The sequence below is a fragment of the Lampris incognitus genome, chromosome 5, assembly GCF_029633865.1.
Source record: "Lampris incognitus isolate fLamInc1 chromosome 5, fLamInc1.hap2, whole genome shotgun sequence".
Lineage (NCBI taxonomy): Eukaryota > Metazoa > Chordata > Actinopteri > Lampriformes > Lampridae > Lampris > Lampris incognitus.
This window is the reverse complement of record NC_079215.1, coordinates 18,526,286-18,598,374: the sequence shown is the minus strand read 5'-3', so window position 1 is coordinate 18,598,374 and position 72,089 is coordinate 18,526,286. Positions and strand designations below refer to the sequence as shown.

Below are 72,089 nucleotides of genomic sequence, written 5' to 3'. Positions count from 1 at the left end.
CCAAAACAGGCCTAGCTCTATAGAAGCACATGCAAAACTACTCCGACTTAGATCAGTATAATGAACTGTTGGCTAGCAAGGCAGCTGTCAATTTAATGAGGCTCAAACAGTCCTACTATGACCAGGGAGAAAAGCCAGGGAAACTTTTAGCATGGCACGTGAGACAACAACAAACAGGTCTATTAACTGCATTGGAACTTCACATGGTAGAACTATAGCGGCCCCAACAGAGATTAATGAGGCCTTCGGGGTCTTCTATGGGAAATTGTATAGCTCTGAGTGCTCTTCCAGCCTGGATATGCAGTCAGTTCCTAAACAACCTTAATATTCCTATATTTTTTGAAGAGGAAAGTACAGCATTAGATGGAGAATTAGCAAAACTGGAAATTGCAGAAGCGACTGGCTGTATGCAGGCTGGCAAAATGGTGGGTCCAGATGGCATCCCAATATATATTCATACAAAATTTCAGTCTAAATTACTTTCACCCCTTTTGGAGATGTTTCAGGAGTCCTTCAGGAACGGTCCTCTCCCCACATCCATGAGGGGTGCCCTTATCACATTACTTCCAAAACCAAGAAAACTAGACACAAAATGTGAAAATATGTGCCCAATTAGCCTCTTAAATTCTGATACAAAAATAATTTGCAAAGTTCTTGCAAGAAGATTAGAGGGCCTGCTTCCTCAGGTGGTGGGATAGGACTAGAGTCAATTTATTCAAGGTAAACAGGGCTTTCACAACATCAGATGAATGCTCAATATTTTACACAGCCAGAGAGGGGTGACAGACCCAGCCTTACTCTCACTTGATGCAGAAAAGAGTTTGACCGTGTTGAATACCCTCATCCGTTTGAGGTGCTTATCGGCTTTGGGGATCCATTTTGTAAAAGGGTCAGATTGCTTTGTACTGGGCTCACTGCAGAAGTTTTGACCAATATCATGGTCTCTAAACCTTTTAACATCTCTCGAGGTTGCCTGCAAGAAAGTCCTTTATCATCATTGCTATTTATTCTTGCAATAGAACCATTTGCTATAGCAGTGAGGATTCATAGTGACATTTATGGAATTCGAAAAGATTATTTAGAATATAGAATAGCACTCTTTGTCAGTGATGTAATCTTGCTCCTAAAAAGTCTAAACAGTTCTATCCCTGCACTCCTAGATCTTATTAAAACCTTTGGGAAAATAACTGGATACAAAGATAATCATTCAAAATCATCTATAATGTTACTTAATGGTTTAGGAAAAATAGCCATGTTTACGCTTCTATTTTCAACCCAACCGATAATTTCACACATCCGGGAATAAAAATTGTCCCTGAGGCGAGTAAGATCACTCAGATAAATTATGACCCAATTCTGGAAGCTACTACCTCCTCAGTAGAACGTTGGACATCTTTACCTATCTCAATGATTGGCAGGATAAATATTCTAAAAATGAACATACTCCCTAAATTTCTCTATTTGTTTCAGAATATCCCCCTGCCCCCTCCGTCTTTACTAGATTTAAGAAATTGTTTACCAACTTTATTTGGCCAAATAAACGCCCTACATTACGTCTATCTTTATTATATCTACCATATGACTGAGGAGGCCTTAAATGCCCAAACATCCAATGGTATTATTGGGCAGCTCAACTGCGGTCCATCATGTTTTATTTTTCATCTGAAAACCCTCCTGCTTGGATAGATGTAGAATCATGTTCTGTTATGCCAAGCTTACCGCTGCACTTGTATTTGTATTCAGATCTCAATACCTGAGAAAAAATACAGACAACCCTGTTGTATTGAATATGATTAACGTTTGGTTTGACACTTGTGAATATTTAATATAAACTCCTCCTGGTCACGGTTCAGTCCTATTTGGGGTAATATTAACTTTAAACTAGGGAAATGTGACTCAGGATTTCGGTTATGGGCTGAAAAAGGGTTAAGGAAAATGCAATATATGTACAGTGAAGATAAAGTACTTGTGTCCTTTACAGAAATATCAGCTAAATATGACATTCCAAAGAATCACTTTTTCAAATGCCATCAAATTAGGAACTTTATATCCTCATCTCAAAACCATTCATTAGATATACATACCATTTCCTCATTACAGGCAGCAGTTATAGGATATTGCTATGATAAAGGTTTAATTTAATCTTTGTATAGGTTGTTTGAATCTGGGTCTGATGAATCCTCAGAATCAAAACTGAGATCATGGAAGGATGATGAAATATCTTTAGAAGACTGGAGTAAGACATGTAGGAAGGCTCAGAGGCAGATATGTAACAGTAGCTTGAAACTTATACAGTATAAAAGGCTGATGCGTACACACATAACTCTTGTTAAACCACACAAGTTTAATGGTAACATTCCTGATAACTGTATCAAGTGTAATGAGGCAAGAGGGACACTATACCACTGTACATGGGAATGTGTGAAACTAAAATCACTTGGTTAGATATTATTAAAATTATTGATCAAATTTTATCAAATAAATTACCATTGGATCCTACGCTTTGTAATCTGGGTATATATATCCTATCAACCATCACTTACAAACCAAAACGTTTAAATTCATAAAGATGTGTGTTCTTAATTAGAAAAATGTTAATGGGCCAAGAATCGGAATGTGGATTAAAGAAAGTAGAGTAGTAGTAGTAGTAATATTAGTCGCCAGCCACTTCTTTTCACCTGACAGTGAGGAGTTTTGCCAGGGTGATGTAGTGCGTGGGAGGACCACACTATTCCCCCTAGTTCCCCCTCCCCTCCCCTCCCCTCCCCTCCCCTACCCTACCCTACCCTACAGGCGCTCCGACCGGCCAGGGAGGCGCTAGTGCAGCAACCAGGACACATACCCACATCCGGCTTCCCACTCACAGATGCAGCTAATTGTGTTTGTAGGGACGCCTGACCAAGCCAGAGGTAACACGGGGATTCGAACTGGCGATCCCCGTGTTGGTAGGCGACGGAATAGACCGCTACACTACCCGGACACCTGTGTTTTATATAATTGTAATTCATTGTATAATCTGATGTGATTTGTACACTATTAAAAAATTATGTAACACTTTATTACATTAAAGTTATGTATGCAAAATTTATAGTTTCATCCATTCTATCCAGTAACTATCCAGGGGTCTGTTTCACAAAGCAGGTTTAACATACTCTGGGTTGACTAAATCTGAGTTGACAAACTCAAGAGTTTTCAGTTTCAGAACAGCTAATCTGAGTTAGTTCAATCAAGTCTGAGTATGTTCACTTTGAGTTAAGCGCGTGCGTGACAAAAGCCATCAATGGAGCTCTGATACTACGATTTACCATAGCAACCGGCGAGGGAAAAAACAAAAAGGTCGTCCTACTTCACCCAACTGGAAATATCAGTGAATGCATATGCAGAATACGAGTATATATGCAGGAAAAGAAAAAGAAAAAAAAGAAATACAAGAGCAGCATGAGAACATGAGCCGGCGTGGCAGAAAATTGCTGACCCAGTCAATGAAATGAATGAAAAAAAGTTTTATCGAGTGTTTCACTTATTCAACATTTATATAATATATGTGTGTGGGTGTGCGTGCGTGCGTGCGCGCGTGTTGAATATTAATGCAAGTGCAACACAACAGGCACAAAACGTACTTAATAGTAGTAACAGAAGATGAAATACAGGTAGTCCTCGGGTTACGAACGCCCGACATACGAACTCGCGCACTTACAAACAGCCCTCTGTAAAGCCTTTTTTTTTAAATCGGGTTACACACAATGGTTCGTACTAACAAAGGACAGACTATGCGTGACGCTCAAAACACTGCGCGTTTTAGGCGGTTCGTCGGCCCGAGGGAGAACAACGCCACGCCGTCGTCGCCATTTTAAGTCGGGTCGCGTAAACATTGTGTACGTTGTTTTCACTTAAATGTTTCGTGTTTACCCTCGTAATCGTGTCTTCAAAGCGTAAATCTGATGCAAGGGATGGTGATACACAGAATAAAAAGAAAACGATCACAACTGAAACGACAGTGGAAATGATAAAGCGTCCAGAGAGAGGTGAAACGCTCTTATTGGTTTTTCACTTACCCGGTGAGGCGGGGAGGCGAACACGGGCGGGGGAAGTGGCAGGTTTGGAGTCTGAAATTTTTCTTTAATGTTTTTTTATACCTATACACACACCCTCTCTCTCAATTATTACTGGACGTTGGAAGAAAACAGAGCCGGACAACTTCCCTCTTTGACCACCACCCCGCGTGTCGTTTATTTCGTTATATACACCACGCGCCCAACCACATGACGCTACGTCACCATGGCCGCACCCTGCGCCCTTAAAGCGAGCATGTCAGCTTCATACAACCAACTATGGTGAAATATGTCCATAATTCCACTACAACTGCTTTATTATATTTATGATGATTTGGGTAAACTAGATACTACATACTAAGACAAACATTTGACAAATTGATGCTAGATGTGAACTGTACGTAATTGTTCCGACTTGCATACAAAATTGACATAAGAACAGACTCAAAAAGGGAACTTGTTCGTAACTCGGGGACGAGCTGTATAAACATATAGTTTAGGTAAGGTATAATTTCATTACAAGCAATCGTGATGTTGTTTAACCTACCTTACCCAATAAAACAGCATTAAATGGCTACATTCAACATGTGATATCTTTAAGTAGTTAGTGAAACTTTCTAAGCAAAAAAAAAAAAAAAACAACTAAGTAATTTTCATCACTGAATGATGATGAAGACAGATTGTCAGCTGCCACAGAGAGGGCCTATTGAAGTTTACGCCTTAAAAAAATAACATCTAACAGTTCATTATAGTGTTGCACCATAATAAAACTTACACTTTCTTCTTTCCCAACAGAGCAATGCTGGAAATTATTGAAACGATATGAAGGCTAAGAATATTGTTCAAATAAATGATCGATTGTGCAGAGAAACTAACGCTCAAACAGATAATCACCTGGGAATGATAAAACACTCAAGCGGAGTCTGATCACCCTCTCCCGATGGAGATTTTTGTGGAGTATTTGTGGTTCAATATAAACTGGCTCTTCAAGAAAAGTACATGCCAGGTCTGACACTCCCTTCACTTTGACACTTCTTTTTTTTTAACATGGTGATGCTGGTTGTGTGGCTTGGGTCCTGGGCTGTTCCGGTGGCGTATGGACACTGCTTGGCATCCTGCGCATCATATTCTTCATACATTTTATAATTCCATTATTCTGTTATCCTCTTTCAATGTTGTATCCTATAAATTGTGTAAACGCAACATCCACTGCATGTTGTCCATATTGGGAGAGAGCCCTCCTCCGTTGCTCTCCCTGGGGTTTCTTCCTATTTTTTCTCCTTGTTGAAGAGTTTTTTAGGGAGTTGTTCCTTATCTGATGTGAGGGTCTAAGGACAGGATGTTATGTTGCTGTAAAGCCCCTTAAGGCAAATTTGTAATATGTGATATTGGGCTATACAAATAAAATGGACGACTTGACTTGACTTCAGTCTACAAAAAAAGTAGAAATTTAAATGTTGAAAAATGCTGTCTGTTTTCTTTTTCAGTGAAGATTAACAGTTTTAAATTAACAGTATTGATTAAGAAGCTCAAATGCTGCTTGACTGCGTTAAAAATGACATCCCTCCTTGGTAGATGTCCTTTAGGGCTTCTAGGATTCATCCAGCAGGCCTTCCAGTTATTCCCTTAAAACGGCTTGACGATTTAGCTACTGAGTTTTGTAAGGAACCACCTTCTTCATGCAATTCGAGATGACGAGGTGCTTTGTGTCCAAGGGAAGGTCACAAACAGTTCACCCCATTTGTCTTGAAGATATGGCTGCTGTTAATCAACAGTTGTTGACAGTTGCTGTCTAGATCACACTTGGTGAAATGCTCACAAAGTGGTGCTTCTTGGCTCACATTTAAGTATAGCTGTGTCCTATAAATATGTCAAACATATAATAAACATTGGAAATAAAATAGAGTGAATTCCTTAAAGTTTCAACATGGGAGCGTCTGGGTAGGCCAGCAGTCTATTCCATTGCCTACCAACTTGAGGATCGCCAGTTCGAGTTCCCGTGTTACCTCTGGCTTGATTGGGTGTCCCTACAGACACAATTGGCCGTGTCTGCGAGTGGGAAGCCGGATATGGGTATGTGTCCTGGCTACGTCCTGGTCACTGCACTAACGCCTCCTCTGGTCGGTCGGGGCACCTATTCTGGGGGGAGGGGGAACTGTGGGGAATAGTGTGATCCTCCCATGCACTATGTTCCCCTGGCGAAACTCCTCACTGTCAGGTGAAAAGAAGCGGCTGGCGACTCCACGTGAGGCATGTGGTAGTCGGCAGCCCTCCCTGGATCATCAGAGGGGGTGGAGCAGCGACCGGGATAGCTGGGAAAATAGGGTAATTGGCCAGGTACAATTGGGGAGAAAAGGGGGGGTGTCAATGTAGTCTAAATTTCCATCCATTATCTAAATCGCTTATCCTGCTCTCTGGGTCGTGGCGATGCTGGAGCTAACCCCAGCAGTAATTGGGCGGCAGCGGGGAGACATCTTGGATAGGCCGCCAGACCATCACAGGGCCTTTTCCAATAAAACGAGACATTAATATTAATAATTCGTTCTGAAACAAAATTAAAATGAGACTTCATTCAATCATCTTCAGCTGCTTCTCCGGGGTAGGGTTGCGGTGGCAGCAAGCTACGTAGGGCACTCCAGATGTCCCTCTCCCCAGCAACACCCTCCAGCTCCTCCTGGGGGATCCCAAGACATTCCCAGGCCGGATTGGACATGTAGTCCCTCCAGCGAGTTCTGGGTCTACCCTGGGGTCTTCTCCCAGTTGGCCGTGCCCGGTAAACCTCCAACGAACGGCGCCCAGGAGGCATCGTAATCAGATGCCTGAACCACCTCAACTGGCTCCTTCCAATGTGAAGGAGCAGCGGCTCTACTCCAAGCTCCCTCTGGATGTCCGAGCTCCTCACCCTATCTCTAAGGCTGAGCACAGACACCCTACGGAGGAAACTCATTTCAGCCGCTTGTATCCACGATCTCACCTTTTCAGTCACTACCCAAGGCTCATGACCATAGGTGAGGGTAGGAACAAAGATTGACTGGTAAATTGAGAGCTTTGCCTTCTGGCTCAGCTCCTTCTTCACCACAACGGTCCAGTACAACGTCCGCATTACTGCTGGTGCTGCACCAATCCGTCTGTCAATCTCCCGCTCCATCATACCCTCACACGCAAACAAGACCTCGAGATACTTGAACTCCTTTACTTGAGGCAACAACTCATCCCAACCTGGAGGGAGCAATCCACTATTTTCTGGTAGAGCACCATGGCCTCAGACTTGGAGGTGCTGACTCTCATCCAAGCAATTTCACACTCAGCTGCAAACCGCCCCGGTGCGTGTTGGAGGTCGCGTTCTGATGAAGCCAATAAAACCACATCATCTGCAAAGAGCGGAGATACAATTCTGAGGTTCCTAAAATGGACACACTCCTCACCTTGGCTGCGCCTTTTGATCCTGTCCATGAATATCATAAACAGAATCGGAGACAAGGGATAACCTTGGTGGAGTCCAACACCCACCGAAAATGTGTTTGAGTTTGTGCCGAGACTGCGGACACAGCTCTCAGTTCAGTTATACAAGGACCTGAGACTTTCACAGATGAAAAAAGAGAAAGGAAAGAGAGAGAAAAGAGGTGCCAGTACCTTGCACAAATTATCAGGTGAGTTTATCAGTGGTGCAAATTAACTTAACATGTTAATCAACATATTAACAAATTAACATGTTAGTTTAAATTTAATAATCGGGGTCAGCTGTTTGAAGTAACGGGGAGTGCGGAAGAGAGGTGAAGAATAAGAGTGCAGGCAGGGTGGAGTGGGTGGAGAGGAGTATCAGGAGTGATTTGCGACAGAAGGGTACCAGCACGAATAAAAGGGAAGGTTTACAAGATGGTAGTGAGATCAGCTATGTTGTATGGTTTGAAGGTGGTGGTACCAACGAAAAGACAGGAGGCGGCGCTGGAGGTGGCAGAGTTGAAGATACTAAGATTTTCATTGGGAGTGACGAATAAATTAGAAAAGTGATTTTCAGACTTTCTGCCCAAGGCACACCAAAGGTCAAGCCACAATCTCAAGGCACACCTGTATTCATATCCGTGCAAAATACACTCGAAAACCTATTATCACTGTTATTACTCTGTAAAAGTTTATTTTTATTTCCTAACGCCAAATAAAATGTGACATACAACTACATTACACATGAAATGTTTATTAACAAAATAATTCAATAATTCATTTTCAACTTTGTAAAATTTCATCAAAAAGCGCAGCAACACAACCATTTAAACCAGACAGGTTACAGAATTAAAACTGAAAAGAGGGAGAGACAGAAAAGTGTGTGTGTGTGTGTGTGTGTGTGTGTGTGTGTGTGTGTGTGTGTGTGTGTGTGTGTGTGTGTGAGTGAGAGAAAGAGAGAGAGAGAGAGAGAGAGAGAGAGAGAGAGAGAGAGAGAGAGAGAGAGAGAGAGAGAGAGAGAGAGAGAGAGAGAGAGAGAGAGTGAAAGAAGGAGAGCGCTGGCCTAAAACAGCAGCATCCCTGGTTGAGCAAGATGTAATCACTCTTTACAAACCAAGCTGAGAACAAAAACTAATTTACATATAATCCGTGAATTCATAACAGAGTATGCATTGAGTTGAAAACAAAACTTTAGTCTTAAAATTGTAAAGAAAAAAGAGACGCATGCAAAAACTGAAGCGTCAACGCACATGACATCGAGTTGAAAAGAACATTTTTAGTTGGAAATTGTAATGTAACTTAAATTTGCAGCACTAAAACATTTGCTATCATAAATATTTGCCTACTTGCCTACTTCCAAACTAGTGAGACACGTGCCTGTCGGTGCTCGCTGATCTTTTTAATCCTTGGTGGTACTGAAGAGTGGGCCACTAGCAAGTCCTGTTCAACAGAGAGCTGTGACCTCCTGTTGTTCTTCAGCTGCAGAGATTTTCCAAAACACCATCAGAGAGGCACTATCTGGCATCCCAGGTGTTTTGAATGTCAGTGACGACACGCTGGTGTACGGTGCCAGCCAACAGGAGCACGATGAGAACCTGGAGAAGGTCCTCACATGCCTCAGAGACTGCAACCTGACACTAAATGCTGACACGTGTGAATTCAACAAAACCAAGCTGGAGTTCTTTAGCTATGTGTTCTCAGACCAAGGCATTTCAGTGGACCCCAAGAAAGCTGCAGCAGTCAAGGAGACCACGGCCCCACAGAATCCTGGAGAGGTCCGCAGTTTCCTAGGCCTTGTCACATAATGTGGTTGCTTCATTCCAGATCTAGCTACCCTGACACAGCCCCTCAGAGAGCTCACAAAGAAGGAGCAACTGTGGGACTGGTCCCCCGCACACCAGGCCGCATTCGAGACACTCAAAAGTACCCTGAGCAGCGACACAGTCATGGCCTACTTTGACCAATCAAAACACACAGAGGTTGTCGTGGACACAAGCCCTGTAGGCCTTGGGGCTGTTCTAACCCAAACTGACTCTGATGGTAGACTACACACACTCGCCTACGCCAGCAAAACATTGTCACCTGTCGAACAGAGATACTCACAGACTGAGAGTGAGGCCCTAGCTGTGATTTGGGGTTGCCTTCACTTCCAACTCTATCTACTTGGATGCACTTTCACAGTCGTTACAGACCACAAGCCGCTTGTGCCCATGTTCAACAAGCCATCGTCCTCCCCTCCTCCCAGAATCGAACACTGGTTGCTGAAACTGCAAAACTTCAGCTTCTCTGTGGTCTACAGGGCAGGTGCCGGTAACCCAGCGGACTATTTCTCCAGGCACCCTGTTTCCACACCTGAGTTCAAGGACACACAGGCCACTGAGCTGACTGAAGCCCATGTGCGCTTCATCGTCAACCACAACATGCCCCGTGCCATGATACTACAGGAGATTCATGCTGTCACACAATCTGACCCATGCCTCCAAAGGGTTACAACTGCTGTCAGAACTGAACAGTGGCACACTCTTCTGGAACAGACAGCGGACATGTCTCCACCCCAGCAATCAGTTCTGCGGTGTTTTCACGCAAAGAAATCAGAGCTAATGGTGTCTGCATCTGATCTCCTACTGAGAAGGAATAAACTTGTAATACCTTCCTCACTGCACAACCGGGTGATAGACATCGCCCATGAAGGCCACCAGGGGGTGGTGAAAACAAAGAAACTACTCCGGGAGAAAGTGTGGTTCCCAGGAATCGACCAAAAGGCAGAGGACTGCATCAAAACCTATCTTGCCCGCCAGGCAGTAACAAACATTACAGTCTCACGCACCACTTCAGATGACTCCTCTGCCAGCTGCACCTTGGATTGAAGTGAATATTAACTTCTGCTCCATGCCAAATGGAGAGTACCTACTTGTAGTGATGGATGATTACTCAAGGTTCCCTGAGGTGGAGACAGTATCCACCACATCTGCCAAAGCTGTAATACCAAATCTAGACAAACTCTTCCCAGCATATGGCATTCCAGAAGTCATCAAGAGTGACAATGGTCCACCGTTCAACTCTGAAGAGTTCTCCAGGTTTGCTACATACCTGGGATTCCACCACAGAAAGATAACTCCATACTGGCCCCAAACAAATGGTGAAACGGAAAGATTCATGAAGACCCTAAAAAAAACACTCAGGACTGCAACACTGGAGCACAAAAACACTCAATCTGAACTGAATCGCTTCCTGAGAGCTTATGGATGTGGTAAGGGAGGACATGCAGGTGGTTGGCGTGAGAGAGGAAGATGCAGAGGACAGGATGAGATGGAGACGGATGATCCGCTGTGGCGACCCCTAACGGGAGCAGCCAAAAGGAGAAGAAATAGAAATTTCGGCCATCTCTTCCCCAGGTAAACAATGCACACACACACACACACACACACACACACACACACACACACACACACACACACACACACACACACACACACACACCTGGCCGTCCATGTGATGTAAAGGAAAACGTGACTCATCAGACCGGGCCACCTTCTTCCATTGTTCCATGGTCCAGTTCATCATGGGCACTCTGACCGGTCTGTGGCTATGCAGCCTCATATGAATCAAGCTGCGATACATTGTGTGGTCTGATAGCGGTCTATCATAGCCAGCATCAACTTTTTCAGCAATTTGAGCTACAATAGTTCTTCTGTGGGATCGGACCAGACGGGCTAGCCTTCGCTTCCCACGCGCATCAGTGAGCCTTGGGCACCCATAGGCATAGCCCTGTTGTCGGTTCACTGGTTGTCCTTCCTTGGACCACTTTTGGTAGGTACTGACCACTGCATACCGGAAACAACCCATAAGACTTGCCGTTTTGGAGATGTTCTGACCCAGTCGTCTAGCCATCACAATTTGGCCCTTGTCAAATTGCTCAGATCCCTACGCTTGCCCATTTTTCTTGCTTCCAAAACATCAACTTCAAGAACTGTTTGTTCACTTGCTGCCTAATACATCCCACCCCTTGACAAGTGCCATTGTAATAAGATAATCAATGTTATTGACTTGTCGGTGGTTTTAATGTTTTGGCTGATCAGTGTATATATGAATTTTCTGTCAAACTAAATGCGGATGTGTGTCACAGAGCCAACTCTCACTGCCAACACCGTCAAATGCTGAAATGCTAAGCTAGTTAATGCTAGCATTTATTTTTTTCTTCACATTTTTTCATTGTGGTTTTGAAATGTGGTCGCACGCACCTTGACAAATACAGATGTCCATATTGAATCCGGATGTCTCAAGCAGAATAGTCAGTGTTGGCGTCGTTGCAATTGTAAAGTTTTGAAATAAAAACTCAAATATCATGAAGCTGCGTTTTGGAATCTTTAGTGAAACTTTTGCATAACGACAACGGTACATCCGCTAGTGTATCCGCTATCCATGGCTACTTCCGGGCTTAACGTGAACCAAGAACGTCTCGACACTTTAACCTATAGAGCGATACTTGAACTTAGAGCGCCCCCTTGTGACCAGAATAAAGATTAAAACTAACACCAGAAACATTACTAAAACGTGTTACACAGCATGGACATTACAACTTTCAGTGCAATAACTTTACGCCTCAATTAATTTTCCATTACTCTGGCAAGGCAATGAATCCATAATCCCTTACTGGGTGGAAAAATGCATCACATTTCGGTGGTCTGTTGCTATCTGCTGTGGAAAATTCCGACTGGCGAAACATATTAGTCAATAGGAAACCTCATTTCATATTAATGCATTATGTGTGTGAACTTCAATAGTTAAAAAAAAAGAAATAAGTCTTCTGACCATGTTTGCCCTGAACTGGTTTGTGATCTGATCGATGCTCACTTGGCAAATGTTTGGTTAGACTTGAGAAATGTTTTCTGAGACTTTTGTGATAAAGACCAACCACAGTGGCCATAGTAAATCCCGAACCATGACGTAATTAATGACAACGGTTGACCCCGTTGACATTAACGTGAAGTGCGGTATTCTTGAATACTGTTTATTGTGAATGCCGTACCTTTTAAAATACAAAACACGTACATTATGTTGGCGCTTATGTTATAACGTTAAATAATATCCCAAACGTGTCACCAGAACTTTAACTGGCAGCTATTCTATGTTCTTGGTGTATAGTTCAAAAGCAGGTAAAGTCGAGGTATCCTCTCAAGTAAACGACACGGAACAGTAAAGACACACAAAAGGGAAACAAACACCATTAGTTTCTCTCAGCTCTTGGGAGAACCAGCACCAAGAGAAGACCCTGCTTCTGCGAGGAGCTGCCTTACTGAGTTTATTTACAATTCACAAAATACAGGTTTCTCTTTCAAGCAGTGTTCAAGCATTTCACATTTTCTTCACCCTCATCATAAAGCTCAACTGGGGGAAAAAAAACCCCAAAAAAACGACTTGTTTCCACTCACTCTACTGCTTTCAGTCTTTGGTTTTCCCATCCTGAAAACTTGGCAACTCAAGAACAACTCTCACAATCGTTTCAAGTCTGTCACCCAGCGATTCCATCTGCACCCCATATTAAGAGGTTATTCTTTGCTGGGGGAGGGTTTGCACTTTCTTAAAAACGCGTTTATTTATTTTTTTACAGTGTAACCATAACGGAGCTTTTTTTTTAATATATACTATTCAATATAGGAGTTTATTTCAAACAGCACTGGCTTTGAGCTGATGAGTTTATCCATATATTACTATCAGCATCATTATTATTACTACTATTACGTACACTGTTTTCTTGTTTTATGGCTTTAGAACACAAGATTGCATCTGAGAAACCTTTGTTGTGCGTTCAATGTATAGCGGCTATTGAATAGGCCATAAGTAATAGTTGTGGTCATGTTACTAAGCAAGTGCTTGGAAGCTGTGAATACTGAGAATAACAAACAAAAAAAAGGTTGTGCTGAAGCATCTTGTCATGCCCTTTAAGAAAATCAGTGTTAGTAGAGTTTCAAAAAAGTGAATAAATATCTATCAGGGGAAAGAAAGGGTACTTTTCTTTCATTATTTCTTAAAATTCAATTCTTAACTTAATCATTACAACTTACTGATTTGTATGAAGTGTTTTTTTTGTTTGTTTGTTTGTTTTTTAAAAAAAAAAAAATGTAGGTTTTCCATTAAGGTAGATGTGTCATTTTGAAATGAACCCTTAAAATACACTGGTGTGCGTACAGGTGACAGTGGGTGTGCAGGTCACACTCATCTGTCCAGACACAAACACAGAGTCCTGGTCTGAGGAGAAGTAGATCACTCACTGTAACATCCTGTCAGCCAATCAACGCTTCCTATCACACTTTAACACCTTTTCAAATCTAACACACAGGGCAACTGGCGCGGCGGGGTTTTTCAAAGCTGGCCAGCAAGAAAATTATGAAAAGGTGATTGACTGAAAGGTCCGGGGGATAAGGAACAAGCTAACAGACAGTTGTTGAGTTATTAATAAGGCAGTATATAATAAGTCTATGATTTTCCTGTATTGGGCAGTGTACACGGGTCTACAGTTTAGCGGTTTAGTCTGGACAGTGACCGCTGTGTGCAACGCAGTTCAATTTCTTAATTCCTGAGACACACACACACGCACTTTCTGAATACTTATTTATTTTGGAGGGGGGGTGGGTTGTTTCTGTTTTTTTATTTGAGTCGAACCGACTAAGGTATCCCAACCGACTGAATAACTGACATGCCATGGGCCCAGCCTCAAGAAAGCTTAAGCAGCGGTGGCTCCATTTAAAGCAGGTTAAATAAATCATGATGGCAGATTTTACAGCACAAGAAACCCATTTTGAAGCAGGTTGTGTTCCCTGCTATTCAACCCCAAAATACCTGTTCAATCAAAGGTGTGTGTGGTGGTGGGGTTAAGTAAAACTTACACAAATCTGTATAGTAACTTTGGTGTACAAATTTATGTCAGTTTTACTTTTGTTGTCCATTTCATTACTCTAGTTCAAGAACATTTTACAAATATAAAAAGTAGTATAATTATTTTTCTTTAAGTGAAATGAGTTAATGCTGGAGACCTAACTGTAGATTTTTGCCCATCTGTAAAACATTTTTGAAGAAAGCCAATTTTGTAAAAAAAAAAAAAAAAAAGCAAGTAGAAATGAATGGTGGAATGTCTGAAATCGCCGAGCATGCTGAAGATCGAAGATGTCATGATACACTCCCATATAACTCTCATACAACCTCATAGATTTAGGGAATTTACAGTTCAAATGAAGCACACAAATGTTCAGAAATGTGACCTTTCCTTCTACTTTTCTTGATTCTTATTGGATTTTAACATTTTTAAATATGTTTTATCCTGTGTATCACTTGGATACCATCAGATAAAGTCACGTTATATTTGAATTGCAAAGGAGTTTTCTACACAAAATAGTAATGAAAAATAACTTGTGTGCACAAATAAATTACACAATCGTTACAGGCTAAGTGTTGATCGTTATAACACTTTTCTTTTCCTCAGTTTGTTATACAAGAGTCTGAATTTTTTTCCCATAGGCAACCAACTTTCTTTAGGCAGGTTTCTATAGACTTGCATCGCTAGCACAACTCTGAAAGCATGACATTACTGTGCCCCGATGACAGGACAGTGTCACACCAGTAAACTTTCCTCACGCCGTCTTGCAGTGCTGTTGTAGTTTACCTTTGCAACACAACTGGCACCATTTTCCTTTACCATGTTTTTGTGTTGCCAATTTTTAGCCCATCACCCACTTGAGAGATTATCTCTGAATGCCAATGTTGGGGCTTTGGCTTTGCGTTGTTTTGTGCTGAACTTCCTTTGAGACAGGGCCCATATCAGTGTCACTAGAATGACCAAATAGCCACCAGGAAATCATTAAATAACTTTTACAGATACCCACATTAAATTACTCATGTCACTAAACGTTTTTTCTTCTTTTCTATGGGTAAACTGCAGTGCACTGGCACAAGTAGTCACAATATGTTCGATAATGCTAGATTCTGCGATCTACAAGCCATTTCTTACAAAGAAATGTACTCATTAGCTGGTTTGTACATTTTGTCCAATATTAGCGACATGGATTAAGCTAAGTGTGGCACCTCTTTGTGGTTGCCACGTGAAATGCTGATGAAAATTTCCAAAAAAGTGCATTTCATGCAGGTGGGTACAGAATCCCATTTTAGTTAAAATCACACACATTTGAACTTATGACAGCAATAACCATGAGTAAATGCATCAACATGTATAAATGAGTAATAAACTGATATTTTATGAAAGGACCAATAATAGTCATCCCCAAAATATCGTCACATTATCGAGGTATTCAGTCAAAAATAGTGATATTTGAGTTTGTCATTATTGCCTGGAACTACAGCATGTAGACTATTCCATAAAGCAGTGGTTCTCAATCAGGTCCTGAGGTACCACCAGCACTGGCAGTTTTCTATTCTACCAGCAAGTTCATCATATTCACCCATTTTTCCAGGTCTTGGTGCTGTTTTTATGAAATGAAAATTAAATTGCAGGTGACCATGTTATTGTGAACATAAGCATGATGAAGTAATGTTTCAGGAGGTGAGCCTTAGTCCATCTTATGCTGCATTCACCTGGAATCCAGGAGACGGTTAACGGCAGTTGGCAAAACGGAACAGTAAAAACAACATTATGCGCGACGGAACGGTGGGATGGTAAAAAAATAAATAAAAAACTACATGGGTTTTTATGGTGATGTATTGTTTGCAGCAAAATATAAATTAGATTGTACAAATGAGTTTTGTGTTTGTTTTATTTAATTATACACAGTAATTCTGTCAATTCATATACCTATAAAAATGCGTTGTCCAAATCCGCCATATTTTCTGTTTTGTGACGTGCTACATTAACATCTGGTTGTAAATTCCGTTGCGGAGGACGGCAAAAAGTTAAAATACTTTCTTTTTTTTAATAATAATAATAAAAAAAACTTTTAACTTTGGATGGCAGTGCCGTCTGCTGCTGTCGGCATAATTTGCCGGTGTCATCCGATTTTACTGTCCTTCTCTCATTCACAATAATGACTTCTGGTTTGCCGTCTGCCGTTTACCAGATTTCATGTGAACGCAGCATAATTGATTTCAATTTAATCAGTTCACATTTTGTCTCATTTATATTGTTGCATTTTTTCATGATAATTTTGTATCATAGAACGTATTTACTTAATTTTGACTAAAATGGAATTCCACAGGCAGGAGGGGAATCAGTCTGAGTTGGGATTTCCCAATGTAAAGTCATGATGGGTAAACTTCTTCCTGGTTATTGAGAGGGTGATCAGGACTTGGAAGGATACCAACCCAGGTACCAACTTTTCAATGTGTTCATCCCCTTTAATTTTATGTATTGCACTTATGTGTCAATGATCTTCTCTTTATGAACCAACCTTGATAGGTTTGACAAGTTGATACCAAACTGGGAAAAGGAAATTAAGAATTGAAATGAGGGGATGGATGGGTGGGTGTATGTATGTGCGTGTGTTAGGAAATAGGCCATTTTAATGCTCATGTCTTTTCTCCTCTTGCTTAGCAAAATAGGGCTGGGTATCATCAATGCCTCTTTGCTGAACCTTACGTGATAATGTAAAATATTTGCAAACATTTCGCAAACGCCATCACCTTCTCTAAATGCAGACACACAGCAAGCACTCAGCTACTCTCCTTCAGTGCATATTCTCCTAAATTTGAGCAAAACCTTTCATTTCATGAACCCAAGCATCTGAAGCTTGGTCACCTTTTGATATCTTAAAACAGCCACTGATGCCCCTGACTCTAGGGTGCAGTTGGGCTTGGTTATTTTGATACCCAGCCCTACAGCTGAGTGCTCACTTGTCTCCATCCCGGTCGCCCCTTAATCTCTTTGTGTGTTGGCGCTTGGTGATGATGTACTTGAAGAACTCATAGACCGACCAGCTGATGGCCGTAGAGGGCATCTGGTAGATGACCCGTGCCTGGACGCCTTTGAAGAAGGCTGGAATGCCTCCCATCCTGTACACCGTCCGAAAGGCTTCCCCTAGGCCGGATATGTGACGGTCTCCAGGGGCCGAGGCGCTAGCTACAGTGGAGGCTGCTGCCGTGGCAGCAGATGCCTGGACTTGGGCCTGCACTACGTTGATTGCCAACGCCTCCTGGGTGTTGAGGAGGGTCTTGCAGACATCAAGGGGAGTGGTGGCGGCAGCAGCCAGGGCGCCAGCAAGTGCTCCGGAGACAACGTGAGAGGAGGGGTTGTACTGTCGGTGTGGGTTGAGGAGCTCCTGAAGATACTCATAGGTCATAAAGTGCAGCGCTTGGAAGGGCACGTTCATGGTCAGCTGGGTGGTGTAGCTGCGGTAGAAGGCGGCGGGGCCCTCACGACGAAGCATGGTGCCCACGCAGTCCAGCACGCCACGGTATGGCGAGTTGTACATCTGCATGCGCTGTTTCACAACTTCACAGGAGGAGAGAGGGAGTATTTTTTGTGTGAAAATTTCTTTCAATGTAACTCTTGATGAGGATTTTTCCCCATCATATAGACACAATGGGCTCTTGTTAAATAATCTCTTAAATAATCAGACTAAAAATGAATCTCTTTAGATTATTTGATAAATAAAATCGTGACAGAAGAAAAATGAACTGCCCTGACAATGATCTCGGGCCAAAACTTATTCATTAGCATCTGTAAGCACTACTGAGGTGTACAGATAAACCATGAAATAAAAGTGTTCATGATTTGGATATTATAATTTCAAAAAGACATTTTTGTTAAGTGATTTGCCAATTGCTTACTTACTTTTTTAATTATCTCTATAATTTGCATGATTATAACTCATTAAGTTTGAGGTATTTTGTGATCATATTTACTGCTAAATACTAGCAGATTGCTGCCAGCGATGAAGAAAGGTGGACAGCTCCTTTCAGTGTTCTTCTGGCAGAATTACATAAAAGGAATTTTCTGTAATTGTCTGAGTGAAAAGAGGATCGAGCACAGCTATAAATAGTCCTAATTCCTGACAGTACATAATCTAGGCATTTTGTGCATATGTGTGAATGTTTTGCCTTACCCTCAGCTGGGTTCATGACAGCATCATGCAGAACAGTCGCCATGCAGCCGGCCACTCCTACAGGGAAACATTTAAACAGGGAATTAGAGTTAAACTGTTTGTATCCACCAATAGGAGCTAATCTTTTTTTATTTATCTATTTTCTTTCATTGTGTCGTTTCTATTTCAGGTGCAGTTGGAATGAAGGCATGTCTACACCTAAAAAAAACAACAACAAAGATTTAAGGTTTAATTACACTAGTGGTTCTCAATCAGGTCCTCGGGTACTTATACATGATGATGGATATGATATTGATATTTGCTGCTGGATTTTGTTAATTGAGAGGGCCCCATACAACACAAGCTTTGTAGAAAATCTATTTCTGAAGCGCGATTACTCAAGAGTTTAACAGCACAGAGTAAAGAGTCTCACCCCTAGCTGGCCTGTATTTACCGCTTGATGGCCATATTATTAAAAAATAGTGAATCATAAACCATTTTGCTGTATTTACAGATGTTTTTTATGGGTTAACATGAGCTAGTGTTTTCCAGAAAATATCCTACCATTGGCAAAGTGACTGTTGGTTCCGGGGTGGACGGCGTCACTCAGAGAGAACTTGATCTTCTCATAACAGGCAAAATAGAGGGCATGAGCTGGCCCCGCCCCCACCGCCATCACGTTCACACCTCTCACAGGCCTCCACACTCCTTCAGTACGCACAATCTGTCGCAGGGCGTCCATTACATTTCGGTAGCGTGCCCCCGGCTCAGGCTGCAGGCTCTGCATCCGTGTCTAGATAAGGGAGTGAGAAATGAGAACGAGACAGATCAGACTGACTCCGAGGCCCCGACGCTTGCTAGTATGGCAAGCCTTTGTAATACAAAGACAAAGCTAAAATCAGAATTGGGATTTGTCACGGTATTGTAATAATTAATTGTGGTTATTTACCTTGATAATTCTGTAGATATTTAGTGGAGTTTCGCATTTTACAGTTAAGCATCAAGACCATTTTCATCTAGAGTAAATTAAGTAATACAGGTATCAAAACTTGTTTGATTCTTTGAAGAGTCATTCCAGTAACTTTAAAATCCATCAAAATTAATACATTAATAAGAAACAATGTTGCCGGCGTTTTCCTTTGACAGATTTTACACACTAATGGTCTCACCACATCTAGCTATGCTCTCAGGAAGTGTGGCTATGTGTGTTTTGCCACAACAGACCTTAAGATGACTTTCCATCAAGTCAAAAACTGGAGGGAAACATGTAAATTTGTAAACCCAGAGCACCTTACATAATGGAATGGAAAGTATGTACTGTACTGCAATATAATATACTATACTTCAATGGTGCACTGATAAAATTATATGTGAGCACAGTCACATCACATCGGGAAACATCAACAAGGCACGGGCTTGAGGTGAGGTTCAATTGTGGCAAGTGAGGAAAGAGAATATGGGCCAAATCATATAGTATTAGCAACAAAATTGTAGTTACGCAAAACTGTGTGAATGCTTTTCCCATAATAAAGCATTGCCATACCCTGAGCATTGTGAAAGTCAAAGCTAATTTTCTGCAAATAAAAAATGTCTGCATCTTACCGATTTTAGCTCATTACTATTAGGATTAGTTCATGGAATGCCACTGCATGTCAACTTCACATACTTAGCAAATCCTGTGGTGTGTTGCATTGGGGGGAAATCAACGCAATTCCTCTGGAAATGAGCATTGCAAAGGTATGTGGCCCAAACAGAGCAATCTGGTGTTTTTCCCGATAGAAGATAACCACATATTGCCTAAAAATTTAGCTTTGGGAATTTTGTTATGTCACTTCTGAAGTCGATTGACATCTAGGCATCGCTCTAGGGTTGTGCGATATGCCCAAAATCTCAAATCCCAATATAGGTCATTTCATATTCCAATAACAATACATACAGTGCATCCGGAAAGTATTCACACCCCTTCACTTTCCCCACATTTTGTTATGTTACAGCCTTATTCCAAAATGGATTAAATTCCTTTTTTTTCTCATCAATCTACACACAATACCCCATAATGACAAAGTGAAAAAAGTTTTGTACAAATTTTTGCAAATTTATTAAAAATAAAAAACTGAAATATTGCATGTACATAAGTATTCACACCCTTTACTATGACACTCAAAATTGAGCTCAAGTTCATCCTGTTTCCACTGATCATCCTTGAGATGTTTCTAAATCTTGATTGGAGTCCACCTGTAGTAAATTCAATTGATTGGACATGATTTGGTAAGGCACACACCCATCTACGTATATAAGGTCCCACTGTTGACAGTACATGTCAGAGCAGAAACCAAGCCATGAAGTCAAAGGAATTGTCTGTGAACCTCCCGAGACAGGATTGTATCGAGGCACAGATCTGGGGAAGGGTACAGATTCTCTGGTCTGATGAAACCAAGATTGAACTCTTTGGCCTGAATGCCAAACGTCACGTCTGGAGGAAACCAGGCACCTCTCATCACCTTGCTAATACCATCCCTACAGTGAAGCATGGTGGTGGCAGCATCATGCTATGGGGATGTTTTTCAGCGGCAGGAACTGGAAGACTAGTCAGGATCGAGGGAAAGATGAATGGATCAAAGTACAGAGAGATCCTTGATGAAAACCGGCTCCAGAGCGCTCAGGACCTCAAACTGGGGCGAAGGTTTACCTTTCGACACGACAATGACCCTAAGCACACAGCCAAGACAACGAAGGAGTGGCTTCGGGACAAGTCTGTGAGTGGCCCAGCCAGAGCCCAGACTTGAACCCCATTGAACATCTCTGGAAAGACCTGAAAATAGCTGTGCAGCGACGCTCCCCATCTAACCTTACAGAGCTCGAGAGGATCTGCAGAGAAGAATGGGAGAAATACCCCAAATATAGGTGTGCCAAGCTTGTAGCTTCATACCCAAGAAGACTTGAGGCTGTAATCGCTGCCAAAGGTGCCTCAACCAAGTACTGAGTAAAGGGTGGGAATACTTATGTACATGCAATATTTCAGTTTTTTATTTTTAATAAATTTACAAAAATTTCTACAAAACCTTTTTCGCTTTGTCATTATGGGGTATTGTATGTAGATTGATGAGAAAAAAAAGGAATTTGATCCATTTTGAAATAAGGCTGTAACATAACAAAATGTGGTGAAAGTGAAGGGGTGTGAATACTTTCCGGATGCACTGTATGTATAACGATATAGCACATTTTCTGTAGTTTCTGGTCCCTCTTCACATAGATCACCTCTTTGACGCCCCGTTCAAACCAGCATTCCTCCCTATCAAGGATGTGCACATCCTCATCCTTGAAAGAGTGGCCACTGGCCTATAGATGGGTGTAGACTGTGGAGTCCTGGCCTGATGCATTATGGGAATAGTACACATGGCCATTGTAGCTCAAGTTAATGGTCACAGCAATTTACGTATGAAACTGATCGTTGGTTTCAGTCGTTATGCTATTGTATTGTTTATAATTGTGGGGATACCTGCAGTCAGTTGAGACTTAAGAGGTCACTTAGATGAGTGATGAAACGTTTCTCTCTCAATAAACGTTGAGTCCAGATGAACTGATTCACCTTTCTATGATCCTCTGCTCTGTTTCACCATGGGTGGGGCTCAGCCCCTCCACACACGGAGCTCAGCGGAGCGGAGGCAAGATGGACAGCGGTGGAGAGTTGGGAGTTGATGACAGCTACACTAGTTAAGCTACTGTAAGTGCAACACAAGCTTTGCGAGTAAAAGCCAATAAGTAATAATGTAATCCACGCAAAAGATGGACAGACTCCAAATGATGAAAAAATTTTGCCTTTGCAAAAGTCGAGAGAAAACAGAGACGAACAACTTATCTCTGACTACACCAACTGTACTAACAACCAAAAAACACAATGGCGACCTAACAACAAATCGCTGAAAACCAAATTACCCACAATGTCGCTGTGTTACCGTGGTTACGCACTGAGCTCTTCAAGCGAGCGAGTCAACACAAAAAGTCACATAACTGTTCATGTTGAACATCACAACGGACGACAGGCTATGGTGAATTATGTCCATAATAGGGATCGACCGATTATCGGTATGGCCGATTATCGGCTTAGATATTCGTTATTTTTCATATTATCGTTATCAGCATATTTTTATCGGCCAGCTAATTAAAAAAAGCCCGCCGCACAACATGCGCGCTTCCGATGCAGCCTTCACTCTCCCGAAGCACAGCACGACACTCACTCCAACAACATAAACACAGAAGAGAAGCATTGAGGAGTCAGACCACTTTTCTAAGGTGAGAGGAGAATGTCAAGATGCCATAAAACCCACTAGGTTGGTAAGAAAATCATGCCATAACATTAGTTACAAAACTCACTCCATAACGTTAGTTTCTCCGTCTCTCTCCCCCTCCAACACACACACCAAAGAGCATAACGTTGGTCCAACATAAATTCGACAACAGGTTGTCAATTCAAACAGAACACAATTTCCACTGCTGTGCTTAACCTTCAAATGTAACTAGGCTTAAAGTGTTATTGTCAGTGTTGTGCATGAATGCGCTAAAAGAGCAGTGGTCATTAAACATGGTATTGTGTACAACATATTTTGATGTCGTATACAACATTGTCAAGGCTCAGCATTTTCGGTTTTTATTTTTCAAAGCCATCCAGCATGCCAAATTTAGCCACAAGAGGACACTGTTAACATAACCTCACACGCACAGGAACAACTTTTGGATCCGTGGAAACATAAAATCCGGGTGAAAATCAGTTTAAAAATCTGGGTATTTTTCGGTGAAAATCGGTAAAAAACCGAAAACGCTGAGCCTTGAACATCATTAATCCCAGACAACTGACGTCGGTTGGTAACCCGCTGGTCATGGCTACCTAATTTACCCTCAGGGATGAATAAAGTTTAACTGCCACAAATGTTATTTGTGTCATTGTTTGATGTCTTTTGTTTGCATATATTGTTTATGTAGTTTATTTTCATGAATATTGATTAGTTTTAAAACTACACAGGAAGTACGTTTACGTTCTATGTTGCACAGGGACATATGTAGTTGTTACAATTTCCTCCAAGAAATGTGACGCGGGAAAAGTTTTTATACTCCGCTTAAAAGTTTGCGTTTAAAAGTGATATGGCGTTGCCTGTTTGAAGATTTTATGTTGGTTCAAGTGGACTCATTCCCGCTTGGTTGTGTACAGCCAGCGTACGTTCATTTACGGGTTTTATGTTTCGTCACGCATATTTCTAGTTAGGTTTCTACAGTTTGTGTGTGCTATGAAGTCGTGCTTATTCTGTACATTGTCATGTATTTGAACAGTTCTACGGTGGATTTGATGACGGTGATGCTGAATGAAGTACAATTAAGATGAATACATCCATCCATAACGGAAGAAGCACGGTGTTGTATATTTCCTGGAGGGAGAGATATAGAGCATTTCTGATTCTGATTTAACGTGGTATTATGTACAACATATTTTGATGTCATATACAACATCATTATTCCCAGACTACAAGGTTGGGCGGTAACGCCGAAATCCTATTAGGGACACATTGTTACTTATGCACCGGTGGCAATGATTGCAGGCTGGGGATGGATGGGTAGGAGGAGGCTCTTAAAGCTCAGAGCAGCTCGTTAAAAAAAGAAAGTGTGAGGGCAATTCATATTTGATGTTTGCTTACTTTTAATCTTTCACCATGACCTTACATTGCTAGATGGATGCTTTAAGTCCATGTGTAGTAGAACAAAGGTAGTCTTATAGAGTGTCTTCTCCAGGTGCACAAATAAGGGCCTATTGTTAATTGTTGACTGTAAGGGAGACTCACTGAGTGTAGCAAGTCTGTACACACTAAATAGAGAAATGGCCTTGGTGGATGAGAGCTGGAAGACACGAGATAAGAGGGGAAGAACAGACAACTGTCCTATTAGAGAGATTGTACTGTACTGATTGGTGCACATTCAGGCAGCTGGGCTTGGATGCGTCTGTTCATGAACATATATTAAAATCGTGTGACAATACTGTAAGAGATTTTTGTCTAGTTCCTCATTCCTGTCGGCGTGGAATTCAATAATTGCCAAGACAAAAAGAAAGAAATGAACGTGAACTTAGTGTAAAATTAAAAACAATGAACGTGAACATGAACTAGTTCATTTTAATCTCCGTAACATTAGTTTCTTCATCTTTCTCCCCTACCCACACACACCAAAGAGCATAACATCAGCCCGACAGGAACTCGACAACAGAGGACAGTTTCCACTGCTGTGCTTAACCTTCAAAATGTAACTAGGCTAAAAGAAAAAAGTTAATGTGTGATATTTTAGTTACATAGAGTGTTATTGTCAGTGTTTTGCATGAACGTGTCAGCCAGCCCTTTCACATGGAACTACATTCTCTCAACCGTAAAACGTCCATCTGATTCTCCTGATCGGCGTAATAACGTGCACTGCATAGGTGCACTTATGCAAAGGAATACGGACATTCTGTGGTTGAGAGAATGTAGTTCCACATGAAAGGGCCGTCTGACGGCAAGATAAAGTGGTGAAAATATTCAAAACATAGCGTACACTTACATGGATTTTATTTTTTTAGGTGAGCCTTTTCTTATTTGGCTAAAATGCATTTTGTCAGTGTCCCATTCCTCAACTTCTGTGCTGGCTACTCCTGCTGAATCCAAACTGGTAATACACTGACTATCGATAAGTACCTCACACAACCCCACTTCAAAAAAAAAAAAAAAAACAAACTATCATTTTAAAGATAAGGGAATGGTAAAATAATGACACTAATGTACATTTTTCCATTCAGTTCAGTCAAAGCCTGCTGGAAGCACTTTAACCAATTTATGTGGCATTATCTTAATATTATAATTATTCAGTTTGATCAAAGTTTTCTTCCTGCTGTCCATGCAGTTTAATTCATTCCATTTTTATGTTTTGCAAGTTATTTATTTTTGAATGAACAAGAATTCCACTCAGATTGTTATCTAGTGCCTTGAACATTGTGCACTTAATTTTAAAAAAAATATTTTCTGTTTTACAAAAATTCAATCAAACATATGTTCACTTAAAAGGCAGCCTTGTGTTGGGGTTTGTGTTACTGTAAATTTTGGCACTAAATTGTTTACATTTACTGCAACTGAATATCGGCCCCAAATATCGTCTATCAGCCTCCATAACTTACCAATAACCGGTATTGGCCCTGAAAAAAAAAAACACAAAACATATCAGTCGACCCTTAGTCCATAAGTCCATTAAAGGAGCTATAGGCGGCCGGCGATTTTTGGCAAAATTTTAAATTTCTTATTATAGCTCGACAGTTCCTCACCACATATATGCCTCAGGGAAGACCACTTACCACTTATATCCCTCACCACATACACTACCGTTCAAAAGTTTGGGATCACATTGAAATGTCCATATTTTTGAAGGAAAAGCACTGTACTGTTCAATGAAGATAACTTTAAACTAGTCTTAACTTTAAAGAAATACACTCTATACATTGCTAATGTGGTAAATGACTATTCTAGCTGCAAATGTCTGGTTTTTGGTGCAATATCTACATAGGTGTATAGAGGCCCATTTCAAGCAACTATCACTCCAGTGTTCTAATGGTACAATGTGTTTGCTCATTGGCTCAGAAGGCTAATTGATGATTAGAAAACCCTTGTGCAATCATGTTCACACATCTGAAAACAGTTTAGCTCGTTACAGAAGCTACAAAACTGACCTTCCTTTGAGCAGATTGAGTTTCTGGAGCATCACATTTGTGGGGTCAATTAAACGCTCAAAATGGCCAGAAAAAGAGAACTTTCACCTGAAACTCGACAGTCTATTCTTGTTCTTAGAAATGAAGGCTATTCCATGCGAGAAATTGCTAAGAAATTGAAGATTTCCTACACCGGTGTGTACTACTCCCTTCAGAGGACAGCACAAACAGGCTCTAATCAGAGTAGAAAAAGAAGTGGGAGGCCGCGTTGCACAACTGAGCAAGAAGATAAGTACATTAGTCTCTAGTTTGAGAAACAGACGCCTCACAGGTCCCCAACTGGCATCTTCATTAAATAGTACCCGCAAAACACCAGTGTCAACATCTACAGTGAAGAGGCGGCTGCGGGATTCTGGGCTTCAGGGCAGAGTGGCAAAGAAAAAGCCATATCTGAGACTGACCAATAAAAGAAAAAGATTAAGATGGGCAAAAGAACACAGACATTGGACAGAGGAAGACTGGAAAAAAGTGTTGTGGACGGATGAATCCAAGTTTGAGGTGTTTGGATCACAAAGAAGAACGTTTGTGAGACGCAGAACAAATGAAAAGATGCTGGAAGAATGCCTGACGCCATCTGTTAAGCATGGTGGAGGTAATGTGATGGTCTGGGGTTGCTTTGGTGCTGGTAAGGTGGGAGATTTGTACAGGGTAAGAGGGATTCTGAATAAGGAAGGCTATCACTCCATTTTGCAACGCCATGCCATACCCAGTGGACAGCGCTTGATTGGAGCCAATTTCATCCTACAACAGGACAATGACCCTAAACACACCTCCAAATTGTGCAAGAACTATTTAGAGCAGAAGCAGGCAGCTGGTATTCTATCGGTAATGGAGTGGCCAGCGCAGTCACCAGATCTGAACCCCATTGAGCTGTTGTGGGAGCAGCTTGACCGTATGGTACGCAAGAAGTGCCCATCCAACCAATCCAACTTGTGGGAGCTGCTTCTGGAAGCGTGGGGTGCAATTTCTCCAGATTACCTCAACAAATTAACAGCTAGAATGCCAAAGGTCTGCAATGCTGTAATTGCTGCAAATGGAGGATTCTTTGACGAAAGCAAAGTTTGATGTAAAAAAAATCTTATTTCAAATACAAATCATTATTTCTAACCTTGTCAATGTCTTGACTCTATTTTCTATTCATTTCACAACATATGGTGGTGAATAAGCGTGACTTTTCATGGAAAACACAAAATTGTTTGGGTGATCCCAAACTTTTGAACAGTAGTGTATATGGATGTGGTGAGAGAAGACATGCAGGTGGCTGGTGTGACAGAGGAAGACGCAGAAGACAGGAAGAAATGGAAACGGATGATCCGCTGTGGCGACCCCTAACGGGAGCAGCCGAAAGTAGTAGTAGTAGTAAATTATATCTCGACAGTAATCGATAGTACTCAAAAATAATAATAAATAAGACGTTTGACACCGAAATGAAAAAAATCCGTCGTTCCTGTAAGGGGCAGGAGCTAAAACGACGACATCCAATCAAACGAATGACCAAGTCAAATGATTGGAACGAGCGAGGTGTCTATCAAACCCTCAGTGACACGCGTGTTTGTTATACGCATAACAGTTGCGCGTACACAAAGGCCGGTTGCTAACACATAGCTGCCTGCTGGCTACCTAGCGAGCCAGTCTTGATTGCTACAACAATGGAGCCGGTTTGTTGTTTATGTTCATTTTAATAATAAAGTTAGTTTCTCTTATGTGTGTGACATCCATTTGGTACAGCTAATTCGGCTCCGCTCAGAATGATGCTCGTCTCAGATGAAATGCTTTTGCGTCAATCAGCTGGTGTGTCCGGCGCGCGCATGTGTTTTCGGGGCGTGGCTTTGGAGGCATCCTGATGCTTACTGATTGGGAAGGGCGGTGTCGGATTCGGTTTAAGGATTTGAAAATATTTCTGAGTTCTGCCCAAAATCAACGGCCGCCTATTGCTCCTTTAAGTGTCCACTACACCGTAAAGGGTGTGATTTGCGACACAACAAAATAAGCGATAGAGCATAATATTAAATGACAGATGTTTTTCTATCTTCATACGACATATCGTCATGTTGCACAGCCCTACATCTCTCAGCGACAGATATCAGCTTTATATGAGGCTGAGCTAGTTTCAAATAAACTAGCTAGTGTAGATCAACTGAATATTGTAAACCACTTGTCACTAATAACCCGAGATTATCAAAGGGTGTGATAGAAAATTGCATGACCAACAGGACAAAACCAAACCAAATTGTATATGAAAATTTGTGATGTAAAAATCATCAAAATCTTTTACCCATTTTGATGTGAACATAACTCAGCTTCTGCTTGGGAGAGATTTCGAATGCCCGACATTTTTTTTATAAATAATGTGAAAAGTTAAATTTTGATATTTAAAGCACAACAATGTGTACTTCCAAACGCTGCCAATCCACCAGGATAGCTGGAAAATGAAGGACAAAAAGAGTCAGTGGATCTAAAGACAAAACCGAATAAAAGTACAATTTCCTAATTGCCATGTTTAGTACAACATATGGTAGCTATCCCTATTGATACTGTCTGGGCAGTGTGTGTGTACAAAATGAGTAGCAGACCAGTCCATATGTCAACCTAGGGCTGGGCAATACTGACAAATCAAATATGACTCTTTTTTTATCTCCCCCCCCCCCCCTTTTTCTCCCCAACTGTATCCAGCCAATTACCCTATTCTTGGAGCCGTCCCGGTCATTGCTCCATCCCTTCTGCCAATCCAGGGAGGGCTGTAGACTACCACATGTCTGCTCCGACACATGTGGAGGTGCCAGTCGTTTCTTTTCAGCTGTTAGTGAAGACACAGCACATGGGAGGATCACACTATTCTCCCCAGCTCCCCTCCTGAACAGGCACCCCGACCAATCAGACGAGGTGCTAGTGCAACAACCAGGACACATACCAACTTCCGGCTTCCCACCCACAGACACAGCCAATTGTGTCTGTAGGGACGCCCGACCAAGCCGAAAGTAACATGGGGATTCAAACCGGCGATCCCCGTGTGGGTAGGCAACGGAACAGACCACTGCGCTACCAGGACACCCATCAAATATGACATTTTTGACCGAATATCTTGATATCAATAATGTGACAATGTTTAAGGGGTGACAATTACTACTTTTCATAAGCTATTAACATACAAGATCAGTAGTCATGTGGATATGATGACCAAACAGGTAGACATTCATTGTTCATTTAACTCAGATTAAACAGTCGAATAATTTCAGAAAGTTGTCTCACTTTACTGTAATACAGCCTTTGAGACCAGGGAATGAGAACATTTAAGTAATATTACTGGAACCACAATCCCACAACACACCCAATCCCGTATCACCACATCAATACTTTATCGATATATTGCCCAGCTCTAAATCAACCTACCTCTAGTTAATAGGAAGAGTGCTGATAAGAGGTCTAATATTAACTCACTCAGGGTAGTCTCTATTTACAACAATATTTTACAACCGCTGACAAAAAACTGCTGCATGCAAATCACTGACTGCAAGTCTATACATTGCACATGCAGTCACGATGTTGCACAAATCAAGACACCCAACAGGCTTTTAACAAACATACAGGGCCATTTGCCCTCCTATAACAACACTGGCCCCGGGTTTCCACAGCTACAGCCATCCAGTGTAAAGACCAAAACACTAGCTTTACAGACCACAAACACAGAACCAGTCAGAGTTCACAGACAAAAGCAGAGATGTTGCAATATCTAAATTATACAGACTTGTGCAATGAATAACAATCCTTTGCTCTCACCCTCTGCTCCCTTTCCCTTGGGGTAATTATTTACGGGCCACCTCCTGGAGGATGATGTGGAAATTCCAATCCCTGCTTCTGGGAAATTACTGTTTTAGGCAGGTAGAATGTGCCGAGTCATCCCCAGTCAACAATAGTCAATGGCTGAGGATGACTTACTATGTTTATTTCCCCCACCCAGTTTGTAGTGTTGAAAAAAAGGGAAAAATGGCTGCTCTGCCGAGGAGCCGAACAAATTCTGCAAATAAACTAAAATACAATCCGCAAGTAAACTAAAATACAATCAAGTTTCAGTGAAGGTGAATGCTAAAAAAACAACTCCTGCATCTTGTGGAGAAAACTGCAGAACTTAGATTCAAACCCTAAGATGTTATCTCACAGAAATCCATTGTCAAATTCAGCTTCCTGATGGGAATGAGTGGCAAGTTATCAGAGTGCCGGTGACACAACACTGACAATGTAAATAAGTTATTCAAAATGAAATACTGGAAAATAACCAATAAAACCAAGACTCCCCAATAAAAGAGAAACAAGGTTTTGTTCTGTAACAGCAGAATCCCAGACTCTTTCCTCTCAATTCCACAGAGTTAAAGTTGGATGACTGAAATCTCAATCAAGTCTTACCAGGAGGGAAATGAATATTAAATGCTGAAGGAATACAAGTAAGGTTTAAAGCATTATCCATAGTACAGCATATACAACCACATCAGATAAAAACCCTCAGTGGCTCAGAAGACAAAAGGAAAGTGAAAAAACAAACAAAGAAACATTCAATATACTTTTGCAACATTTAAATGCAATGTTCTAACATGAAGAATGCCAAAGCCTCCTTGAAATAACTTATCAAGTAAGACAGCTTGAAGAAAAAGCTCATCCATCCAACTATGTCAAAGCTAACCATTCTCTACCAGCAACAATATGTGGTGAAAATATACCAACATCCCCTAGCCACAGTCAAGTTATTTGTCAAATGTAATTTATTAACGGGATCTTCATATAAAAGTGGTTCACCTGCACAAGTGGCTAATAAACCAGCCTGAGTTAATATGATTTACTAGGATGATTCTGTGATAAACAGACCCATGGAGAGCCACCGCTCAAACTGTGCTGCAAATCTCTGGCAATATTTCCCAGCCACCAACATATCCTCCACAATGTCTCTTAAAGCAGAGGTCTTCGGGCATTTTTTTGTGTCTCACAGCAGCATCACATCCAATTTACATGTGCAAATTATGCATTTAAACAGACGTGTATTCACACTAATTACTAATACACCACCATTTACCACAACCAGCCCACACAGGCTAGGCCAGCTCAGCTGGTATGAAGACTGAGGAGAATGTCTGACTGACAGTCAGTTGTTTCTCTTTTGCGGAGACCCCTTGAAGATTATCCAAGTTTTTACTGAATCTAACATTATCAGTAAATATCCTAATCATCATACATGGATGTCCTCGGTTTCATACTCATTTTTTCTGCCATCATGAAGATAGCGTGCATGTAGCTATTGCTATGACAATAATCTACACGGGACTAATTCGTTGGCCTGGCGTATTAGTTTACAGAGGTCTTTGATTCAAAAGAGAGGATACTGTTCATTATTTGTTATCATTAAGCCTTGTGTCCTCTTCCTCTGTTGCCAAAGCCCTGTATCTCTAAAAATGACAGTTTTCATTGCTGGATAACTGGCCTTCAAGCTACTAACAAAGACAACGAGAGCTGCTAAACTGGACAGCACACTATGCTAAAGGCTGCCATGTTGAAACGAGTCCCACTGGTTTTTGCAAAGAACATAACCCCTAGGATGCTAGTCTGTTAGCCTGGCGGAGGGTGAGCTTCATTTCTGTCAATGTGCCCTTGGGGGAAATGTTGAATCCTCACAATGTAAATCACTATGAGCAACAGCATAAGCCCAACATCTGGTGTATGATAAATTTAAGAGCCAAAACACATTCACTGATGTAGGGTCTACATCACACACACACACACACACACACACACACACACACACACACACACACACACAGGCTTGTAATTGAGAAGTGGTGAATACAAGACCACGGGCCAGCGGATATCCCCAATCTGGATGAATGGTGCTTTCCCTGATTTCAAGATGTACTATACGGTGCCCCTTGGAAATGGACCCAACTCCCAAACCAATCTGCTTGAAGCTGCACTGTGAATAATGGGAAGATACTGTGGATACAAAGCGGTGGGAACGTTTGTACCGGAAGGATTGCTAAAAACAAAGAACATCTGAGCAATGAGGAAGCTCTAGGTTTTATGAGAAAGGACGGAATGTACAGTGTTTCCCCAATAGTCACTCTGCAGTGGTGAATGAATTACGCGCGCCGCTGCTAAAATTTCACACAATTGTTAATATCAATGGGTTACTAATGATTTTCCCTCACACACTGTGCGAGCACGATAACACCCTACATTATCGTGAAATTGTTTTTGAGTCATCGACTAGTGCATCAAATCCCACAATCCTCCCTCCTCATTCTTCAAAGGACATTTACATGAAAGGTACTGTTATAAGAGTAGCGTAGCTCCTTTAAGGAATAGGGCAGTGCGTAATGTGTCAGTAGCGAGTGTGTGGTTGAGCGAGTGTGAGAGCGAGCGGCAGACAAGTCACAGTTAATGCAAGCAGAGCAGAGGAAAAGGTTAGCAGTAAGTTGTCGATTTGGCAGCGAATGTAGAGCATAGGCTAGTGTGTCACTTAATAAATACTGCAGCTTCAACAAGACCAGCAAGTCTCATCTGTTGTTTCCCCAACTGCTGAAAAAGTAAAGGGGGTTAGGGGTTAGCAAGGTTTTCCCAACCTTTATAAGGCTTAGGTGCAGCACCCAAGCTGTTTTGGGCACCACCTAAGCAGAATGAATGTAAAATCAATGTGGAGAGCATCAAAACTAACTAAATTACTTTTCCCAGATCTAATGGTTGTACTTTGTCCCCCGTGAACTTCGCAAATTTTGTCTTTTGAGCTTGTTCGGTGTTGTTTATCATCTGCTCTAGCTTTTTCCACTTTTTGTACACAGATATGGTAATAATAATTGTCCAAAATGATGCGAAATCACATATTTTTTCTCGAAAAACTTGAAATTTTCTTGGGGGACCAAGTCTTCCACAAACCTAGGGAAAACACTGCCATTTTAAACTGTTCCGATACATGTGAATATGGGCCAGCGTCGTATGCTCATTCGTGGACATACAGCAAACAGCACAGCTGAAGAAAAAACTTCTAGGGAAAACACTGCTGCACCAGAGAGCCATATCTGAGAGATGACAACCTAATGCTCTGTCAACCGGAAAATGAGCATTATAAAAATGGTAAACCTCATGATAGAGGAAGTTGTCCAGAAACATCACTGTAATGACCAGTTTGACTTGACTTACTTCATTGGAGGAAACCATGATTTAACCAGACCAACTTCCTTCTTGACTTTCTCCTACATCAAGTCATGTCAGAATTTATTTAACACAAGAAAATCCTGAACACACTTAACAATGGAAGGAGAGACAACCATTTGATCTGGCCATGATTTAACCAGACCAACTTCCTTCTCCTACATCAGGTCATGTCAAAATTTATTTAACACAAGAACTTCTTTTTCCACACTTGGAAGGAGAAACAATTTTAAGACACAATCAAAAACAACACAAACCAGAGACTGAAAACATATTCAGACATTGCTGCAACAGACAAATGAGGTTAAGGTAAAGTGGTATAAAATTAAAAAAAAGATGGCTTAGGTCTTGATCAGATAATGGCGCGTGAGTTAGCTGCTCTAACTGAGAGGCTACTGTTAAACATGTTTGGGTCAAAATACGTTTAACTGATGTGTGAACTGGGGAAGGGGGTTTACCAGTTGAAGAAACCACTCTGAGCCCTTAGCTGTGTGAGTCATTTCACCATTTTTTATTTCACTGCGTAGTTAACCATGGTGGCTGTTCTTGATCATGATGGTTCAAGTTTATAATTATAATATTTGTGGCTGTAAATTTGTGACTGTAAAAACAACAGTAATCTCAAAGTATGGCTTAGAGGCTCACTGGCCAAGTCAAAGTCATAATCTAAATAGCAATAGGTTACAATTATAGATTTCTTAGATGCTGTGCGAGCGGGTAGCTAGCCCATCTTTACTGAAAGTTTATCAATCTATCCATCCTGTTCTGAGTGGATTGATAGAGGTGAGGTAGGAATGACAGCGAGACAAACCCATCTTCAATGATCTGATTTAAATGGAGTTGACGGATAAAGTTGACAGCAATGTCCCTGGTTTAAACTAGTCTCAGATTTATTTAAGCAGGTTTATTAACAAAGAAATGCAGACATGCTGAGAAATCCAGGACATACGTCTTCCATTTAAATCAGTGCATATTACAAATTTTTGAAAAAAAAAGCAAACTTGTTTTAGTATGCAGTTACTCTTTTAAGTTAGTCTCAGTCTCATATTTGTAGTCTCATATTTGTTAATGTCGCTTGGTGTCTCTTTTGCACAAGCATACTTTGCATTCTACCACCATACAATAAAGTGCCTGTTGACAAGACTGCTGCTGTTTGGAGTATTCGTTTTTTTAGGATCTTTTATACTGACAAGTGTTTAGTTTTTATTGCCATATCTTATCTTACTACACGTTTCATGCTCTGTTACTGTGTTTTGTCCTGCAGCAGTGCAAATATATCCATCTCTTTCCGAGTGTATGCCTGTCTGAGCTCCACTCAAGATAAGCTGGCTGTTGGCTGATTGCCTGGTTACAGAATGGCTTATAGATGGGTTAATAATCAACTACATGTATCTGGTCATAATGAATTTTCACCATGACCTGCTTGTTAAGGTGTTGAGCCACATCACATGCGCCAGGATCCAGTAGTTTTACTGAGTGATCCTACTGGTGTGACTCAGGGATGCTGACTGACAATGTGACTAAAAAAAAACAAACAAACAAAAAAACAATCTAACGTTAGCTTGAAAGTGTGGCGATAGCATGGATCCAACTAGTTTAGCCAAACAGGCTGACTTGACGTGGGGTTAGCTGTCAAACCTGACGACACTCGCTGGTGTTTCAGCGTCTTGTTTTAAACTAGTGGGACACAGCCGGACTGATTCACTCACACATGACTCATTAAATTAAGAACATAGTCCTGTCCCATTAAATGTAATGCGCGTTTCTGTGTACTGTGTGGTAGTTTCTTGTGTAACCGTGTCCTACCGCATAGAGAGAGGGATATAGTGTTACGTATCTGCGTGTGTGAAGGTGAACTTCTGTTCTAATGTGATTATGCTGTCTTCGTGTGTTTGGAGGTGAACTTGTATTTTGATGCACAGGCTTGCGGTAGCACATTCCCACAAACAGAATAATGGGGGGGGGATCTGTTTTATCGTCTCCTGTTGATAAGCAGAAGACTCTTAAGTAGTAATGAGCTGACCTAGGTTAGCACGCTAGGCTAAGCTTACGTCGATCTGCTAATAAATCGGGATGTGGTTTGTTGTCGGGCCTAGGTTTATGCAATCATCCGTCGTGTAGTTAAGTAACACAGCCGGGCCCGCAAACAAGTCCTACAAAAACGAATACAACCCGGTCCCTTCCTCCAACCATAATTACCTTGACACAGTCGATGGGGTACATGAGGCAGTGCTCCATGATGCCGGCAACGGCTCCTGCCAACATGTGTGTGCTGGTGGCTTCTCCTTGAGGCAACCCCTCATATTCTACTTCTGAATCCACCGGCGCACAAGAAGGCTCCGGGGTTGCTCGATACAACGCCGGACCGCAGTCCTGCTCTGCTCCCACCCTCGGCGAGAAACCCCCGACGAGTCCCCCCGTGGCGTCGAAGATCCTGCCGCCCAGCCATCGTATGTCCGCCCCGGCCGCGGCAGCGCCCGTCACCCCGCCGTCCACGCTCGGCGCCTCCACGGACATTCGCCGGGAAACGAAACCGTCCGCTTCCATGAACAGATGGAGGGAAGGCCTATTAAACTTCACTTCGCTGTCCTCCGTTATTTTGGTAGGCGTAGATTTTGCCGGCGAACTGATTTATGTCCAGAATATGAGAAACGCGCTTGTTTTTCTGTGGAGGCGCGGCATATGCCAGCGGCAACCGGGAGCGATATATTTTCTTAGGATGGCGAAGTCATGACCCGCCCTACTCTGCGTCTCATTGGCCTACTCTGATACCCCTAACCAATCTCTCTCATGCCTACGCCTCTATCTATCTGTGTCTGTCCAGCCCAACCAACGAGTACTAGCCAATAAGAGGCAGAGTAGGGCGGTCATGACTTCGCCATCCTAGGAAAACAAGGCGAACTGCCGCGAGTTCTGCGACGGAAGGGAAGAAAAGCGGTAGTCCCGCCCGCGAGTCACGCCGGAAGTTGATGTCTGATTTCACGCAATGGCTGTCACGCATTTCAAAATTGAAACGCGGGAAAGTTGTAACGACGAGCAGCTGTACTGATTTCATAGGGTGTAATGTGTGAGAGTCGATGTAGGATGTATGACGTAAGAGTCGTTGGCTGTATGTCGCTATAACTTCTCCAGAAAAAAAATGTTGGATAATCGTTTAGGTCGAAAAACGGGGGTTTGATTCTCACCTACAAAGAAAACATGCTCGTTCATATACCTCCCTTTTGTCTGTTTTCGTCTGTTATCAGTACGTTTTTTTTCCCTGTTGTAACCTATTTTTTCTGGACTTGCCTGTTAGTGATTTTAAGTTCCTGTTATAAGCTGTTGCCACAGTATACGCCTTGAGCTCTTATTTTTAAGGCTGAAGAGAGAGCAGAAGTGCTGTACGCAGTGTTGTTGCTGTGGAGTTCTGTTGAGGGAAGAATCCAAATAAAGTGGTCCTCATGTGAAAGTGGAACCTCCGTATTTGTTATTTTATAGTTTCATACAGTATAGGCGACATCTACAAACCCTCGGTTACATTGGTGGCAGCGGTGGGATGCTTGTGCCAACGTCCCGCAAAAGAAAGACGTTTACATTGCCGAAAAGAAAGGTTCGGCGAGTCAGTTAGCTTCTCAGTTAGCCTCAGCTAGCAACGGCGGAGCTTCGTCGTGTCGGAAACCTGGCGCGGTGTGTGCACGAAGACTTCACTCATCTTGCTGCTGTCTTCTGAGATAATTGAGGAGCAACGTGAGGATTGAACTCCCGCCGCCATTTTCCGGGGAGGAAAAACAAAGTTTCCCCTGCTGGGCCAGACAATACGAAGTGGCGGTGAAGGTGCTGGTTGGAGGCACTGGCGATGACTTTGACTATGAACTGGTGAGGATTTTACCAACGCGTCTAACAAAGGCTGCTTTTCTGCTATGGGATAGCTTGCCAGCTGCCATTCAGGCGGATTACGCTAAGGTAAAGGAGAAATTGCAGGAGGCTTTCGGACAAAGACATTTTCTTGACTGTTTCAGAGCAAACCTCTCTGCCCGCCTCCGTGCTCCCAGAGAGAGTCTGGAAGTATATGCAGCAGAAATAAGCAAGCTAGTTCAAGAGGCATTCCCAGGCTATGGTGATATAGCTCAGAAAGAGGAGAAATTTCGCAGATTTCTGGCTGGACTTGACCCGGCGCTGAGAGCTAAATGTCACGAGCAGGGAGCTACTGATTTGGCTGAGGCCCTGACCATTGCTGGCCAGTGTGAGATGGCCCGAGAGGCCCTAAAGATGGACGATGTCAACACCAACGTACGCCAGCCTCCCACTGAAAGCAGTGCAGCGGCTATGGTGCCCTCCATATCTGATGGGGGTGGTTTGTACAGAGCTATGGACAGACTTACTGCGGATATGAAGGAAATGAGGATGGAAATGAAACAAATGGCAGAGGAAAACAACCGACTGCGATCCAGCCGCTGGAGAGATGAACGGAAAGCCCCTCACCCAGTATGTGGAGGTCAGTGTCAGTGTACTTGTGGGGAGCAGGGCTGTCGGTCTCGCACATGGGGTGAACAGAGAGGGTGTTCACCTGACCGTGGCTGGCGCGAGCGGCGAGCAGAAGGAGGCCCCAGGGAGAAACAGGACTACTGGACCCCCTGCAACAACCGAGCCAACTCCACAAGTTGGCGGGGTCCCAGACCTGCTAGGAGCCCCTCTAATGAGGAAACACAGAGACGGCGAGGCATACATTTTCTCTCCCCCAAGAGGGAAGACTCAGCAAACCAGTCGGGAAAAGAGATGTAGCTGATGTTGCGGCCCAAACACCAGCTACAGAGCCTATGGGCCCTCTGGAGGGAGAAATGCTTATCCCCTCCCCGAGTAATGCCATGACACCAGACGAGACAGCAGCGAACCTCATACGTGAGGGGAAGCATTGAAGGGACTGAAATTAACATATTTGTCAATTCAGGGGCAACCGAGTCGTTTATCCGTGACAATTTCCGCATGTCTGTTCCAGCCCTGCACAAGCGGCCCCTAACAGCGGACTTTATTGCTGCGCAGGCAGTGAATGGACAGATGCTTGACACACTGGGTACCATAACAGTCACACTGCGTCTGGGGAAGACCTCCCGGTAGCATGTTTTCCACGTCATTAGGGAGTCCACACAAACAGCGCTGCTGGGCCTGGACTTTCTTGTCACAAATCACGCCCTACTGGATTATGCCCGTGGCAAACTGCACCTATGGGACACTGTACTTCCACTTCTGAGTGGCAAAGACCTGATTCCTGAGTGTTGTAATGTTTCCATCGCCACTGTCATGACACTGCCCCCCCTCACCGAGATGCTGGTGCCTGTGAGTGTGTCCCCACCTGGGCTCGTTGACCAGCTCCCTGACTTTGTGGGCTACTTATCACCCAACCTCAAAGGCAAAAGTAAGTGTGTCATAGCTCACACAATGACATCTGTGAAAGACGGGGTCACCATAGCCCGTGTGTTGAACCCTACAAATCAAGACATTATACTGAGGGAAGGCGTGCACCTGGGGGGGTTTTTCTCTGTGGATGAGTCCGAAATCATGTCACTCCCACAGGTTCCGACGGAGACTGTCTCTGCCATTTCATCCAGTGATGTGCCTTTTGTGTCACTGGAGCAGTCTCCCGCTAGTCAGCAACAGAAAGCACAACTGGCTGCACTGCTGGCAGAGCATCAGGAGATATTCAGCACATCAAAAGGAGGGACTGGCAAATGCACAGTTATCCAACATCACATCAAGACCGGTGATCATCCTCCTCTACGGCAGCGCGCCTACCGGACTTCACCAGAAAAGAGAGAGGAAACAGACAGGCAGGTGGCCGCCCTACTGGCTGACGGGGTAATTGAGGGAAGCTGCAGCCCCTGGGCCTCGCCTGTTGTCCTTGTAAAGAAGAAGAATGGTGAGTGGAGGTTCTGCATTGATTATCGTCGCCTGAACAATATAACCGTGAAAGACTCTCATCCTCTCCCCAGGGTGGACGAGACCCTGGATGCACTGGCGGGCTCCCTGTGGTTCAGCACGTTGACTTCTCTAATGGATACTGGCAGGTCGAGGTCGCTGAGGGAGACGGAGAAAACTGCCTTCACAACGGGCCGGGGCCTCTATCAGTGGCGGTCGATGCCAATGGGCCTTACTAACTCACCTGCAACATTCCAGTGCATGATGGAGCTGGTGCTCAGAGGACTCCCATGGCAGGTGTGTATGGTGTACCTCGATGACATTCTAATATACAGCCCCACCTTTGAGGACCATCTCTCCAGTTTGCGCGAAGTTTTCTCCAGGATTCAGGCAGCCGGCCTCAGGCTGAATTCCAAGAAGTGTCACCTGGCTCGAGATCATGTAGTGTTCCTGGGACATGTTGTTTCTCACCACGGCTTACAGCCCGACCCTCGAAACACAGATAAAGTCAGAACCTGGCCCACACCACAGAATCCAACCGAAGTGAGAGCATTTGTGGGCCTTTGCTCTTACTACAGACGCTTTGTTAAGGATTTTGCCCAGCGTGCAGGTCCTCTGCATCGCCTCACCTGCAAAGACACACCTTTCAGATGGACAACTGAGTGTAACACAGCCTTTGAGTACCTGAAAGGGGTGCTTTCATCTGCTCCGGTTGTCACCATGCCTGACTTTAACATCCCCTTTAAAGTGTACACGGATGCCTCCATGGAAGCAGTTGGAGCTGTATTGGCTCAGGACAGGGACGGACTGGAGCGAGTGGTGGCATACGCTAGCCAATCGCTCACTTCCCCGGAAAGGCGTTGGTCTACATTTGACAGAGAACTGTGGGCTGTAGTGTGGGCTATACGCCAATTCAGACATTACTTTGGATCAGTTGCCTTTACCATCGTAACTGATCACAAGCCTCTGCTGGGCCTGCGTGGCATTTCTATTGACAAGGATCCCACGGGACGCAGAGCGAGATGGGTATTGGAACTAGACCCTTATAACTGGATTATACAGCACAAGGACGGGCAACAGCATACTAATGCTGATGCACTCTCACGGCGTCCTCAGGACCCCGAGCTCAGGGTGGTAAATGTCACCACGCGGCAGCCAAAACAAGTGAATGTCATAGGCTCGGAAGAAGGGCCAAGTGTTCCCCAAACAGACACTCAGCTGCTTCAAGCACCCGCTGGGAACCCCCAGACCTCTGACTTAAACGCAGGGGAACAGCGTGTGGAGAGGAGCAGTGAGACGCAGGATTTATCTTTCATGCATGCACTTTCACATGATGGAACGGAAATGAGGGAGCTACAACGAGCTGACCCAGATATTAGGCAGGTATTGAACTGGATGGAGAGGAGTGGTTCTCGGCCACCTAGGGGGTGGATGAGCGGTAGCTCCCGGTGGCTTAGAAAATTATGGACTGAATATCCCCGCCTCTGTTGTTAATGGACTACTCTGCAGGGCGGTGAACTCTCCCCTCACCGGAGATGCTCTGTGTCAGGTTGTCATGCCCTCCTCGGTTATCCCTGATGTGCTGCAGCATCTGCATGGGGGCTTTACATCGGCACATTTCTCAGTGGAACGAGTGTGGGAACGTGCAAGGAAAACTTGCTACTGGCCTTCCATGTTCAAAGATATTCAACAGTGGTGTGAGCAGTGCATCCCATGTCAAACCCGCAAGGCCCCGGTGCCTAAGCATCATGCACCGATGGGGAGCGTCCGAGCAACTCGGCCATTCCAGAGAGTGGCAACTGACATCCTTGAACTGCCAGTGACTTCTAAGGGAAACAGGTGTGTTAGTAGTGGAAGACTACTTTACCAAGTATGTGAATCTGTATGCTCTCCCTAACCAAATGGCCCAGTCAGTAGCACAGTGTTTGTTTGAAGACTATGTGCTGGTGCATGGCGTTCCTGAAGTGGTCCACAGTGATCAGGGCCGGCAATTTGAAGCTGAGATTGTTCAAAGACTGTGTCAGCTCCTGGGAATTAAGAAAACACGCACTACACCTTATAATCCCAAGTCGGACGGAATGGTTGAACGCTTTAATCGCACCCTCATTGACCAGCTGGCCAAATCATTGCTCGCCTGTGGTGGTGAGTGGGACGATTATCTGAAACAGGTGGCTTTCGCCTATAACACATCTGTTCATGCCTGCACCAACTACACTCCGTATTATCTAACTCATGGACGGGAGGCTCGTGTTCCAGTGGATGTGTTGGTGCCATCTCAGTTGGTGCGTTCGGACTTACCTCTTTCTCATGCTGACTTTGTAGCTTCTCTGGCAGAGAGGCTGGAGACTGCTTTTGCTGGTGCCAGGCAGGGTGGCGCTGACGCTCACGAGAAGCAGAAGTTGTACTATGATGGAACGGTCCGTCACCAGCCGTATGCAGAAGGGGATCTGGTATGGCTGCATAATCCGACAGAGGACCGTACGAAACTTGCTCCCCACTGGAAGGGGCCCTACAGGGTCCTGTCTGTGTTGGGCTCTGAGGGTAAACCTGGACTCACCTATCATATTGGCAGCCCTTTGGACTTTGATGGACAGGGGCAGATCATCCATTATGATAGACTGAAACCATACACACTACCGGTGGCTGCTGGTTTTTCAGAAAGCCTGCCGGCTTCTCCTCTTCATGCTCCCTCGCTGCTGGACGAGGGGTCGCCAGAGAGGGACTTTGTGGCTGAGGAGCCGCTGGCCTCTGGTGACACAGGGACTGTTCGGATTACAGGCACCAGTGAGCCACTACAGACTGTTGCTCGTTCTGGGAGGATTGTGAGAAAACCTCTTCGTTTCAAGGACTTTGTCACGTTTGGTTAGCTGTTTGAAAAACAAAAAACAGCACAGACAAGTCAATATGGCTGGTGGAATTTCTGTTGAATGTTTGTCGGGGTCACTTGACATGTTTTTTACTGTGATGGTAGATTTTTTTTCTTCTCATATGTATATAGTATGTATGGATGCTATGGTGTATCGGAACTTTCCGGTGTACATGGGGCATAGTGTGGCATACTTTATTGAGACTGTGCAGTGACGTGAGGGATAACATGCATAATGTTATTGTTAAGATTTTGTTTTATGGTGTTGGGTTCCTTCTGGGGTTCGCAGATTGATATGCACTTTTTTGGGTTTCAGGGTGTGTTTTCTGCTTTATATATGTATATTTAGGAGGACAGGTTGATAATGTTTTGGACAGGCCTGTGTTTTGTTTTGTTTTTTGCACTTATAGTGTTACTGTTTTGAAACGAGGACGTTTCTTTTTGTAGGAGGGGAGGTATGTAACCTATTTTTCTGGACTTGCCTGTTAGTGATTTTAATTTCCTGTTATAAGCTGTTGCCACAGTATATGCCTTGAGCTCTTATTTTGAAGGCTGAAGAGAGAGCGGAAGTGCTGTACGCAGTGTTGTTGCTGTGGAGTTCTGTTGGGGGAAGAATCCAAATAAAGTGGTCCTCGTGTGAAAGTGGAACCTCCGTATTTGTTATTTTATAGTTTCATACAGTATAGGCGACATCTACAAACCCTCGGTTACACTGTCAACTTTTACTTAATGTAAAGTGCATTGCATTTTTATTTACGAAATGCGCTATAAAAACAGTTTGTGTGATTGAACGATCAACTGATTCTGAACTGATTTAGGGTCATGAAAATCAGATTGCCCAGTTCAACGATATGGTTTTCATATAATTAAATATGTTACTCTCTTTGTCGATGTATGGTTGAAAGCCCCGGAAAACATCTCAAATCAATCAATTTATCCCGCAACAACGGAACTTCGAAAAGAAAGGCGTCTGAATATTCACTGTTATGGATTTGCCTATCAAGAAAGTTTTAAGTATTAGCAACTTAATATTTGTAGCGTACTGAAATGAATGGGAAACCAATAGCTGACTGGAAGTTTAAAACGCATTTTAAAAATCTTGAACACTTTGAGGAATGGGAAGGGTGACGTAATAAACATGCAAAAAACACTGGCGTGTATTTTGCGCGTTTCTCCACAAGATGGCGTAGTTCGGCATCTATTGCTGTGACGTGGCTTTACGTAAGTTCACCGGAAATCCGTCCCTCGCTGGTTTAAATCTCCTCTCTTCCTGTATGAACCTTTAACATTTTCCACCCAAGAAGAAGACGTTTCAACGCTTTCTGCCCCGAAAAGGATTTTAACGACCTTTACAACTGGGATGGCGGGAGGAGGGCACCTTTAGACGACGTTTATATATATATATATATATATATATAAATGTAAGTACCTATAGATACAATATGAACAATGGCCAATATAATATTTTGCACCGGAACCGGGTGGTCCATGTAACAGAATGGCCGTTAATAATCTGCATCCACTGTTACTATGATGTGGACATCATATGCTTTCTCATTGTTCCCTCTGTTACTCTTAAAGATAAATATGTCTGAAACTGGCAGCTGTGAGTTTATGTAACCAGCGTTATCTATAGTCGATAAACAAGCTGCTGGCAGACTTGTTCTCTTGAATACAATCTCACATTGGACCTGACAACAGCCCCGTTAATAGCAACTTTTATTAAAATGCATATGTTTAACTGATTTTACCTACACGATAACCCTTTCTACTTTTTATTTATGGCCTCTTAATTTGGTATTGATTAGTTATGGGCCCTGTCTGATCTGATTTAATCTGTCTTATTTCGATTAATGTCATCAGTCATCCTGTTTTATTATTCTTTTAATATTCGTTCATATACTCTAAACTCTATTTCATTCAGGTTTACGTTTTTATTAATAATTCATTCATTGTCTTTCTTTTTGTCATTACTTTTATCTCGGCACTATCATGAAATGTAAAGCGCATTGCATTTTAATGTATAAAATGTCCAATATAAATAACAAACTGATTGATTGCTTGATTTGTTGATTCCAGTAACTGCTGTCTGGTCTTAAAGATAGCACACTCAAGTACCTTATCAAGTTCAGTCTCAGAATATTACAAAGTCTATAGTTTAATCATAGTTGTTACCTCAAGAAGTCTAAATCATTCTCCATGTTCCTCTCATGACAGGAAAAAATCATTATCTCGGGAAAGGAACGTAAGCAGGGGTCCTGCACCATGAGGTGACATTTGTGCTGTCTGTATTCTGAACTTGGGACACATGGCAAGGTAATGCACAAAGAACTACACAATACTACTTCAGTAGGTTTTTACAGTGACTTAAAGTTTTGTTTTTTTATCATTGCCACCTTGGGGATTGTTACAGAGGCATAAATCCAAGGTGGTGTTGCTGTAGAGTATGGGTAACTGTCAGATTTGTAAAAGCTGTTATCTGCTACTTCATTTTCCTTCGTTATCAACGCACCATTATCCCTTCCATTTTATTTTCCTTTGTTATTTACCTCTTTCTATGTTATTACTATCATATTACATCTAGAGGTAAAACTGAGTTAAAATTTGCAGATAGGTTCTGACCACAATTTATTTAAAGAAATCCAAAGTCATGAAAGAAACTGACGGAGTGGGCAGGTTCGAAACCGCTATGACAATGTGGTGTAAGAACAAGTTGGATTAAATTATCTCATATACTGTTAAGATGTGTGTGGCTAGAACCACCCATTTCGAGTATTGCCTAATGTCATTTTTTTCCCTGTGTTTTCTATAGTGTCTCTGTTGTATATGATGTAATATTTTTGAATGTATGAGCTGACGACTATCCTTTTACCCCCATCCATCAAGGACTACAATGGAAATAAGCATACTAGTTTTCTTGTGTTATCCTTGACAAACACTGAAAATTGTAAATGTAGCCCTTATTCTGTATTTTTTTTAATTTTTTTATTATTTTCAAATGAAATCAATCAACCAATCATGCTGGTTGTGGGTTTTATGTTCTCACAACAACCTTCTCACAATGAACTTTAAAGTCATTTGAAAACTTTTTTTTTTTCAGTTACAGTGAAATATTAATTCCAACTCATTCCACAATACATACTTCTGCTTTACTAATCTTTATTTCTGCTTTGTGTATTATAAGTTAACCGGGCCCTAAAATTGCCAGTGTCAGGGGTTTAATTCCCACTTGGGCACCACGTGCAGAATAATGCATGCTTCCATGGTAGTGGGATTCCATTTAGAAGTAAAGCATGTACCAGATGACATGCATTATATTATTATTGCATCACGTATGTTATTTAATTCATGTTCATATGCAGAGTCTGTTACTCATTAGCTGTGTAATGGTCTTAGTAGCTTTATGTCAGATACAGGTTCAGTGAATTTTGGACATTACAGTATATTATTTTACTAATCCTCCTGCACATCTTTCATTCTCTACATACTCGACAGGATCAGTTTGTCCTGTTTGCCGACCTCTTGGTACTGCAGCGTGTCCCTGTTGTCTCTTGGCTGCTCCCCCAGGCAGAGGCTTCTCCTACTGCTGTTGTTAACCTGCTCGGCCCTCCTCCTGACAGGCCTCTACCAGAACCAGCCCTGGGGCCTGCAGCACCGCTCGGGGGGACGAGTCAACAAGTGAGTGACTGAGCAAGCAGGCTCGAGGCACAGGAACAAAAATCCTAAACTGCCTCTGTACAGGCTTAGCACCTTGAGATTATGTGATAATGTGACATGGGTGAAGAGATAAGGTCTGGGGGAATCATATTTAAATATAAACATTTTTAATAAAAGACAGCTCATCAGAAACAGAAAACGCAGAGACTCAGAAGTACATTATAGTAATATGATTTAAAATTCAAGATGAAAAATTTAACCGAAAGTGGTGGCTTGTTGTCTGGGTTGTTTGAAGCTGCTGTACACAGCCAACTTCAAGCGTTGTGTTTTATGTGTTTCACCGCTTTCTTTATCCAATTTAAGTCTTAATATTTTTCTGTCCTAACAGCAGAATAAAAGTCTTAAGTCAGAGACCAGTTAAAGAAATTTTTTTATTAACTTTTCAATCTACTTTTTTGACACTGAAGAAGATACAGCAGCCCTTAATCACAATGTACTGTCAAATATTCAGAAAAACTGTGTGTGTGTGTGTGTGTGTGTGTGTGTGTGTGTGTGTGTGTGTGTGTGTGTGTGGTAAGGCAGGGACGCGGGGCTAAATTAAACATTCAATTATGAAAAGCATAACGAAACAAATGATTGTCATTCATTTGTTTGAACAGTAAAAAAAATGAAGAAAATGTCTAGGGAGAGTTTATCAATTTATTAGAGCTAAAGTAATGTTCAACAGACCATTTAATAACTGTCATTAAATGATGAGAAAACACATCCACTTGTCAGGTTACAGGTGTAGGTCTCAAAGTCTCTGTAAATCCGTCCTGTCTTGGGTTTAAATTCCTCTTTATTGTACCTCCTCAATAAATTACTTTCTTTGGCCCTGCTTCCTTAGTGCAGGGAAAATAAAGGAGAGATTACAGATTTTTTGTTAATTTGAAAAAAAAATCAAACCTTTAGCTTAAAAAGGTTTGATTTTTAATCTTTTTAAAAATCAAACCTTTTTTTCAAATTTTTTTCATTTTTTTTTTAATTTCTTTTGTTCAATTGAACATTTCGTTTCCCAAATAGTGTACATTTTCAATTTTGAAAAAAATCACAAATTTCTAAGTGCAAATGTCTATAAAGTGTAATTGCAGTTCAAAAAACCCTAATTTATTTAAATTTAAAGGTAATGGTCTGTAAGAGTGGATATAATTTCAGAAGGATGTGGTGTTTGCAACAAAATGATTGCAATTTAAGCTGATGGTCCTGGTGTATGCTTTTCAGTTTATACATCGTAATACGCTGACTGATCAGCTGAGCGGGGAATATTGGTTTCTTTGTCCACCCGTGTTGTTCATGTTTCTGGTCTTGCCATCCAGGTACCTCTCCATAGCGGAGTCCATGGAGGCTACGAACATTCTCAACCCCACTTTGAACTATGGGATTGTGGTGGACTGCGGCAGCAGCGGCTCACGAGTGTTCGTCTACTACTGGCCACCTCACAACGGAAACCCCCACACGCTGCTGGACATCAGACAGATGAGGGACCATGACCGCAAACCAGTGGTGAAAAAGATAAAACCAGGTAAGATTATTATTAAATAAATAAAGAGTGTGGCCATTCACAAACCAGACCAATCATGTCAATGTAGTAAGTGTATAGGAAATATTTTAATCTGTATCTAACCAGAGAAATGTCCTGATTCATATTATAACTGTTAAGCAAGTTATCCAAAGGAGTTGAATCAAGTGCAACTGGATTTGGTACCAAGTCCAGTTGCACTTGATTCAACTCCTTTGGATAATCATGACCTGGATGAATGAGAACATTCACAGACATGCTGAGCAAGTTCCTACACAGGAATGGCCCATTACCACCACAGTATTTTATTCTATTTGATTTAAAAAAAAAAACATGTTGTTCCTTTTTCAAACCCAGCTTCCTTTGAGTATCCTTTGCCCTCCTTGTTTGTTTTGTATTCATTTTTGCAAGTCTATTTATCTTTTTGTCTCTTTATTCCTCTTTTTTTATTCTTTTTATAAGTGTAAAATTCACTTGTTGCATGCTTTTTAAACTCTTTTTGTTTTCCTGTCAGCCATTCAGGAGGACTGCTGGGTAAAGTAAGGGCATGCCTTTCTTAATAGAATATAGCTGTTGAAGGATGGAAATCATCATTTGCTCGCTTTCCATTCTGAGATTAAATTCCAGTCTGAGTCAGGTTTGAACTACCGCTCCTGCCAATTGCAGGTTGTGTTCAGGATTTTTGCGTGAAATGGCTCTTTCATCAGCATTTGGTTATTTTGTAAATTAATTGTTTTCTAAGGTAATAAACATTAACCAGGGTCATCGCAGCGGGGGTGTGAGGCATGTAGTTCTGATGGTTAAAAGTAGAACGAGTAGGCTTTTCCTAAAATCAATGTATAGACTTTTACAAAAATAACCCCTCTTGGGGGCGTCCAGGTAGCATAGCGGTCTATTCCGTTGCCTACCAACATGGGAATCTCCAGTTCAAATCCCCGTGTTACCTCCGGCTTGGTCGGGCGTCCCTACAGACACAAGTGGCCGTGTCTGCAGGTGGGAAGCTGGATGTGGGTATGTGTCCTGGTCACTGCACTAGCACCTCCCCTGGTCGGTCGGGGCGCTTGTTCGGGGGGAGGGAGAACTGGGAGGAATAGCGTGATCCTCCCATGCATTACATCCCTGTGGCGAAACTCCTCACTGTCAGGTGAAAAGAAGCGGCTGGTGACTCCACATGTATCGGAGGAGGCATGTGGTAGTCTGCAGCCTTCCCCGGATTGGCGGGAGGTGGAGCGGCAACCGGGACAACTGGGAAGAGTGGGGTAATTGGCCAGGTACAATTGGGGAGGAAAAGGGGGAAAATTCCCAAAAAAAAAAGAATCCCTCTCAATCATCACTTATGACCCACTAGACGTGTGTGGTGGTATCTGTATTTGCAGAGACCCTGTCCTCTGCCTGTATTTTCTTATTTTTTTATTTTGCTGTGTATGGGACATTGCTGGGCATTAACTTTTGGACAGCAACCAGGTACCAGATCAAGATCGTAAGCATGTATCCAAGAGGAGACTACAACAATGGCGGACACAGTGCCGAAAAGACGCAAATATAGCAAGGCGAAACTCCAAGTGGACAAAGCTCATTCCAAAATGAGAGCTGGGCTTGGCTTTCATCCACTGGCGAGCACTGAAGGAGAGGATGAAGAGTAACGTGGAGTTGGCCTGGACACTCAGATGTGTCTGGTAACTGTGGTCGGGGTGTGCGCCTCTGGTGACGTTGAGCTGGGGGGGGGGGGGTGGCAACTTTGAATGTTGTGTTTACAAACCGCAACTGACAAAAGCTACTCGTTCTACCTTTAAGGTTCGGGTTAAGACCTAGGGAATGAATGTAAGTCTATGTAATATCCCCAAAAGTGATCTAAGCAAAAGTGTTTGTGTGTGTGTGTGTGTGTGTGTGTGTGTGTGTGTGTGTGTGTGTGTGTGTGTGTGTGTGTGTGTGTGTGTGTGTGTGTGTGTGTGTGTGTGTGTGTGTGTTTTGTCCTCTGTAGGTATCTCCACCCTGGCCCAAACACCAGCCCAGGTCAGTGACTACCTAAACCCTCTGTTGAGCTTTGCTGCAGCACACGTCCCCAAGGCCAAACACAAGGAGACACCTCTCTACATCCTCTGTACAGCAGGCATGAGGCTGCTGTCGGAAAGGTAGGCTGACTTGCAACTGGAGCAAACATAAATGAGTCTCAACAGGTGAAAGCACGATGCCCACAATGTCAAAAATGTGGCGGGGGTTCACTAGGATGCTAACTGAAAGGCATATTGGATAATGGCATCAAATGGCAGGATAGTATATGGTACGACTTTATAGGTCAAGGAGATGGTTGATAACTATTATATATAGGGTTATGATAAACAGAAACCAAACCTTTCAAAGTGATTTCTGCCGCAAAGGCAGAGTGAAAAGTTATTGACTGCTGCAGCAGAGAAAGCTGCAATATTTCAGCCAAAAAAAAAAAAAATTCAACTACCACTGGTTGACAAGTCGATTGACCTTTTTAAAATGAGGATCGAGTCTAATCTGCAGTTATGAACACCTGTCTCATCTCCAGCCAGCAGGCTGCTATCCTTGAAGACCTGGTCACCAATGTTCCCCTGGAATTTGACTTCCTCTTCTCCCACTCACATGCTGAGGTCATCTCTGGCAAACAAGAAGGTGAAGTGAAATGCTTTATTATATGGGACTGTTGTTCATCAATATCAACATTAGCCTGGGATTTTAATTAAGTGGGAATTGATGAGAGAAAAAAATAAAACTGATTTTAGTGTACATTTATCTCACAGTTCAGGATCAGTTGCAATTTTAAACAGATAGATTCTTGTGTTTGGCTCCAGTGTTTGAAATGGAGGGGCTGATCTGACACTGGTATCTAGATATGCTTTAACATATCTGACATTGGCCCACTGTCTGAATGCAGAGATTAAACGGTAAAAAGTGTATACAAACTATTTTGTAAATCTTGTTGCAGTTACCAATTTTCTCTTATTTTGGATTCATTAGTTGCGATGATCAAATTTTAAGAGCAGCGCAGGCCTGTCGCACAAAAATAACATTCCTGTTGGTCAGCCAATGCACTGAAAGATGAATTAAATTGGAGAACTTAAAATACAGTTTGGCCTTAAGGAACATAAATATTAAAGGTTTATACCTAAATACTGCGTTGTCATATTTAGAATATTTTAGGATGTATTGTATTTTTAAATAATATATATATATATATATATATACACACACAGAAACAGTGCCTTTATAAAGTAATCACTCCCCTTCCTCATATTTTGCCCATGTCACACCTCTAAATTTCTAAAGTTCTTTGCCCTTTCACTAACCCAATAAATTCAACACATTTAACAAAGCAGAAGACTTACATTTCTATGGAAATACTTAGACTGGCAATTATAGCTTTGCGTCTTCTTGCTTTTGTCTTTATAAGCCTTGTATTGATTGGAATTTGGGAATGATTGGAATTTTTGACCATTTCTCCATACAGATTTATTCAAAGTAAATGAGTGTGTTGGAGAGTGTAGGTGAACAGAATTCTTTCAGTCATACCTTAGATTAGATTTTGATTGAGATTTTAAGTGTGGGCTTTAGTTGGGCCATTTCAGAATCAGCCTTCTTTTTCTAAGTCATTGTGGTAGTGCTGAATCAGTTATTGGATCAGTCAGTCAGTCGACAGAAAATTAATTGATCATAAATTTGGTCGTCGATTAATTGTTTAGACACTTATCAAGTAAAGATGCCAAACATTTGCTGGTTACAGCTTCACAAATACACAGATTTGCATGTCTTTCACTGATTCATGTAATGATAAAATGAATACTTTAGGGTTTATTTGGCTGCTGGTCAGACTAAGTAAACAGTTGTAGGACACCATTTTGAGCTCTGGGAACTTGTAATAGACATCTGTCATTACTTTTGATGTTTCATAGACTTAGCAATTAATTGAAGCAATAGATTAATCGATAATGAACATGATTGTTAGTTGCAGCCCTACTTAGTAGATTTTGCTGTGTGCTTTGCATTTTTGTCCTGCTGGAACATTACTCTTTACCCTCAACACACATCTTTCTGACTGAAACAGGCTCTCCTGTAGGCATTGTCTGTGTTTGGCTCCATTCATCTGGAAGGAAACAAGCTTTCCATTCCCTTCTACTGAAGAGGAACCTCACTGCATGATACTGCCACTGCCATGTTTGACTGTAGGGAGGGAGATGTTAGTTGGTGTTGGGCCGTGTTCAGTTTGTACCAAGCTCAACTGTAGCCCCATCAGACCATAAAATCTTATTCCAGATGGTCTTAGAGTCACATGACGTCTAGCGAACTTCAGGCATGACTTAATGTTGGCTTTTCTCAGAAGTGGCTCCCCTCGAGCCACTTTCTCAAAGTGACCATGTGCTGAAGCAATTTTTGTTCTCTGGACCCTTTTTCGTATTTCTGCCAATGAGCTCTGCAATTCTATGAGTGTTGTGGTCTCTCTGTCACTTCTCCGATCGTGTCCAGCTGCTCAGTTTGATTGTTTGGTCTGACCTTGGCACTGAGGTTATGTCATTTTTTTTCATTTTATAGCAATGGACTTTGCTCTTAGGAAGGTTCAAAGCTTTGCCAATCTTTTTATAATAGATATTTTCTTTTCATGTTCAACATTTAACTGCTGTGATTCTAGTCTTTTTTTAGGCATTAATTATGCTAACTGGCATGTGCATTCAGTTAATGAACAAGTTTTATTCAACATGTTAGGCACATGTAAGAACCTGTTTAGGAGGTTGAGAAGTTTTCGTGAATCTGATGTGGATTAAATTTAAAAGAACGTTAAAAGAATGTTCTTGCATGAGACCCAACATTCCTTTGAACTATATGGTTCCTGTGATTGTACTAATGATGTGCTCTGGTTGCCTCTCTACTTTAGGAGTGTATGCATGGATTGGCATTAACTTTGTGCTGGGGCGCTTTGACCATGCAGACGAGGGTGAGTGTGAAAGTTTAACTGGCTGTATCTGAGAGACAGCATGTCTGTTTGCTACAGATTGTTTTTCCCACGCTCTTTTTGACCGATATAACATTGAAACTTGATAAAAATTTCAGAGCCTTGAATAGCTCTGTGTTTTTCTTTCTAGGGGAGGACGCTGTGGTTGAAGTTACTACAGGATCGCAGAACAAGAGGCCGATCAGCCGGCGGCGCACGGTGGGCATCATGGATATGGGTGGTGCTTCGCTGCAGATAGCTTATGAGGTGCCCAGCGCAGTCACCTTCAGCTCACCACAACAGGTAAAGAAATGTGGGAGCTTTTCTATCCTGAGAAAGGCAGAATTTTTTTTAAACTGTTGTCTCCCACGTCAGTCACAAGCAGCAACCTCCAGGGCTAAAAGAAGAAGCCATCAAAAGACATTCATGTCAGGGTTAATACTCCTGCCAGTGCCCCTGTCCAAGGCAATGGAAAGAAGAACTGGAGTTTGTCCCCGGGCGCTGCAGCTGCCCACTGCTCCTATACAATAGGATGGGTTAAATGTAGAGAACAAATTCATTGTTAGAATACAATGTCAAATAAAGTGGCTTTCATTTCATTATAGACAAATTTCTCTTCTAAATGTGGTCCTTGCTAAATCCCTTGCTAGGCGGCTCGAGAATGTTCTTCCTGATCTGGTACTGCCTGACCAAACCGGCTTTATTAGAAACAGCATTCCTACTTTAATATTCGTAGGTTCTTTAATATTATCTACACCAGTGATGCTCAACCTGCGGCTCACGAGCTGCACGCGGCTCCTTTATGACTAGTTGACTAGTTGTGGCTCTTTTAAGTCCTACCTAAAAAAAAAAGGCTTTAAAAAAACAAAAACATTGTCAGCAGAATTCATCAACATTTCATTCTCATTCATTCGCAAGTCACGTCAATCTATTATGCTCCCACCCCTCAACCGTCTGAATAACCAATCACACTTTCTCTCAGGTCTCGCACTCTGTTTACATGTGTGCGAGACAAGTGCAAACTCAATCACACTGGGAAAACTGGCATAGCATGAAGCTAAAATGGCGAAAGAACATAAGAAGCACAAATATGAAGAGGAATATCGAACATTTCGTGTCCAGTGGTCTGGGAAAATGCACCTGTCTGCTTTGTGATAACGTCATTTCACAATTTAAAAGGTCCAATTTGCAGCGCCATCACAAGCCAAAACACCCAAGGTTCAGTACCGATTTTCCAAAAGGTGGAGAGCTAAGGGCTGAAAAGCTGGTGAGGCTCAAACAGAACCGAACTGCTCAGAAAAACTTTTTCCACACTATTACCAGTGAAAGAGCATCTGAGGCATCCTACAAAGTCACACATGAACTGATGAAAAAGATGAAGCCGTATACTGATGGAGAAATGGTGAAGGATTGCATACTGCTTGCCTGTTCAACATTGTTTCCCTAGAACAAAGACCTGGAATGAGAGGTAAAAAAAACTTCAACTGCTGGATTCTACTGTGGCTTGGAGGTCATCAGACATTTCGGAGAACATTGAAAATATTCTTAAGGAGAAACTGTCATCCGCTGAGTTTGTCAGCATTGCAATGGACGAAAGCCTGGATAGCGACGACATGCCACAATTACTCATCTTGGTCCAAGGAATCAACAGTCAGTTTGACATTACAGAAGAACTGCTTGACATGGTTCCACTAGTAAATGGAACAACGGACATGGAGATAAAAAAAAAAAAACCTAATGTAACCCGCACTTTGCGTTCGGCCGTCGTCTCCCTACACGCCCTGGGACTCTGCGTTGTGTTTGTTGTAGTATGATGTTTGCGTGGAAAAGGAAGGAGGCGGAGGCTTGGGATCGTGGCTGAGACCTGGACACTTTATTGCCACTCGCTTACACTTCACCTCTCATCAATCAGCTGGCCGCTGGCCTCATCATACTCACAGCTTCCGGCAGAAGAAACAAAAAAACATTTGATCAACGTAGCCTTTTGCCCGGGACAAGAACTAGGGGTACGGTGTTGCAAAAGGGACAAACATCGCCATTTGCGGCATTCCCAGGGGAACATACAGCGTAACAGTGCCACCCTGTGGCGGATTTACATTACTACCTTACACTAACAACAACACTGTACTGGAAACATTGGCAAAGTTTTAACATTGGACAAGAAAAAATCACAACATTCACAACAGATGGCGCACCGGCGATGCTTGGGAAGAGAAACGGGGCTGTGGCTTTTCTGAAAGAGACACGGAAAAACGAAGGAGTTGCTGAGGACATTTTTTCATACCATTGTATTCTGCATCAACAAGCCTTGTTTGCGAAGTTCAAGTGTCTGAATGATGTGATGGCAAATGTAATCAAAGTGGTTAATTACATCAGGGCCCGTGCAAGAAACCACTTGAACCTTTAAATTGCTATGTGAAGAGTTTAACACTAACTATGGGGATTTGGTGTTACACACTGAGATTAGATGGCTAGCTAAAAGACGTATGCTTGCACATTTTATGGACCCGCTTGAACCACTGAAAGCCTTTCTTGTCAGCCAAGGGGAGACTTCCCGATTTTCCTGTTTGGATGACAAGGAGTGGGTGCTTTCTGCTGCTTTCCTGTGTGACATTACACAACACTTGAATGAATTTAATGTCAAGATGCAGGGAAGAAACAAGACCACGTGTGAGCTCTACACGGCTGTCAGAGGATTTTCTGACAAATCGGATGTACTTGAACAAAGTGTCTGCAGTTCTGAGTACTGCTTCTTCCCCATCGTGCAGAAACTGATGCTGCATGTGGATGCTGCCCCATCCTGTCAGTCACAATTCTGTGTTGTGCTAACTGAGCTCAAGCAAAACTACAAATCAAGATTCTGTGACTTCAAGGATCAAGGCAATGTTTTTCTACTTGTGAAAAACCCATTCCTGATTGAAGTCAATGAAATGAAGCAAATAAGTGATCAACTTGGACTTGTGCAGCTTCAAATTGAGTTTGTGGAGTTAAAGGACTCGGATGAACTTCAGCGTCAGTTTCGGATTAAAGATGTCGTGGACTTTTGGAAATTGGTGGGGCATCTTTCAAACATATCCAGACTTGCAAGATGCATCATCTCACTGTTTCTGTCCACATACCAGTGTGAAGCAGCATTCTCTGCGCTCTCAAAAATAAAATGCCGCAACCAAAACAGATTGAGTCTGCGGCACACAACAGAGGCCCTTCAGATCGCCGTTTCCAGCACAGCCCGACTACAAATCCCTTGTGCGGCAGAAGAAGTGTCAGAAATCCCTCTGAGTGAAATTCAATGTTGCTCTTCTGACAACCCCTTCTAGTCTGAAATACTAATGTAGGCTACAATATAACTGAAAGTCTGTAACCTTTTTCCCTCCGGGGGGGGGGGGGACAGGTGAGAGAAAGGGGAACATCACAGAGAAAAGAGGCAGATTACCTCCTGTTATGGACTTTTATTATCTGCAATGTGCTGTGTTACCTGCTGTTATAGACTGTGATGATTAGCAATGTGCTGTGTGTTATGCTGTTATGGATTGTGTGTTATCTGCTGTTATGGACTGTGATGATCAGCAATGTGCCTTGTGTTATGTTGTTACGGACTGTGATGATCAGCAATGTGCTGTGTGTTACCTGCTGTTGTGGACTTTGTGAGCAGCACTTGGAAATCATTTAGTAATGATTGTTTATTGATACTGTTGAAACACTGCCAGTAATGACATTTGTAGTTGCAAAGATAATAACAATAAATTAGCAATACATTATTACAATAAATTATTACACTATACATCATGCTTTTAATTCCCTTAATAACATATTACTATTATCCTTATTCTCAAATGCATAATGGTTTCAGGGAGGACAGGGGTGTTTCTGGATTGTGGCTCTCGCAAAAATATTTTTTTGTCAATGTGGCTCCTGAGTAGGTCAAGGTTGAATACTATTGATCTACACTCACACTCGGTTGAGTGTTCCTTGTGATATCCTTAGACGCCGAGAAGGCTTTTGATCGGGTGGAGTGGGAACATTATGAGAAATTTTGGATTTGGTAATGACTATATATCATAGCTTAAACTATTGTATGCATCCCCCTTAGCTTCTGGCCATGCGAATGACTTACATTCAAGATATTTCCCATTACATAGATCCACCAGACAGGGTTGCCCTATGAGTCCCCTGCTCTTTGTGCTCGCCATTGAGCCACTTGCTGCTTCTCTACATCAGTGCCAGGCCTTAGAAGGGATAACCCTTCTTGTTTTGTGCTGCAGTAGTGCAGTATAGATAGGGTGTTATGTGCACCATGCTTGTTGATATATTTGTTCTTATTTCTATTTCTCATTTTATCTTTTATTTCTATTTGTTTCTGTTTTTCCTGTTTCTATGTGTTTCTATTTTCTTATCTGGTATCTTGTTCGTTTTTAGTTATTAGAGCATGAGTGTCTGTAATAGAACCAAATTTCCCCTCGGGGATGAATAAAGTATTCTGATTCTGATATCTCTATGCTGATGACCTCCTTTTATACACTCACTGGCCACTTTATTAGGTACACCTTGCTAGTACCGGGTTGGACCCCCTTTTGCCTTCAGAACTGCCTTAATCCTTCGTGGCATAGATTCAACGAGGTACTGGAAACATTCCTCAGAGAGTTTGGTCCATATTGACATGATAGCATCACGCAGTTGCTGCAGATTTGTCGGCTGCACATCCATGATGCGAAACTCCCGGTCCACCACATCCCAAAGGTGCTCTATTGGATTGAGATCTGGTGACTGTGGAGGCCATTTGAGTACAGTGAACTCATTGTCATGTTCAAGAAACCAGTCTGAGATGATTCGAGCTTTATGACATGGCGCATTATCCTGCTGGAAGTAGCCATCAGAAGATGGGAACACTGTGGTCATAAAGGGATGGACATGGTCAGCAACAATACTCAGGTAGGCTGTGGCGTTGACACGATGCTCAATTGGTACTAAGGGGCCCAAAGTGTGCCAAGAAAATATCCCCCACACCATTACACCACCACCACCAGCCTGAACCGTTGATACAAGGCAGGATGGATCCATGCTTTCATGTTGTTGACGCCAAATTCTGACCCTACCATCCGAATGTCGCAGCAGAAATCGAGACTCATTAGACCAGGCAACTTTTTTCCAATCTTCTATTGTCCAAATTTGGTGAGCCTGTGCAAAAATTGTAGCCTCAGTTTCCTGTTCTTAGCTGACAGGAGTGGCACCCGGTGTGGTCTTCTGCTGCTGTAGCCCATCTGCCTCAAGGTTCGGCGTGTTGTGCGTTCAGAGATGCTCTTCTGCATACCTCGGTTGTAATGAGTGGTTATTTGAGTTACTGTTGCCTTTCTATCAGCTTGAACCAGTCTGGCCATTCTCCTCTGACCTCTGGCATCAACAAGGCATTTTCGCCCACAGAACTGCCACTCACTGGATATTTTTTCTTTTTCGGAACATTCTCTGAAAACCCTAGAGATGGTTGTGCGTGAAAATCCCAGTAGATCAGCAGTTTCTGAAATACTCAGACCAGCCCGTCTGGCACCAACAACCATGCCACGTTCAAAGTCACTTAAATCACCTTTCTCCCCCATTCTGATGCTCGGTTTGAACTGCAGCAGATCGTCTTGACCATGTCTACATGCCTAAATGCATTGAGTTGCTGCCATGTGATTGGCTGATTAGAAATTTGCGTTAACGAACAGTTGGACAGGTGTGCCTAATAAAGTGGCCGGTGAGTGTATATTGCCAACCCATCATCTTCACTACCACATGTCCTGTCTATTTTGGAACAATTTGGAAGGTTCTCAGTTTACAAGTTGAACTTAGAAAAAAGTGAACTTTATCCTGTAAACCCAGTGGCCCTCAATATCCCAGCTACAGCATTTCCATTCAAGAAAGTGACAGCCCACTTAAAATATATCGGAGTGGTAGTACCTCACTCCTTTCATATGCTATTTAAATTAAATTTCACACCTCTGATCGAGCAGTGCAAGCAGAACATACACCGCTGGCACTCCTTACCTCTATCACTAGCTGGCCGGATTAACCTAGTTAAGATGAATGTTTTTCCTAGATTCCGCTATTTGTTCCAAAGTATTCCGATTTTTATTCCTAAAAAACATTTTTTATCACTGGACCAAATCCTCAGTGGATTTATATGGGATGGGAAAACCCCATGTATTCATAAGTCATTTCTACAAAGGCTGAAAAGGTTAGGAGGTATGCCCATGCCTCACTTTCTTCACTATTATTGGGCTAGCAATATCAAAAACATTATAATGTGGGTCAGGAATGGTGCAGAAGCTCCAGTTTGGATAAAATTGGAATCTTTTAAATTGAAACTCCTGTCCTTAATCTCAGCCCCTTTACCACTTAGTGCTGGCTCTTTTGAAAATCCTGTTGTTAACCATACATTAAAGATCTGGGTAGTTTCGCAAACATTTTGGGTTGCAAAAACGCTTCACTTTGGGCTGCTATTTTTGCAAATCGTCTTTTCACCCACTCTATGTCAGACCTGGCTTTTCGGGCTTGGCATGAGAATGGCATTAGTGTTGTTAAAGATTTATAAATAAACGGGGTATTTGTATCATTTTAACAATTGTCAGAAAAGTATGCCCTGCCATGCTCCCATTTTTTTCGGTACCTTCAGATTAGGCACTTTGTACAAAAAGGCTGCCACCCTTTCCCAGAACAATCTCCAAGTACGCCCCTTAGATGTTTTTTTTTTAAGATTTAATTCTAGTCTCAAAGGTGCCATCTCCTGGATATATGATCTAATTAACACTATTAACCCACAATCTCAAAACAACCTAAGGACAATTTGGGAACAAGACCTAGGCCTGTCTTTTGCAGAGGACCATCCATCCATCCATCCATCCATCCATCCATCCATCCATCAATTTTCTGAACCGCTTATCCTGCTCCCAGGGTCGCGGGGATGCTGGAGCCTATCCCAGCAGTCATTGGAAGGCAGGTGGGGAGACACCCTGGACAGGCCGCCAGACTATCCCACAGGGCCGATACACACACACACACACACACATTCATACCTAGGGACAGTTTAGTATGGCCAATTCACCTGACCTACATGTCTTTGGACTGTGGGAGGAAACCGGAGCCTCCGGAGGAAACCCATGCAGACACGGGGAGAACATGCAAACTCCACGCAGGACAGGCCGGGACAACCCCCAAGGTTGGACTACCCCGGGGCTCGAACCCGGAACCTTCTTGCTGTGAGGCGACTGCGCTAACCATTGTGCCACGTGCCGCCCTGCAGAGAACCAGTGGACTTCAATTCTTGACCTAGTACACTCCTCATCTCCTTGTGCTAGACACGATCTAATACAATTCAGGATAGTTCATCATCTTCATCTCACTAAGGAGAAACTGGCAAGAATATACTCAAACATTGATCCCACCTGTGATCGATGTAAGACTACCACTGCAAACTGGTTGCACATGTTTTGGTCATGTTCAAGCCTTCAAACTTTTTGGGAGAAGGTCTTTGAATCCCTTAGTGATATGTATAATATGACAATTTTACCTCAGCCAATTATTGCCCTGTTTGGATTGAGGCCAGAGGATGCAGTGTGGTCAACTGAAATGTGCAATGTGGTTGCCTTTACTACTGTGTTAGCTCGATGTCTCATCCTCCTCAACTGAAAGAGAGCGGTGCCACCATCCCATACAAGATAGCTTAAAGAGATTATGTTTTACCTAAAGCTTGAAAAACTTTAATTTGCATTGAAGGGGAAGGCAAATAAATTTGAAAGAGCCTGGAGGCCTTTTCTTACCTACTAGAATAACCTAACCCAAATAACAGACTGGGATAGTTCATAACCTATTTATTTCTTGGTTGGAGTAGAACTGTAGCAGTCTAATTAAGAATTAGTTTAAAAAGATAAAAAAATTGTGTATTTTTTCTCCCTTGTCTGTGTTTATGTAAATGAGGTCATTGTATATCTGTTGTATATTTATTTGTACTTGATGTCATTTCGGAGGATGTTGGGGGGGGTTGGAGACATGTTAGGGAGCAGGGGAGGGATGGGGATAATACTGGATTTATTTCATATGTTGATTCCGTGATTTGTAAAATGAAAAATCCAATAAATATAAGTTTAAATTATATATATATATATATATATATATATATATATATATATATATATATATATCTGGAGTGTGTACACAAGAAATTGAGACCTCTTGCTCTTCAATACACAACTTAATTCTACTGCTATCCCCTCAAACGGTTTGGTGAGACAAGCACCGGCAGTATTGTCGCAATACCAGCAAACGAGACGTGATCCTTAATTCACAAACAGGAAGTGACACTTGCTACAAGGCATGATAAAAATTAATGTGGGATTTTAGATGTTTTTTTTTTTTCCTCAGGCAATGGCTTATTGGTGGTAGAGGTTGCAGCAAAATATGCGTGGTCCATTGCTGAAGAAAAAACACATCTAAAATCCTACATAATTTTTTTTACCATGCCTTGTGGCGGGCATCATTTCGTTCTGTGCAAAGAAACTATCAAATCTCGTTCACTGAATTAATAGAAAAATTAAACTTTTGAGACCTTTCAGTGCATTTTAAAAACACCGACAGCAAAATGGACAAGATATTGGATTTTTTTTCTTGTTTGTTTTATTTTGCTAAGGGATAGATATTAGAATTGGAACCTGCTGTGTTATACTGGAACATCTTATTGTGTGGTGTTTTCAGGAGGAGGCGGGGAAGAGTCTGCTGGCGGAGTTTAACCTGGGCTGTGATGTGGAACATACAGAGCACGTCTACCGCGTCTATGTCACCACTTTCCTAGGCTTTGGAGGAAACATGGCCCGGCAGCGCTACGAAGACCAGCTGGTCAACAGCACGCTGACCAGCAACAGGTACACACAGATTCAAACACGTCAATATATTGGACACATCAACACTTACTGCTGTTATTCAATGATAACAAGAGCATGAATGAATGAATAGTCCCAGGTCCATGCTGGCCTGTGATGGGTGGGCAGGTGTGTTTGTAGGGCATTTCAGTGAAAGGCGCTTGGCATTTCTGCCACAATGGGGCCCTAAGTCACTAGCCAGACTCTACTCTTCTGTTGTTCCCCGGTGGTGGAGCGAGTTACCAAACTCCATTCGATCTGTTGAGTCCCTATCCATCTTTAAGGAGAAGCTAAAGACCCAGCTCTTTCACAAACACCTCCACACCTGATGGTATTAATATTAAAAAAAAAAAATTGCTTCTATGCACCCTATGCATTGCTTTTGTGCACTGCCTGTTGACACCTATGTCCTATCGGACTTGAACCTAGTTTTTTAGCACTTACTTGCGTTGTTGCCTCTGACTAGATCCTTGCTTGTGTTGTATTAACTCTCAGATGTACGTTGCTTTGGATAAAAGCATCTGCTAAATGAAATTGTAACATTTCGGACACATTCGCCTGATCGTTTTAAAATGTCACCCCTTTTCATACCGATACTTTAGTGAAATTAAAAAAAAAACACTTGTGTAAACCAAGTTCAAAGGGCTTTTCTTAAGTTGTCCATGTTTGAGGGCCGAGAGGAATGAAGAACCAATAACAGAGTGTTTGCTTGTTTTAGCGTTGGCTTTAAATGAGCAATAAGAAACTTTCTTTTCCTGGGAGGAAATTTCAGAGAAAAACTTCGGTTTCAGTTCCACCGTTGTCCTCTGTTGACGATGTCACAATCAGGTTCAGGAACCAAGATAGTCCCCCTGCTGAAAGTTCAGTTTGCTACCATGACTCCCTCAAACGGCTCTACTCTCAAATGTGTAAATTGACAAGAATGGGGATTTGAAACCATGTGCGCAGTGTACAATAGATTCACATGCCATCACTTAGCCAATCATTTCCTTCTTCTCCAGCTTGCTCGGCGACAAGACTGGTGTGAGTGAGGACAAGCCTTATCTGGACCCATGCCTTCCCTCAGGCCTTTCGGACACAGTGATGCGAGACGGCTGGACCTTGTACCTGAAAGGCCTGGGGGACTGGGGACGATGCCAGGAGGTAGTCCGCCCCTTCCTCAACCTTCACAATGGAACTATGTCGCCAAGGGGCATCTACCAGGTAAGGGGGCTCTATGATCTAGTTCTCCTTGCAGGAGTGGCTATGAATATATTATTCCCTTTTGATGATATAGAGCTGTTCTGGTGCAAAGTTGTGAGCCAAAAACAACCTTTCAATGAAATAAAGAGAATCTGGTTTGTGGAATCGTTGCAATTTTGGTAACTGAGGAGGTCCTGCAGATAGCCCGGTGTTTGTAATGCGCGGTGTGTAATACAGTCACTTCTGGCCTTGCATATTGGTAAATATGAGTCACTTGCATTGTACATTTTTATAAGTTAGTTTATTTATATGTTTATGTAGATCAAGTAAATCTATACAAACTTGGAATTTGTCTTAGTGAGAAGCTAACCGTTTATTAACTCAGTGATAGGAATAAAATGTGGCATAAAAGAAAAAGAAAAATCACAAAAAGCTAAAAACATCTCATTAAGTCAATTGGAAAAAAAAATCCCTATATCTAGGTACCCTTGGCTGTTAAAATGTTTACATGTTGTTTGTATTTAATTTAAGGTAGTGTTTCATTACATGTAATGGCTACATGATAAATGGATACATTAATTTATTAGAATTGAATTAAAGGTGAAACAATTTGGAAAAGTCCAACTGATGCAACAGCCTGCATTCAGTGAGAACTTTGCTCCCAAGCCTTTGGTATGTAGCAAATGTTCCCCCTGTATACTTTTACTCTATGTGACGCCCCCACTGCCAAAATTCAGGAAAATTTTAAAAACTATCTCAGCCCATTATCCCATCTTACTGCAGACCCTATACTGAGAGAGAAACTTTCAGAGAGATAATTGACATAGTAGGACATGATAGGACAAGTGGAGGGAATTAAAGCTGGGGTAGGCAGTTTTGTTTTTTTGCATCATTGGACAAAAATTCTGTGATAACCTTTCAGCATATTGTAATTGAAATGGTCTGAGAGAAAACTATACTTTTGCACCTCCTCTTGGCTCTGTATTCAGGCTTTAGAAGATCTAGCCCGGGTCATTTCAGAGAGAGGGTGTTCCTATTGGCTGATCCACAAAATGCAAATATGCGTGTGTGCGACCAATTCGTGTCCATCTTGCCCCACCGGTCACTTGTAGTTGTGTTGACTAGTTCTGTCTTCTGTACCAGCCTCCCACACTAGTGATGGGAATTCCGGCTTTTTAGTGAACCAGATCATTTGAGTCAGCTCAGCAATAAGAGCTGTCTCTTTCAGCTCCCACATGGCTCTTCATTTAGTACCACTTCTGGCTTTTATAATTCAGCCAAATTTAGCAATGTTTTGACCTATGATGTGATGGTATGTGTGCGCATATATCACTTAAATTATTCAATGTAATTATACTAAACCTTATAATTTCCAGTATACCATAACTTTTTACATTATGTTTGGTATAATGTAAAAACATCAAACACTATTACATGTGTATTGAACGTTTTATTTACACTGAACTAAGTTTTGCATGTTGGCGACCGGTGCGCCATACAAAGTCTCACATTGCTTGGCTCTTACCAAAGTGAGATGTTTCTGGATCATTTTTTACAAATACATTACAAGATCATCCTATTATTATGCATTGTATTAATTTGCAAAAAAGAAAGAAAGGAAAAAAAATAAACGGCTCTTAGACGTTCACTTAAAGGAGCTGGCTCATAGAGCTGACTCGTTTGCGACCGGCACATCACACTACTCCACACAAGTGTTTTATTTTCAAAACAATCAGCTAGACCAACTTGAAATGGCTGCTTCACATGAACAATATTAGTGTAACTAAGAGATTCCTTGGAAAAAATAATAATTTTTTACATGGATAGATTATCAACTATGATACAAGTTTCACAAATCTCGCTTTGATATTTCCTGGTTGTAACGTTTGCCTGTGCTCGTCTGGTGGGAGGGGCTTAGGACAGAAAGGGGAGGGGGAGGGCTGTAGAAAGAGGGCTTATTTTCAAATTCTGGCTTTTTTTCCCCTCTTGTCTTTTCCAGAAAACTGCCTACCCCAGCTTTAACAGAAAAGAAAAAGTCTTGGCATTACACTCATAAAAGGTTACCCTATTATACCATAAGGGGATTTAGCTTACAGGATCACAGTCCCTTTCAGTGTTCTGAATTTCTAGCCTCCTTTTTAATAATCATTTTTTAATTCCTCATCTTGTCTCACTGTGCACCCAGGCCAGTTAAATATAGGTACATTACAGTGCGAATTACTCTTGTGTGCATTTACAAGCATCAGAATGAGATGTTATGAAACAACTGGCAATTGAACTAGAACTAAAGTCACAATGAACGAGCAAATCCAGGTTTTAAAGTGAAACAAAAAACCCACAAATCTTCAATGACATGATTTTTAATCAAGCGTAATTAAAGTTTTAGTCGTGTACTTGGCAAAATATTCGTTAAACTGTAGCTAGACTTTGTGACTGTTAAGTGACACTTAACTACTGACAGGATCAGTGATGTTTGGTAAAGCACATTTCTGTTCAAATGAATAGTTGGGCATAGTTGCATTTATTGGGTAGTTTACAATGTCCAGAATTATTTCTGTAATGATAAGAGTTGTAAAGTATTCATCTAAAAATGAGGAAACGCTGTCCTGTTTTCCATCTCCAGGCTCCCATCGACTTCAGCAACAGTGAATTTTATGGTTTCTCTGAGTTCTACTATTGTATGGAAGATGTGCTGAGGATAGGAGGGCAATACAACAGCCACAAGTACTCTCGCACTGCCACGGTGATGAATGAAAAAGGAATATATGACCTATTTAATTGTAAAATTAATATTTCCAAATAATGCCATATTTGGCTGACACCAGTTTCTATTTGTATTTCGCTGCAGGAGTACTGCGCCACCAAGTGGTCAAAGCTGAAACAGCGTCTGGATAATAAGCTCTTCTCTCAGCAGGCTGACGTCAACAGACTCAAGTGAGTTTGTTGCTTAACATTAATTGGCCTCATGTCTGCTTAATTAGTGACTCAATAGGGCCCATAGGTGTAAGTAACTGTGTGTGTGGGCCCTGTAATGGACTAGTGACCTGTCCAGGGTGTCTCCTTACCTTCCCCCTAATGCTTCCATGGAAATGCTCCAGCTTCCTGTAACCCTGAATTATATTAAGCTGGAGAGAGGATGAGAGTGAATGAATGAATGAATGTTTACACTACTTACACAGCTCCCACAGTCCTCTTCTCATATTCAAAAGGGGGGGGGACACCACAAATTCGTCTAAGGGGCCTTAGAGGATGTGGACTTGTTTTAATGCAAGAAAGGGCAAGTTTCTACTTTCAGGACAGTTTTTTTCTCTATTGGGAGAAAATGGAAAGATATAGAAAGATTTTTGGGAGACATAAGGCCCCTGCAGCTGAGGGTTCATGTCCTCGCCTGATCCTCAGTTTGGCCTTTTCCAGGTACCAGTGTTTCAAGTCAGCCTGGATGTATGAGGTGTTGCACTCAGGCTTCCGTTTCCCCAGGGACTACCCCAGCCTGAGGACGGCCCAGCTGGTCTATGACAAGGAGGTCCAGTGGACCCTGGGGGCCATCCTCTTCAAGACTCGGTTCCTGCCACTCAGGTAAGTTATGTGCAGCGCCACACAAATAGGGCAGGGTGTATAATGGAGGCCAAAATATAAGGACAGCAACTGATATTGAGCTGGTATAGATTTGATTATATTCAGCACTACACGGTATTCTACCCGCACATGACGTTTTATGTTCTTATGACATTGATATGTCTGTTGTACTAATACCTGTCAATGTAAATCTACTTTGTTTGACTCTCGTATTCACCGCCTCTTGATGCTCTAAGATGCACCAGCACTAAATGCACTCGATATGACATGTACTCTTGGCTATGATATGATTGCTATGTCTGTGACTTGTCTGCTGCAAGAGAATACACACACACTCTCAACCCTGGCTTTTTGTTATGTGGAACACATGTTTTTTGCCAAAGTAAAAGCACAGCTTATTGTTTAATAAACAATTGAACTGAAAAATTTTTTGCCTGCCTATCTGTTTGACTGACCGTTTTACTGATCACTGAGATAGCATTGACTTGGAATGAAAGCATAGGATAGCTACTGCTTATGCGTTTTAGATTTCATAAGAGAATCTAATGCTTTGCATTGTCACCAGTTTACATGTTCTGCGACAAAGTTCATATTGTGCCTTGTAAGAATTGCTGGATTGTTTAAGCCTCCCATGATATGTGTTGTCCTCCAACCATTTCAGATTGAATTTATATTTACCCATTTTCTTTTTGCTTGCTGCCCCATCTGTTGCCCACTAGCTATGGCCTCCCAGTCCAACTGCCTGTGGCAGTCTAGCGTATGCTATTTAACACAAATTATATTGTGTTAAACAGTACATTGCTCGCAACAATTGTCGGGCTGTTGTGGAATATAAAAAAAAACAAAAGCAGAAAAACTTAACGAAAAATAGATATAAACTCATTCGTTTTGCCCCAGAATAAATGTAGTGCCTCCCTTCCTAAAATTCCAGATATTTTATAACATTTTTAGACCTTGAATTAAAAAAAGAAAAGAAATTCAAGACATTTTAAGACTTTTTAAGGATCAGTGGGGGCCCTGTTTCTGTCGCTCATTTAAATAAATGGCTAAAAAAAATCCCTCGGAGTCGAAAAAGGTCAACATCTGTGAGGGAAGGTGTACACTTGATAACCCTAATGAAATGCAAGCCATGCACACAGGCTCAACTGTCAGAAGGCTGGTTTGGGTAGTATAGTAAGTCATTCTGCCTGTGAGACAGGCCACTTGATTCATAAAGCCGTAGCCTGATGACATCTCTGGTAACCACTAATGCTGCATTCACATGGAATCTGGGAGATGGTAAACGGCAGGCCGGTGACGTCAAAACAGAACGGGGGGGGGGGGGGGACAACGGCAGGACAGTAAAAAAACAAGAACACATGGTGATGTATTTTTGTAGAAAAATATAAATTGTTCAAACATGTTTTGTTTTATTTAATTCTATACAGTTAATTCTGTCAATCCATATACCTATAAAATTAATTCGCCACCTTTTCTGTGCTATGTAACATCCGGTTGTACATTCCATCGCGGAGGAAGACAGTTTTTTTTTAACTTTTATTTTAACTTTGGACAGCAGTGCCGTTACCAGCATAATTTACTGGTGTCATTGGATTTTACTGTCCTGCTCTCATCCACAATAATGACTTCCAGTTTGCTGTCTACTGGATTCTACATGAATACAGCATAACAGGTTGGCACTTCGCATTAGGACATGGATTAACAGGACAAGGATTATCTTGTCTGAATTGTTCTTTGTGAAGGCTGACTCTGGAATGTGGCACATGGAGTATGACCTCATATCCTGTATGTTAGAAAATGGCTCACCATGTGGCTCTTAAAACCAATTATTCACTTTATTTGATATTTAAATCTCGAGTTTTTTCTTTTTTTTTTTTTTTTTTTAGAGATACCAATTAAAGTGCCCCACTAGCTACTGTGAAAAGCATTTACTTCCTTCTCTTGTGTATGTGTGAAATTTTATGCCTCTGTTTCTGTTTTTCATCCTGACACTTGTGACCTTCCGCAGGGACCTACAGCAGGAAGCCTTTCGCCAAAGCCACCCAGGCTGGCTGCGCTCCTCCTTTGTCTACAACCACCACCTGTTCTCCCTCTGCATCCTGGTGGTGCTGCTGGCCATCCTGCTCTATATCCTGCGCCTGCGGAGGATCCATCAGAGGGAGCAGCGCCAGGTGGAGACCCTGGACCTCCTCTGGGCTGAGGAGGGAGAGGCCCTCATCCCCTGAGAGGGCCTCTTTGCTTTGGGCCACCAACGACATCCATGATAGGATGGCATAAAACCTGATGAGTCCCGATGACACTCCCCCCCACACCCAATGCCTTCACCACCCTTTTCACCCCGTGACACCTAAACTTGTTTCTGTACAGTGCCACGCTTTAGTTAAATTGCAGCAGTGGTGGTGGGGTTTGAGTAAAAAGCCTTTAAGTCTTCGTTGCCGAGTTGGAAGAGGGCTTCAGGTGCTGATGTCATTAGCAAGGAGGAATTTATGTGGGAATTATGGGCTTAGTGAAGACTTTGTAGACTGCTTAACAACCATTCATGAAGAGCTGCAGGATTTATGCAAAGAAAAAAAAAGTCTGTACTGGATCTTTTCCAGGAGCAATATGCAAATAACAGATTGAGACATAGGAGATGACTCTGTCAGGATTTGCATCTTTTCCAAGGATAATTGGAAAAACATTAAAAGCCTGCCTTTCAGAGAGGGAAGCTGTTTTTGGTCAACAGGCCCACTGTCTGGTAAACCCTGAAATTCGCCAGCCAAGCCCCTTTTAACAGTTTTTAAACAAGACAACCGGGTTTTTACAGAAGAAAAAAGTGCTTCAAAATGATCATTAATCACCTGCCAAAGTTTCCCGGTCGAGCAGGTAGCTGATTCATACTCAGCCGTTATTTCCACCCTGGTCCCTCATGCTTCAGAGTTCATTACTAGTGCACTCACATTCCTTTACCTCGAGTCCTTTTTGGTACCACATCCAAACCTGACGCTCATAGAAACACTGTGACTGACTATTCCTCTACACAAGGAGACACGGTGACAATGTTCCCCACTGTTATGTTATTGATTCAGGGAATTGCATCCTTCCTTTCAAACAAAGGACGCCGGTCTGAAGAAGCCATTGTTCTATAGGCAAAGGATTTCACCTTCCGGCTAAATTTAAAACAAAAACCAAAATACACATTGAATTCTCCGGTCTTCCCATTCGTCTCATCAAAAACAATGACGAAGAAACAGACCACCGAAGGGCCGTCGTCGTTTCAGGGCTTGCGGTTTACTTCCGGTTCCATTTTTTCCACTTATGGCGAAAATAAATACAGTTTCTGGTTACCGTTTACAAATCGTTTCTTCCTTTACATATGTGAAAACAGTACATTAGAAATACCACAGGAAGAATCCCTCATACGTTTCATTATCACATTGCAATTTAAAATATATATTTGCTAAAAAAACGAAGTGCGGATGTGCGTCACTAAGCCACCATTTTTCTCACGGCCTACAACCAAGACAGCGTCAGATGCTGAAACGCTAAGGTGGTTAATGCTAGTGATTTTTTTTTTTTACATTTTTCATAGTGGTTTCAAAATTGGTTTGCATCCGCCATAAGAATTACAAAAGCCCATATTTAATCCAAATGTCTTGAGCAAAATAGTCAGTGTTGGCGTCAGATGTAATTCGAGGCAATAAATTTAGATCCCTTTTCATTTTCCCACGAGTCTGGAAATACAACGTAACCGGATTACTTTATTAGGTTGGAAAGTTTACATCACACTTCAGTGGTCTGTGTGAGTTTGCACCGCTAGCTAATCCCCTTATCAGGTGTGATGGCGGAACAAAATACGTACAGACCTGTGTTCGGATGCAGAATGTTACGTGGTACTTGAATTACGCTGCCTGGAGTTTGCAGAACTTCAATTGCAACTTCTGACAAAAAGGATCACCAAGAGTGAAGTTAAGCTGATCTCAGGTCAGCTGTTTTAAATTGAACCAATAAAAGTTGGTGAAGCCTTTGGAGCCTCCATTTGGGCATGATGCCGTTTGTTTTGGAATTGGTTAGTCTTGCATAGCCAGACCCATTTCCACACTTCATTTTAGCGCTGGGCCGAAGAAAGATATGGCTGAACCCAGTAGTGGACCGTGCATTTCAGACCTAGGCCGGCGGTGAGACGTCACCTCCTCATAATTACCCAAAAACAGCCGCCATATCACCACGCTACAATGTTTTAGTCGCAAAAGTGTTAATCATCACAGTCATCGTTATTTGACACTTTTCACTTTAACAACAGCGACATCGTGTGGCGATATGGTGTAACGTACAGCCTTACTGGAAGTAATCCCGCTGGGCATATAAATATGCTATCAAGAAACTCAACAAACATCCCAGCCGGGCCGCTGGGCATAAAAACAATCAAACATTAAGCAGATCAAATCGCTGTACAAAAAAAATACATTTGACTCACCAGTGTTGTCTATTTGAAGACAAGATCCATTCTCTTTTCTTTCTGGATGAAACAGTCGATCACACGGTCATAGAGCACTCCTTTGGCAAATAAGACAAGCCAGGTTTTGGAAGCCTGTGTAGTTGCATGACCCCTTCTCTGATGAGAAAAGCAAGCACGCCCAGCAGCAGTTTTCTGCTTTGCTCAGATCCAGTGAGCCACGGGTACCTTTCGTAGGTGCTTGCCTGGAAATGCCGCACATACGTCTTCCCCGGTTGGGTCAGAGCCGCTAACTGTGGGGTTGGTCTGCCCATCTCCACAATCCTTTGCTTTTCCCCAAACGATCGTCTTGAAAATGGTGTGACTAATAAATCTTCCACCACATCATTACGAGTTCTCCTTGAGACATTATTCTCGTTCACGGCTAGCTAGCTTAGCTAACTAAATCAAAAACATAAATGCTAGCTAACATTAGCCACCACCTACTGCGACCTAGGCGCTGCTGCTGATTGGGTGAACAATGTATGCAGCGAAGGTCCTATGATGCTGTGTATGTATAAAAGAATACGCCCATCCGCTACTCATCAAAATCTGATTGGTTGAGTAATCTATCAATCCCGTATTAACGCTTAATTTATTTAGATAGCGGAGACCTTCACTTGAGATGCCGAAGGCGCTTGCAGGCGGAGTCTTCTTACGTGGTTACAACTGAGGGAAAAAGCTGATTGGATGATTTTTTTTTTTGGCCGAGAGACTGCAAGCAGAGCCTCCCGAATTCGTACGTGTAGTCGAAATCGAAATGTAATGCGATATTAACAAATTGATCAGAAGATTGTATTATATTTATGAAAGTGGTTTCCTTTTTCTGTGGAGTCTTGGGCCTTCACCGGAGGCCTAGAAGGCCCTGACGGTTCGCCGCAGGCTGAACCCATTATCATTTTGGTATAGGGGGGAAAAAACGCTCTCGCTTGTTTGTATTTCTTTAAACCAATCACAATTGTCCTGGGTGGCGCCAAACCCAGGATGAGGCTATGAAAACGGTAACACGCAGATAGCGGGAGGGGAGAATTTTGACTGAAATAGTCACCCAATAAAATACTCACAGCCTACTTCCTGTGAATCAGACTAGGAATTGGTAAAAGACATACTCCATCACCAGGAAGGCGTTCTAGCACAGCCACACATTAAGGACTTCGTAATTTTTAGAGGGACAATGTGAAAGGGAACGAGGGAAATGTTTATGCAATCCTTTCAAGGTTTAAAGCCATTCTTAAATTAATCTCCTTACCTTGAGGAGACACATTACCTATTTTCTCTATCCTGCCCAGCAGTATTCTGATTTTGTCCACTGTAAAATGCCAGTGTGATAGCCTTGTTTTTGTTTTGTGTTTGTCATGTTGTGTTGTGCTCTGTGGTGAATAAGAAAAAGCTGTAACAGTGATGACACAAATGAGTGTCTGTCGCAAACTTGCACTGCTTCCACAATGAGAGCAGGTTAGGACCAGAGTAACTCACTAAGTGTTTTTATGGGGGGTTTTTTTGGGGGGGGGTTAACATGAATAATTTATCAAACATTCGCATCTGTTTAATAGCCAAGACGCTGGG

General features: G+C 42.2%; 2 protein-coding genes across 2 annotated transcripts; one reads left to right on the top strand and one right to left on the bottom strand.

Annotated features, from left to right (window-relative positions):
* Positions 1–12,730: 12,730 nt before the first annotated feature.
* On the bottom strand, positions 12,731–36,149 carry LOC130112874 (mitoferrin-2-like). The gene is made up of 4 exons (XM_056280391.1): positions 35,679–36,149; positions 19,085–19,313; positions 18,542–18,598; positions 12,731–17,928 (listed from the first exon to the last, which is right to left on the bottom strand). The coding sequence occupies exons 1-4, from the start codon at positions 36,024–36,026 to the stop codon at positions 17,327–17,329; spliced, it is 1,236 nt and encodes a 411-aa protein (XP_056136366.1). The 5' UTR covers positions 36,027–36,149; the 3' UTR covers positions 12,731–17,326.
* A 6,579-nt stretch (positions 36,150–42,728) lies between these two features.
* On the top strand, positions 42,729–69,467 carry LOC130112732 (ectonucleoside triphosphate diphosphohydrolase 7-like). The gene is made up of 15 exons (XM_056280206.1): positions 42,729–42,968; positions 43,542–43,658; positions 44,455–44,553; positions 45,733–45,915; positions 47,250–47,455; positions 49,434–49,584; positions 49,989–50,092; positions 52,347–52,406; positions 52,555–52,706; positions 61,128–61,294; positions 62,293–62,494; positions 65,097–65,216; positions 65,322–65,407; positions 65,888–66,049; positions 68,058–69,467. Exons 3-15 carry the CDS (start codon positions 44,546–44,548, stop codon positions 68,272–68,274), a joined length of 1,818 nt encoding a protein of 605 aa, XP_056136181.1. The 5' UTR covers positions 42,729–42,968; positions 43,542–43,658; positions 44,455–44,545; the 3' UTR covers positions 68,275–69,467.
* Positions 69,468–72,089: the final 2,622 nt, after the last annotated feature.

Excerpts from the sequence above, each read along its gene's own strand:
- LOC130112874 (XM_056280391.1), bottom strand. The coding sequence starts at position 36,026 with ATGGAAGCGGACGGTTTCGTTTCCCGGCGAATGTCCGTGGAGGCGCCG. Across the intron at positions 18,599-19,084 it reads CAACAGTCACTTTGCCAATG|GAGTGGCCGGCTGCATGGCG; the intron begins GTAGGATATTTT and ends GTTTCCCTGTAG. Across the intron at positions 17,929-18,541 it reads TGTCATGAACCCAGCTGAGG|TTGTGAAACAGCGCATGCAG; the intron begins GTAAGGCAAAAC and ends CCTCCTGTGAAG.
- LOC130112732 (XM_056280206.1), top strand. Across the intron at positions 47,456-49,433 it reads GGTGAAAAAGATAAAACCAG|GTATCTCCACCCTGGCCCAA; the intron begins GTAAGATTATTA and ends TGTCCTCTGTAG. Across the intron at positions 62,495-65,096 it reads CGCCAAGGGGCATCTACCAG|GCTCCCATCGACTTCAGCAA; the intron begins GTAAGGGGGCTC and ends TTCCATCTCCAG.